The sequence below is a fragment of the Schistocerca nitens genome, chromosome 10 (assembly GCF_023898315.1).
Source record: "Schistocerca nitens isolate TAMUIC-IGC-003100 chromosome 10, iqSchNite1.1, whole genome shotgun sequence".
In the NCBI taxonomy this organism is placed as follows: Eukaryota; Metazoa; Arthropoda; class Insecta; order Orthoptera; family Acrididae; genus Schistocerca; species Schistocerca nitens.
Genome location: NC_064623.1, coordinates 196699121 through 196771209, shown reverse-complemented (window position 1 = coordinate 196771209; position 72089 = coordinate 196699121). Strand labels below are relative to the sequence as shown.

The 72089-nt window shown below is 43.2% G+C and overlaps 1 protein-coding gene across 2 annotated transcripts; it reads left to right on the top strand.

Moving 5' to 3' along the window:
- The first annotated feature begins 44219 nt into the window (after window positions 1-44219).
- LOC126210388 (chorion protein S38-like) lies at window positions 44220-62434 on the top strand. Of its 2 annotated transcripts, none has more exons than XM_049939617.1 (2): window positions 44220-44283; window positions 61518-62434. In XM_049939617.1, exons 1-2 carry the CDS (start codon window positions 44272-44274, stop codon window positions 62397-62399), a joined length of 894 nt encoding a protein of 297 aa, XP_049795574.1. In that variant the 5' UTR covers window positions 44220-44271; the 3' UTR covers window positions 62400-62434. The 2 variants fall into 2 exon arrangements, with proteins under 2 accessions (XP_049795574.1, XP_049795573.1); XM_049939616.1 differs by lacking the exon at window positions 44220-44283 and adding an exon at window positions 52202-52411.
- Window positions 62435-72089: the final 9655 nt, after the last annotated feature.

Sequence of the window (72089 nt, the reverse complement as noted above, 5' to 3'; positions counted from 1 at the left end):
CAAGGCAGAAGCGACTCTCATCGCTGAAGACGACACGTCTCCATTCGTCCCTCCATTCACGCCTGTCGTGACACCACTGGAGGCGGGCTGCACGATGTTGGGGCGTGAGCGGAAGACGGCCTAACGGTGTGCGGGACCGTAGCTCAGCTTCATGGAGACGGTTGCGAATGGTCCTCGCCGATACCCCAGGAGCAACAGTGTCCCTAATTTGCTGGGAAGTGGCGGTGCGGTCCCCTACGGCACTGCGTAGGATCCTACGGTCTTGGCGTGCGTCGCTGCGGTCCGGTCCCAGGTCGACGGGCACGTGCACCTTCCGCCGACCACTGGCGACAACATCGATGTACTGTGGAGACCTCACGCCACACGTGTTGAGCAATTCGGCGGTACGTCCACCCGGCCTCCCGCATGCCCACTATACGCCCTCGCTCAAAGTCCGTCAACTGCACATACGGTTCACGTCCACGCTGTCGCGGCATGCTACCAGTGTTAAAGACTGCGATGGAGCTCCGTATGCCACGGCAAACTGGCTGACACTGACGGCGGCGGTGCACAAATGCTGCGCAGCTAGCGCCATTCGACGGCCAACACCGCGGTTCCTGGTGTGTCCGCTGTGCCGTGCGTGTGATCATTGCTTGTACAGCCCTCTCGCAGTGTCCGGAGCAAGTATGGTGGGTCTGACACACCGGTGTCAATGTGTTCTTTTTTCCATTTCCAGGAGTGTATATTTAATGCTGCACAATAACTGGGTTGAACATCGAAACAAAATTAAGTCATTTATGGGGGAAGGTATCAGTCAAGAAGATGTGTAAAAATCTAATTTTTGGGCCAAATAGTTTTTGTGAAATCGAATGATAAGTGTGTCAAAGCAGTGAGAACACGATGTGTCTGCACAGGCGAGCAGTGCAGTGATGAGAAAATCGCTCACAGCGCGGAATGCGGGGAGCACGTGTCTGCAGCAGCGAAAGGGTTAATGAAGGGACAAAGCACTAGAAATTTCAAAAAATTGCATTCAAACGAATAAAATTCGTGAAGTAAGACACTTCGATATTGTTTTTAAATAAAGAAAATAACAAGCACCGCACAAGGTTTGAACTCTACACCTTTCACTTACTGTCCCAACGCCTTAACCGTTACGCTACCGCAACTCGTCCTACAATGTAACACCACGAGGTATCTAACACGTCACGCAAAATACTGACAAACACTGTTGGTATGACTATGAATTACTCACACTTCGTCGAAGTGCAATAGGAAATAAACAATTACCGCTGTTCTTTATTGCGAAAAAGCTGTTCGTGAGATTGATACAAACACCTTTCCTTGCTATCGCCTGAATTAGAAGACTTATTGCTTGTTTGGTTTAATTAATTAATAGAATATGAAGCAACTGGTATAAATAACGCTTTTTCCAAACTTTCTATGAAAGAAAATCTGCTCTCAAGAGATTGCTTTTGTTCTATTACTTTATTTATGACTGAACGTTTCTAAAACTGAAGACACTCGTCCGTGCTCTGCTCTGCAGTCGAGATCTGGCAACGTCGTTCTCTGTTCATTGGCTGACTGTGTTTTGTGACGTTTGATGCGCAGAACAAACCTAAACTCGGCCGCCAACATATATGACGCGCACTTTAGCGCCGACTACCTGCTACAGTATCTGTGGGATAAAGCCAAACGGAAGTAACATGAATTCGCAAAAGCGCATTATAGAGACGGCTATAGTTCAAGCGTGATAAATGTTTGTAGCAAGTAACATAAAATCAAAGTATAGCAAGTAATACGAAATGAAATTAAAGCTATTGTAATACAATGCAATAAGTAAAAGGAAAATGACTTTAAAACGTTTGTGATAGTGTCTCATATTGCGGTTACTGCTATTAATTAATATAACATACTAATTCATGTAGGTTACCAATTAATAGTAAGATCGGTAGGTAAAACGGCCAGAACTGGAAATGTCCCCACTGCATACTTCTTACCAGAAACAGCGCTCCTGCCAGCCGCGAAGTGGGCGTGGTAGTTCTAATGTACACTGAAGAGCCAAAGAAACTGGTACACCTGCCTGATATTGTGTAGGGCCCCCGCGAGCACGCAGAAGTGCCGCAACACGACGTGGCATGGAGTCGACTGATGTCTGAAGTAGTGCTGGAGGGAACTGACACCATACACCCTACAGGGCTGTCCATAAATCCGTAAGAGTACGACGGGGTGAAGATTTTCTCAACAGCACGTTGCAAGGCATCCCAAATATACTCATTGCTGTCAATATCTCCGGAGTTTGGTGGCCAGTGGAAGTGTTTAACCTGTTCCTGGAGCTACTCTGTAGCAATTCTGGATGTGTGGGGTGTTGCATTGTCCTACTGGAATTTCCCAAGCCCGTCGGAATGCACAGTGGACATGAGTGGATGCAGATGATCGGACAGGATGCTTACGTACGTGCCATCTGTCAGAGTCGTATCTAGACGTGTCAAGGGTCCCATGTCACTCCAACTGCTCACGCCCCGCACCATTACAGAGGCTCCACCAGCTTGAACAGTCCCTTGCTGACATGGAGGGTCCATGGATTCGTGATGTTGTCTCCTTACCCATACACATCGATCCGCTTGATACAATTTGACACGAGACTCGTTCGACCAGCCAAAATGGTTTCAGTCGTCAACAGTCCAAGGTCGGTGTTGACGGACCTATGTTGTTGTTGTTGTGGTCTTCAGTCCTGAGACTGGTTTGATGCAGCTCTCCATGCTACTCTATCCTGTGCAAGCTTCTTCATCTCCCAGGACCTACTGCAACCTACATCCTTCTGAATCTGCTTAGTGTATTCATCTCATGGTCTCCCCCTACGATTTTTACCCTCCACGCTGCCCTCCAATACTAAATTGGTGATCCCTTGATGCCTCAGAACATGTCCTACCAACCGATCCCTTCTTCTGGTCAAGTTGTACCACAAACTCCTCTTCTCCCCAATCCTATTCAGTACCTCCTCATTAGTTATGTGATCTACCCATCTAATCTTCAGCATTCTTCTGTAGCACCACATTTCGAAAGCTTCTATTCTCTTCTTGTCCAAACTATTTACCGTCCATGTTTCACTTCCATACATGGCTACACTCCATACAATTACTTTCAGAAATGACTTCCTGACGCTTAAATCTATATTCGATGTTAACAAATTTCTCTTCGTCCTTGCCATTGCCAGTCTACATTTTATATCCTCTTTACTTCGACCATCATCAGTTATTTTGCTTCCCAAATAGCAAAACTCCTTTACTACTTTAAGTGTCTCATTTCCTAATCTAATACCCTCAACATCACCCGACTTAATTCGACTACATTCCATTATACTCGTTTTGCTTTTGTTGATGTTCATCTTATATCCTCCCTTCAAGACACCATCCATTCCGTTCACCTGCTCTTCCAAGTCCTTTGCTGTCTCTGACAGAATTACAATGTCATCGGCGAACCTCAAGGCTTTTATTTCTTCTTCCTGCATTTTAATACCTATTCCGAATTTTTCTTTTGTTTCCTTTACTGCTTGCTCAATATACAGATTGAATAACATTGGGGAGGGGCTACAACCCTGTCTTACTCCCTTCCCAACCACTGCTTCCCTTTCATGTTCCTCGACTCTTACAACTGTTATCTGCTTTCTGTACAAATTGTAAATAGCCTTTCGCTCCCTGTATTTTACCCCTGCCACCTTTAGAATTTGAAAGAGAGTATTCCAGTCAACATTGTCAAAAGCTTTCTCTAAATCTACAAATGCTAGAAACGTAGGTTTGCCTTTCCTTAATCTTTCTTCTAAGATAAGTCGTAAGGTCAGTATTGCCTCACGTGTTCCAGTATTTCTACGGAATCCAAACTGATCATCCCCGAGGTCGGCTTCTACTAGTTTTTCCATTCGTTTGTAAAGAATTCGTGTTAGTATTTTGCAGCTGTGGCTTATTAAACTGATTGTTCGGTAATTCTCACATCTGGCAACACCTGCTTTCTTTGGGATTGGAATTATTATATTCTTTTTGAAGTCTGAGGGTATTTCGCCTGTTTCATACATCTTGCTCACCAGATGGTAGAGTTTTGTCAGGACTGGCTTTCCCAAGGCCGTCAGTAGTTCCAATGGAATGTTGTCTACTCCGGGGGCCTTGTTTCGACTCAGGTCTTTCAGTGCTCTGTCAAACTCTTCACGCAGTATCGTATCTCCCATTTCATCTTCATCTACATCGTCTTCCATTTTCATAATATTGTCCTCAAGTGCATCGCCCTTGTATAGACCCTCTATATACTCCTTCCACCTTTCTGCTTTCCCTTCTTTGCTTAGAACTGGGTTTCCATCTGAGCTCTTGATGTTCATACAAGTGGTTCTCTTATCTCCAAAGGTCTCTTTAATTTTCCTGTAGGCAGTATCTATCTTACCCCTAGTGAGATAAGCCTGTACATCCTTACATTTGTCCTCTAGCCATCCCTACTTAGCCATTGCTAAGGAAATTGCTAAAAGATAATGGAACAGGCTTACTCTGTCAATCTCACTGGAAACAAAAGGCGATGTACGCCGAAGCTCCAAAAAAACTGGTATAGGCATGTCTATTCTAATACAGATATATGTAAACAGGAAGAATACGGCGCTGCGGTCGGCAACGCCTATGTAAGACAACAAGTGTCTGGCGCAGTTGTTAGATCCTTTACTCCTGCTACAAAGGCAGGTTATCAAGATTTAATTGAATTCGAACGTGATGTCATAGTCACCGCACGAGCGATGGGACACAGCATCTCCGAGGTGGCGATGAAGTGGGGATTTTTCCGTACAATCATTTCACGAGCGTGCCGTGAATATCAGGAACCGGTAAAACATCAAATCTCTGACATCGCTGCGGTCGGAAAAAGATCCTGCACGAACGGGACCAATGACGACTGAAGAAAATGGTTCAAATGGCTCTGAGCACTATGGGACTCAACTGCTGAGGTCATTAGTCCCCTAGAACTTAGAACTAGTTAAACCTAACTAACCTAAGGACATCACAAACATCCATGCCCGAGGCAGGATTCGAACCTGCGACCGTAACGGTCTTGCGGTTCCAGACTGCAGCGCCTTTAACCGCACGGCCACTTCGGCCGGCACGACTGAAGAGACTCGTTCCTAGCATACCTAGGCGAAACGTAAAGTTTGAGAGGGCCTTCGGCTCCGAAAGTCCATACCGATGAAGTTTCGTTGAATGGTTCGCATTCTAGCAGCTGTTGATAGCCCAGCATTGAAATCTGCAGCAAATTGCGGAAAGGTTGCACTTCTGTCACGTTGAACGAGTCTCTTCAGTCGTCATTGGTCCCGTTCGTGCAGGATCTTTTTCCGACCGCAGCGATGTCAGAGATTTGATGTTTTACCGGTTCCTGATATTCACGGCACGCTCGTGAAATGATTGTACGGAAAAATCCCCACTTCATCGCCACCTCGGAGATGCTGTGTCCCATCGCTCGTGCGGTGACTATGACATCACGTTCGAATTCAATTAAATGTTGATAACCTGCCATTGTAGCAGCAGTAACCGATCTAACAACTGCGCCAGACACTGGTTGTCTTACATAGGCGTTGCCGACCGCAGCGCCGTATTCTGCCTGTTTACATATCTCTGTATTAGAATAGACATGCCTATACCAGTTTTTTTGGCGCTTCGGCGTACATCGCCTTTTGTTTCCAGTGAGATTGACAGAGTAAGCCTGTTCCATTATCTTTTAGCAATTTCTTATTTTCTTTTTGCGTCGTCTGGTGTAAGATACATCACTTACACAGCGTTTCTCTCTCAAAAGAGGCCCCACAAATAAACATGTCATGGCTTGCTCAAGAGGAAATAAAGGTGAATCACAACAGGTGCTGGAAGCGACCTCCCTCGACTTGGAAACACAGGTGAACACGACGCTGCAGATTCTCGAATATTGTTGCCATAACCTCTAGTGTCACGGATGATGTTCTCTCGTGCATCTTCCAACTTGTGTGGTTGGTCCCTGCAGACCTTGTCTTTAAGGCCACCCCAGAGGAAAATTAAATCAGATGATCTCAGGGCCACAGTGGTTCCAATGGCTCTGAGCACTATGGGACTTAGCGTCTGAGGTCATCAGTCCCTTAGAACTGCCAATTATCTGAAACATAATCACATAACCGGCAGACAACATTATGGCGCCTCAGATAGACAAACATACCTGCCCAACCGGTTATAAATAATCTGAACTGATTTTAATCAGTTGTAATAGATTAAAAGTATTATCAGGTTAATGCACTCGACTAAACTCCTCTTTAGTATTACTCACAGGTACGATATTCACATACATTTCATGGCCCAAATATAATAGTAAGATATTAATTAACCTTAACATGGAGCCGTTGCAATTTTTACGTTGAAAGTTAGTGATGGACTCGAGCAGACCGAAAGGTGCTACCAGACAGAGAATATTCACGGACGAGATGGAATTGCAGGTCACTAACAACGTAAAGCCAGACACCGATCCAGGTCCTTAAATTTCCCTCTTCCACCGTGATACCCCGATAGGAGTTTGCTCACGTCGACCACTGCCAATTATCTGAAACATAATCACATCACCGGCAGACAACATTATGGCGCCTCAGATAGACAAACATACCTGCCCAACTGGTTATAAATAAACCTTTAATTATACACAGCACCAATGAACCCAAGCCAGACTACTTGCCCAGTAACGGCTATTAAAATCTGATTAGCTAATTCTTTAGAATAAAGAAATAAAATGACAACATAGAAACAGAAAAGTGCAATAAAGCCGCTGGGGTGGATGAAATTAAGGCGGAACTCATCAAATACAGTGGAATGTCAGGTCTTAAATGGCTACACAGGATAATTGAAATGGCGTGGGAGTCGGGACAGGTTCCATCAGAGTGGACGAAAGCAGTAATCATACTAATCTTTAAACGTGGAAACAGAAAAGATTGTAACAACTACAGAGGTATCTCTTTAATCAGCGTTGTGGGTAAAATCTTCTCAGGTATTGTTGAAAGGAAAGTGCGAGTATTAGTTGAGGACAAATTGGATGAAAATCAGTGTGGGTTTAGGCCTCTTAGAGGTTGTTAGGACCAGATCTTTAGCTTACGTCAAATAATGGAGAAGTGTTACGAATGGAACAGGGAAATTGTATCTATGCTTTATAGATCTAGAAAAGGCATATGACCGGGTTCCTCGGAGGAAGTTATTGTCTGTTCTACGAGATTATGGAATAGGAGGTAAACTTTTGCAAGCAATTTAAGGTCTTTACATAGACAGTCAGGCAGCAGTTAGAGTTGACAGTAAATTGAGTTCATGATTCAGAGTAGTTTCAGGGGTAAGACAAGGCTGCAATCTGTCTCCACTGTTGTTCATATTATTTATGGATCATATGTTGAAAACAATAGCCTGGCTGGGTGAGATCAAGATAAGTGAACACAAAATAAGCTGTCTCGGACGACTTAGTTGTGATGGCAGATTCGATTGAAAGTTTGCAAAGTAATATTTCAGAGCTAGATGAGAAACGTAAGGACTGATATGAAGATTAGCAAAACGAAAGTAATGCCAATGGGAAAGAGATATAAACGGATTGAGTGCCAAATAGGAGGAACAAAGTTAGAATAGGTGGACGGTTTCAAGTACTTAGGATGCATATTCTCAAAGGATGGCAACATAGTGAAAGAACTGGAAGCGAGGTGTAGCAAAGCTAATGCAGTGAGCGCTCAGCTACGATCTACTCTCTTCTGCAAGAAGGAAGTCAGTGCCAAGTGTAAGTTACCTGTGCACCGTTCAATCTTTCGACCAACTTTGTTGTATGGGAGCGAAAGCTGGGTGGATTCAGGTTACCTTATCAATAAGGTTGAGGTTACGGATATGAAAGTAGCTAGGATGATTGCAGATACTAGTAGATGGGAATAATGGCAGGAGGGTGTCCACAATGAGGAAATCAAAGAAAAACTGGGAATGAACTCTATAGATGTAGCAGTCATGGCGAACAGGCTTAGGTGGTTGGGTCATGTTATATGCATGGGAGAAGCAAGGTTACGCAAGAGACTCATGGGTTCAGCAGTAGAGGGTAGGAGGAGTCGGGGTAGATCAAAGAGAAGGTACCTGGATTCGGTTAAGAATGATTTTGAAGTAATAGGCTTAACATCAGAAGAGGCACCAATGTTAGCACTGAATAGGGGATGATGGAGGAATTTTATAAGGGTTCTATGCTCCAGACTGAACGCTGAAAGGCATAATCAGTCTTAAATGATGATGACGATGATGATGAGACACAGGAAATAGTAAAATTATTTCGGCCCGCTCTTGAACGTCAGGCATGACCTCCAGCTACACATTAAGCACGACTTCATGTCTATTGGTTGGGCGTAGCTTTCACTCCCTTAAATACTGTCAACATATCAGGGGGCCAGGCCAAATACAGTCACAAGTAACTGAAACAATCAAAATAGTTTTCAGTGCACTTGGATATTCAGTAAACGTGAACAGAACCCACCAAGAAACAATTCGACGACTCCAGTTCGTTCACTTTGAGTAACATGTAACAGACGCAAAGCAAATCCCAATCACCATCGACACCGGATCTGCATTCAAACTGTGAAACACGCCCACAGCAGCTGCCCACCCTCCTTCGTCGTACTGACTAGGTCACTCGCCAGCGCCACACGTCACTGTCGCTCACACAGCTGATACCCGAACGCAAGCCCCAAGAAGTGTTGCTTTTTTTCTCTTTATTGTGATTTCATTCCCCTGCCCCATATGGGCAGGGGAGGGCTGTCAGCGGCACAATCCGCCGCTCTTCAGCTGAGTGACACGACTACTAAAACAAGAATAAAATGATACATTCATAAGGAGATAAAAAAGGGGAATATAAAAGAGAGTAAGGGGAGAAAATGGAGGTAAAAATACACTGACATGTAGACGTTCATGGGGGACAGTTAAAAAAGTCACCAGAAAGTTAAAAACACAGTTGGCGATTCTTAAAACACAGAGAAGACACTGAATGCGCATGCACAGGTTAAAAGTTGGCCACAGTATTAAAAAACACTCCGAAACAACACACTTAAAACCCACTTGGAGCACACACGACGAAGAATAAAACTACCGGGTGGGACCTGCCGAGGGAAAGGTCAGAGAGGATGGAAAAGGAGGGGAGAACATGGGGCAGCTGGGGAAGCGGCGGGATGAAGAGAGGAGGGGCAACCGTGGGTTCACGAAGAGGCAGGAGACATGTGGGGTGGGAGAGGAAAAGGGAAGACAAGGCAGGAGGGAGTGCAGAGACACTGAAAGGGGGCACAAGAGAGGGAGGGCGAGTAGGAGGGGGAAGCCGCTCAGGAGGAGGGAGGGGGAGGAGAGGGAGCCTTGAGGAGGAGGCAGGAAGAGGGGGTTAGAGTTGGTAGGAAGGGTAGATGTCAGGGCGAAGCTCATCATCCGGGAGGGGTAGACAGTGGAAGTTGTGTTGGGAAAGGAGATGGCGGGTGAGGAGATGGAGAGAGGGAGGGACGCAACGGTAAAGGCGTGGCAACTGGTTGGGGGTGGAGAGGAATGGGGGTGGAGAGGAAGGGAGGCACCAGGAGGTGAGGGGGATCAAGGCAGCGGACAATGTATAGTGTGCGGATGTGTTCAAGGAGAAGGTGGGGGAAGAGGATGAGGTCGTAGAGGATGCGCGTGGAGGACGGAAGGCAGATGCTGAAGGCAAGGCGGAGTGCATGGCGTTCGAGGATTTGGAGGGCTTTATAGAACCGGGGAGGGGGGGAAATCCAAGCGACGCTGGCATAACAAAGGCTGGAGCGGATCATGGATTTGTAGGTGTGAAGGATGATGGAAGGATGCAGACCCCACGTCCGGCCGGACAGGAGTTTCAGGAGGCAGAGGCAGTTGTGAGCTTTGTTTTGGATGGTAAGGAGATGGGGAGTCCAGGTGAGGTGGTGGTCGAGTGTGAGGCCAAGGTATTTGAGGGTAGGAGTGAGGTGGATAGGACGGCCATAAATGGTGAGGTAGAAATCATGTAGGCGGAAGGAGCGGGTGGGAGGGATTAACACGGAGGAACCACTGGTTGCACCAAGTAGTGAATTGGTCAAGGTGGGTTTGCAGGGTACGTTGGGACCGTTGAAGGGAGGATAAAGGGCTAGGAAGGCGGTGTCATCAGCGAACTGGAGAAGATGAACAGGAGGGGGAGGATTGGGCATATCAGCAGTGTACAGGAGATAGAGGAGAGAGGAAAGAACAGAACCTTGGGGCACGCCAGCAGAGGGGTAGTAAGTACAGGAGTTGGAATTGTGAATACATAGGAGGGACGATGGGAGAGGAAGGAAGCAACGAGACGGACGAAGTTGATGGGGAGAGCATAGGTCTGGAGTTTGAAGAGGAGCCCGGGATGCCAGACACGGTCATAGGCGTTCTGGAGATCAAGGGAAACAAAGATAGCAGAGCGACGGGAGTTAAGTTGGAGGGAAAGAAGATTGGTAAGGTTAAGGAGCTGGTCGTCGGCAGAGAAGGAAGGCCGGAAGCCACATTGGGTAAGAGGAAGGAGGTGGTGCTGGTTAAGGTGGCGGTGAATACGGCGAGAGAGGATGGCCTCAAAGACCTTACTGAATACGGAGGTGAGGCAGATTGGACGATAGGAAGAGGTAGCAAAGGGGGGTTTGTTAGGTTTAGGGAACAGCAGGACATGGGAAGTCTTCCTCAGGTCAGGGTAAAATCCAGTGGAGAGGAGGACATTGTACAGGGTAGCAAGGACAGACAGGAAGGATGGAGGGGATTCCTTGAGATGACGGTAGGTGACGCCATCATGACCAGGGGCGGTGTTGCGTTTGGAGTGGAGGACGCGTGTGATGTCTTGTGTGGTGATGGGAGTGTTGATGTCTGAGGGGGGTAACCGATCCAAGTACTGGAAGCTGGGGGCGAGTGGGGGGACAGAGGTGTCAGTGCGGTCAAGGACGATGGGGAAGAGGGAATAATCAAAATGGGGATCGTCAGGAATGGAGAAGACCTCGGATAGGTGGGAAGCAAAATGGCCTTACTGAGGTTGTCATGAAAGGGTGCATCGTCATGGAGGATGGGGTAATGCAGGGTGGGATGGCTACCAGTAAGGCAGTGGAAGGCCGACCAGTACTTGGAGGAGTTGACAGGGAGGGTGGAGTTGAGGCGTGTGCATGTCTGGCGCCAGTCCCGGCGTTTCTCTGCTGTAAGGAGGTTCCGGATATGTCGCTGTAGTTGCCGGTGGTGGGTGAGAGCATCCCGGTCACGAGACAAGTGCGGAGGAAGGAGCGGTAGAGCCTGCGGGATTCACGCAGAAGGAGGACAGCCTGTGGAGGAAGCGTAGGGTGGTGAGGGTGGAAGAGTTTGGCAGGGACATGAGCCTCCACAGTGTCAGTGGTGGTCTTCTGAAGGAAGGAAGAGGCATGGGTGATGTCATCAGGGTGGTGAGAGGTGAGGGGGTGGCTTTCGACCCCAAGAAGTGCGCGCTCGCCGCAGTTAAGTAGCCATCCGCCAAAGATGCGAAGAAGACAAACAGGCATCGAAAATCGCATGGAGGTAGAATAAGGGGAGATGGCGCTACAGACTTACACTGGAAGCTGTTTTGAAGCTAGTGGGCGGGCCCTGCCGCCATCTTGGATCCCCCAAAACATTAGCAGACGAGTGCACGCGATATGTATTTTATATAGTAAATGTTACACCATTTTAGTGAACAACACAGCATAAGGAACGCAAGTTCAAACGTTTTTCTTGTCTTAAATGCGTATTCGATACAGTAATACCACACGAAAATATGACGCTTCTGGCCTCAGTACTGTAATTCCTTTTTGTTTATACACTTCGAATAACCGAGAAGAGAAGTATGTGCTATGAAAAGCGTGCTTTTGTAATCAATTTCTATTCACTTTCATTAACTTGTGTTTGTGTCGATAATTGATAAATCCAGAACTCCAAATGCAATTATTGATAGTTTAGAGGCACCGATTTGTATTAATTGCATTTTCAAGTCAAATGCAAATTTTAAACGTTCAAGTTTGCAAGAAACTTACCTTATTTTCTTTGGTTTCCCATAGATGTATGCAGGGATGATATAAACAAGCCAGCTGTCATGTCAACGAAGTGAAAGATTCGTTAAATTACGAAGGAAAAAAAATGGAATTTAAGATTGTGAGACCCATTTTAGTTTACACATCTGCTTTGTTTTTAAATTGTACCTACCAAGTGACATTTAGTGTGGTAAAGAATAGCAATTTACAGGGTAACACGACAACACAATGATTAATGTATTTATCTAAATAGCCTGGACATAAACAGCGAACTTTGCTTTAACAAATATGTAACCCTTTAAGTACTGATAATTTAACCACTGTAACAGATTTAATTAACTACATGTAGTTACAGTACTTTTGTATTAAATTATCGCATTTTAAAAAAAATTAGTCCCCATTTCCTGGATATTTCTTGCCAGGACTTTTCAGTTACTTGGGAATAACCAAACAATGAAAACCAAGTGTATTGCTCACCTCCAGAGAGCTCTTAACATTGGATTGATTGGAAATCTAAAGTGATTGGTTCAAATGGCTCTGAGCACTATGGGACTCAACTGCTGAGGTCATTAGTCCCCTAGAACTTAGAACTAGTTAAACCTAACTAACCTAAGGACATCACAAACATCCATGCCCGAGGCGGGATTCGAACCTGCGACCGTAGCGGTCTTGCGGTTCCAGACTGCAGCGCCTTTAACCGCACGGCCACTTCGGCCGGCTCTAAAGTGAAATCACAGAAATAAAACCATACTGCAAAACTTGACAGCACATCAGAATTTCAAGTTTGTATAGGAAAATAGTGCTTAAATAAGTCCACTTACGAATGAAATGTGATTTGTTTAAACTTTAGACTAGAATCAGAACGATTAGTACACCCGTAAGCGACACAAGCTGACATTTTTTTATCAAAACACTTCACGACTACACAGAATCAAACCACCAGAAGCGAATGTTTTGGGGTAGCTAACATGGCGGATCTTCACTTGGGTCGGCTTCAAGTTTGTGACGTCATGACAACTCCTCTTATTTTTACCTCCATGGAAAATCGACTCACCCCGATCGGGATGACAATCGATGGAGACTGGAGCCAGCAGAACGTTGAGGGCTCACCTACTAACCGAATCCAGGCGGTTATCAAGTCCAGGGGTAGGAATCACACGGTAGTAAATTATGCTTGTCAAGATCTCTATGGGTGTGAATTGTTTGTCCAGTGACCTTATTTCGCCATGGGATCTGTTGTTGACAATACTGACTTATTCAGAAGAAACTGCAGCAGTCCTTCAGTAAACACTACATGGCAAAACGACGTACACTATGATGACAGTCCCTTAAGCATTGCACAGAAATGTGTGCGTTATTCAGCGGGTTCTATTATCTAAAGCCTTCCAAAAAAGCTCAAAAAGTTGATTGCTACACCCTAAGAATTAAAATCAAAGTTGAAAGCTTTCCTTGTAGCACCTTCCACCTAGTTTGTATAGAAGTTTAACTTTTTCTCTGTAACTTGTTATTTATTCATATATACTCTCACAATTTTTTCGCATTTAATTAATTTTTTCATCTACATCTACATACATACTCCGCAATCCACCATACGGTGCGTGGCGGAGGCTACCTCGTACCACAACTAGCATCTTCTCTCCCTGTTCCATTCCCAAACAGAACGAGGGAAAAATGACTGCCTATATGCCTCTGTACGAGCCCTAATCTCTCTTATCTTATCTTTGTGGTCTTTCCGCGAAATATAAGTTGGCGGCAGTGAACTTGTACTGCAGTCAGCCTCAAACGCCGGTTCTCTAAATTTCCTCAGCAGGGATTCACGAAAAGAACGCCTCGTTTACTCTAGAGACTCCCACCCAAGTTCCTGAAGCATTTCCGTAACACTCGCGTGATGATCAAACCTACCAGTAACAAATCTAGCAGCCCGCCTCTGAATTGCATCTATGTCCTCCCTCAATCCGACCTGATAGGGATACCAAACGCTCGAGCAGTACTCAAGAATAGGTCGTATTAGTGTTTTATAAGCGGTCTCCTTTACAGATGAACCACATCTTCCCAAAATTCTACCAATGAACCGAAGACGACTATCCGCCTTCCCCACAACTGCCATTACATGCTTGTCCCACTTCATATCGCTCTGCAATGTTACGCCCAGATATTTAATCGACGTGACTGTGTCAAGCGCTACACTACTAATGGAGTATTCAAACATTACGGGATTCTTTTTCCTATTCATCTGCATTAATTTACATTTATCTATATTTAGAGTTAGCTGCCATTCTTTACACCAATCACAAATCCTGTCCAAGTCATCTTGTAGCCTCCTACAGTCACTCAACGACGACACCTTCCCGAACACCACAGCATCATCAGCAAACAGCTGCACATTGCTATTTACCCTATCCGAAAGATCATTTATGTAGACAGAAAGCAGCAGCGGACCTACCTTTGTGTATAAATCTTCTAACCATAATTCCGTAAATTATGTACTGACTCGATCTGTGGCTCGCATGGTCCCAGGGAAGCTAATAAATAACAACTAAATTAAATAAATTAGACATTTGCCATAATTTAAGGAAATCTTTTACTGAATTGTCAGCGTGGGATCTGACGTCTGATCCTTTCACATACAAGCCCAGCGTCTTAACCATCTCGCCAATTCGCTCAGTAGTTTTTGGTCAATATCTTTACTTATTTCTGTCAGCCTATTCAGGAGTATACATTTGGATTGGATTAGTTTTGTGCTCTTTAAAAGGCGACGGAAACCTAACACTTCTGCTGTGAAATCACCTGCTGAGACGTGATGATAATGAATAATGTGCTTGGGCAGAATGTCTCTCGCTTATTATCGACTGCCGCAGAGAAAACAGAAAGAACTCCGTCTGCATCAAGGAATCTAGCTGCGGAAAATCAACTGTCGAAAGTTACAAAACCTGTTTTTGTGAGCTGAGTTCCCGCAAGGCCGTTGGAAATCGTCCCAGTTGATGTTCGCACAACGGACGCGCCATGTAGAGGCTGGCTTCGCGGTCACCTTTCGAGTGCGACGTCATCACACTTCACATGTTCAGCAGATGTTTTGTGACACGATTCTCAATAAAGGGGATTGTTACATGCCATTACTTTTTATTTTGTACGTATTGTGTTTGGTACGTAGTACACCGTACTGCTAACCTTGCTAGCCATCTTGTCACAAAAAGTGAACTAATATTATTAACTGTTCCAGGTTTAGTCAAAATTTTTACTGTGGGCTCGAAGAAACGGAAATTTCTTTTTTTTCGCAGGCAGAAGCTTACAATGTTTTAAGCAATTAATTTAGTCCAAGATAGAGGTCTCGGAACAAAAGGCTTCTACTTTGGTTAACAAAGTTCGCAAAGCTCTGAAAATAGTTTGAAATTTACATTTCAGTTATTTTACATCTTTGTTTCTAACCAGGTCACTGGAGTGTAGCCGAACAAAATTTCTCAGTTTATATTATTGTTGTTGCATATGTCGCCACATGTATAGACTGGCATGTAATGGAGGATTAAACCTTCTGACCGTCGCTCGGTACTCGTGTAACACATAAGGAATATGGAACTTTCTTTTCCGCCCCAGGCAGTTATCTAAACTTTCTGTGCCTGACTGAAGCGTGCACTTTTCATCTTTACGCCACGTGCCTGTCTGAGCATTTGCCTTCATTTCTTCAAGATCCCAGTAAGTTTCAGCATCTGAATGAAGAAAGCTGTTCATAGCAATGTTAGCACGTCTTCGGCAGGTGAAGGTAATTTCTGCTTGTTTTTAGTAATTTCGAACTGGAATGTGTTTAGAAAATCTAAATGCGCTAACCCTTAACTCGCGAGGTGACGTTTCTGTAACGTATACCACAAGGTGTGGTCTCTGGGACCCTTATGTTGAAACCGAGATTTAAGGCGAAATCATACGAAATTTTTAATTTAGGCTATATAACATGTAAGAATCTAGAGGCTTATCTCACTAGGGCTAAGACATATACTGCCTACAGGAAAATTAAAGAGACCTTTGGAGATAAGAGAACCACTTGTATGAATATCAAGAGCTCAGAGGGAAACCCAGTTCTAAGCAAAGAAGGGAAAGCAGAAAGGTGGAAGGAGTATATAGAGGGTCTATACAAGGGTGATGTGCTTGAGGACAATATTATAGAAATGGAAGAGGATGTAGATAAAGATGAAATGGGACATACGATACTGCGTGAAGAGTTTGACAGAGCACTGAAAGACTTGAGTCGAAACAAGGCCCTGGGAGTAGACAACATTCCATTGGAACTACTTACGGCCTTGGGAGAGCCAGTCATGACAAAACTCTGCCATCTGGTGAGCAAGATGTATGAGACAGGCGAAATATCCTCAGACTTCAAGAAGAATATAATAATTCCAATCCCAAAGAAAGCAGGTGTTGACAGATGTGAAAATTAGCGAACTATCAGTTTAATAAGTCACAGCTGCAAAATACTAACACGATTTTTTTACAGACGAACGGAAAAACTGGTAGAAGCCGACCTCGGGGAAGATCAGTTTGGATTCCGCAGAAATGTTGGAACACGTGAGGCAATAGTGACCCTACGACTTATCTTAGAAGGTAGATTACGGAAAGGCAAACCTACGTTTCTAGCATTTCTAGACTTAGAGAAAGCTTTTGACAATGTTGACTGGAATACTCCCTTCCAAATTCTAAAGGCGGCAGGGTTAAAATACAGGGAGCGAAAGGCTATTTACAATTTGTACAGAAAGCAGATGGCAGTTATAAGAGTCGAGGGGCATGAAAGGGAAGCAGCGGTTGGGAAGGGAGTGAGACAGGGTTGTAGCCTGTCCCCGATGTTATTCAATCTGTATATTCAGCAAGCAGTGAAGGAAACAAAAGAAAAAATTTCGGAGTAGGTATTAAAATCCATGGAGAAGAAATAATTCTGTCAGAGACAGCAGAGTACTTGGAAGAGCAGTTGAACGGAATTGACAGTGTCTGGAAAGGAGGATATAAGATGAACATCAACAAAAGCAAAACGAGGATAATGGAATGTAGTCGAATTAAATCGGGTGATGCTGAGGGGATTAGATTAGGAAATGAGACACTTAAAGTAGTAAAGGAGTTTTGCTATTTGGGGAGCAAAATAACTGACGATGGTCAAAGTAGAGAGGATATAAAATGTAGAATGGCAATGGCAAGGAAAACGTTTCTGAAGAAGAAAAATTTGTTAACATCGAGTATACATTTAAGTGTCAGGAAGTCGTTGCTGAAAGTATTTGTACGGATTGTAGCCATGTATGGAAGTGAAACATAGATAAATAGTTTCGAAATGTGGTGCTACAGAAGAATGCTGAAGATTAGATGGGTAGATCACATAATTAATGAGGAGGTATTGAATAGATTAGGGAGGAGTTTGTGGCACAACTTGACAAGAAGAAGGGACCGGTTGGTAGGACACGTTCTGAGGCATCAAGGGATCACAAATTTAGCATTGGACGGCAGCGTGGAGGGTAAAAATCGTAGAGGGAGACCAAGAGATGAATACACTAAGCAGATTCAGAAGGATGTAGGTTGCAGTAAGTACTGGGAGATGAAGAAGGTTGCACAGGATAGAGTAGCATGAAGAGCTGCATCAAACCAGTCTCAGGACTGAAGAACACAACAACAACAATGGTTGCTTAACTGCTCCTGGTTTATTTTATTGCAATAAACAAAGCCTGCAGCATTTTACTATTGATCACACAAAAGCACATAACTTTGTGTGGTTCTTTTAAATGGTACACACAAATGGACAGTTAGAGTACTGAATTTTACATTCTGAAAAAATTATATAATCCCTGTAGCAAATAATTTTCCAAATAAATCTAAATCCCAAGGTTTAAATTGGCGCTTAAAAATTCCACCCGATAGGTACAAAACGGAAGATTGTCAAATTGGCATTCATTGCTGGGAAGTACATTTTTCGTATCACCACTCAGAAAACGTTCGATTTTAACAGACACTTCAAGAATTTCAATGAAGAAACAGAATGTTCCCCATCACAATTTTCTTCCGCTGAATGATACTCTCGTTCGATAATAGAACTGTGAACACTGACTAATATAAAATCGTAGTCTTTTTCGTTTATTTCTTCACCTGCCTCTATAGAACGACAAACAATTTGATTAAACTCAGGAAAGTTGAGACTGACAAAAAAAATGGTTCAAATGGCTCTGAGCACTATGGGACTCAACTTCTGAGGTCATTAGTCCCCTAGAACTTAGAACTAGTTAAACCTAACTAACCTAAGGACATCACAAACATCCATGCCCGAGGCAGGATTCGAACCTGCGACCGTAGCGGTCTTGCGGTTCCAGACTGCAGCGACTTTAACCGCACGGCCACTTCGGCCGGCTGAGACTGACACATTCGTGCGAACACATTTTGACTTAATCGGTACCGGTACGGTAGGTACGTAGTTAGCGAGTAACACGTGTCAACAATAAACACGCAAACGATAGCAAAACATCGTAGGCTTGGCAGTTTAAAGAGGGTACGGGGAACACAGAAGCACTCCACCACAACTGGTCTTGGGGAGCGAGTTCTATATTTTTCGCGCGGTCTGAGAGACCGCACCTTGTTAGTTACGGGCTAATATACTGCAAGATATCCAAAAGGTAATTGTTTATTTCCTCACAACAATACAGCGATAGATTTATTTTAGATTTAACAGTGGGTCTCCACTATGTGATCAAAAGTATCCGGACACAACCAAAAACATACGTTTTTCATATTACGTGCATTGTACTGCCACCTACTGCCAGGTACACCCTATCGGCATCCTCAGTAGTCATTAAACATCATGAGAGAGCAGAATGGGGCGCTCCGCGGAACTCAAGAACTTCAAACATGGTCAGGTGTCGTTTGTGTCATACGTCTGTACGCGAGATTTCCACACTCCTAAACATCCCTAGGTCCACTGTTTCCGATATGATAGGGAAGTGGAAACGCGAACGGACACGCACAGCACAAAAGCGTACAGGCCAACCTCGTCTGTTGACTGAGACCACCGACACTTGAAGAGGGTTGTAATGTGTAATAGGCAGACATCTATCCAGGTCATCACACAGGAATTCCAAACTGCATCAGGACCCACTGCAAGTACGACAGTTACGCGGGAGGAGAGAAAATTTGGACTTCATGGTCGAGCGACTGCTCATAAGCCACACATCACGCCGGTAAATGCCAAAGGAAGCCTCGCTTGGAGTAAGGAGCGTAAACATTGGACGATTGAACAGTGGTAGAACGTTGTGTGGAGTGACGAATCACGGTACACAGTGTGGCGATCCGATGGCAGGGTGTGGGAATGTCGAATACCCGGTGAACGTCATCTGCCAGCATGTGTAGCTCAAAAATGGTTCATATGGCTCTGAGCACTATGGGACTCAACTGCTGTGCTCATAAGTCCCCTAGAACTTAGAACTACTTAAACCTAACGACAGCACACAACACCCAGCCATCACGAGGCAGAGAAAATCCCTGACCCCGCCGGGAATCGAACCCGGGAACCCGGGCGTGGGAAGCGAGAACGCTACCGCACGACCACGAGATGCGGGCGCATGTGTAGCGCCAACAGTAAAATTCGGAGGTGGTGGTGTAATTGTGTGGTCCTGTTTTTCATGTAGGGGGCTTGCACCACTTGTCGTGTTTTAGTAACCTTCTTGCTTCCTACTGTTGAAGAGCAATTCGGCGATGATGACTGCATCTTTCAACAAGATCGAGAACCACTTCATAACGCACGGCTTGTGGCGGAGTGGTTACAGGACAATAACATCCTTGTAATGGACTGGCCTGAATCCCACAGAGCACCTATTGGATGTTTTGGAACGCCGACCACGTGCCAGGCATCACCTACTGACATCCTCTCCTCAGTGCAGCACTCCGTGAAGAATGGGCTGCCATTCCCCAAGAAACCTTCAAGCACCTGATTGAACGTATGCCTGCGAGAGTGTAAGCTGTCATCAAGGCTAAGGGTGGGCCAACACCATATTGGATGCCAGTATTACCGATGGAGTGCGCCACGAAATTTGTAAGTCATTTTCAGCCAGGTGTCCGTATATTTTGATCACATAGATGGCAGTTATAAGAGTCGAGGGGCATGAAAGGGAGGCAGTGGTTGGGAAAGGAGTGAGACAGGGTTGTAGCCATCTGTATATTGAGCAAGCAGTAAAGGAAACAAAAGAAAAATTCGGAGTAGGTATTAAAATTCATGGAGAAGAAGTAAAAACTTTGAGGTTCGCCGATGACATTGTAATTCTGTCAGAGACAGCAAAGGACTTGGAAGAGCAGTTGAACGGAATGGACAGTGTCTTGAAAGGAGGATATAAGATGAACATCAACAAAAGCAAAACGAGGATAATGGAATGTAGTCAAATTAAATCGGGTGATGCTGAGGGGATTAGATTAGGAAATGAGACACTTAAAGTAGTAAAGGAGTTTTGCTATTTAGGGAGTAAAATAACTGATGATGGTCGAAGTAGAGAGGGTATAAAATGTAGACTGGCAATGGCAAGGAAATCGTTTCTGAAGAAGAGAAATTTGTTAACATCGAGTATAGATTTAAGTGTCAGGAAGTCGTTTCTGAAATTATTTGTATGGAGTGTAGCCATGTATGGAAGTGAAACATGGACGATAACCAGTTTGGACAAGAAGAGAATAGAAGCTTTCGAAATGTGGTGCTACAGAAGAATGCTGAAGATAAGGCGGGTAGATCACGTAACTAATGAGGAGGTATTGAATAGGATTGGGGAGAAGAGAAGTTTGTGGCACAACTTGACTAGAAGAAGGGATCGGTTGGTAGGACATGTTCTGAGGCATCAAGGGATCACCAATTTAGTATTGGAGGGCAGCGTGGAGGGTAAAAATCGTAGAGGGAGACCAAGAGATGAATACACTAAGCAGATTCAGAAGGATGTAGGCTGCAGTAGTTACTGGGAGATGAAGAAGCTTGCACAGGATAGAGTAGCATGGAGAGCTGCATCAAACCAGTCTCAGGACTCAAGACCACAACAACAACAGTGTACATTCGGCAAAGACCCATAGCTTCACATACAAGAGGAAGAAGAGAGTGAGGAATAATAGGAGGAGTATGATGACAAACCACTTCCAGTGAGGTAACACTCTAGAACGGCCAGGCCTATAGTAACACCAATAGCCCAACAGCACGTATGTTCCGTGCCATGCGGCTACCAGAGGTGAAGAATAAAAGCCAATAAAGTCGTTGTGCGTTATCTACATGCAAGGGTTTCAGATTTGTGTATTGCAGTAATTCCAACAAAAAATGTTGCTTTCACAGAAAAAAGGAACTGCATTTTGGGATTCTATAAAAATTAGCAGAATGGACCATGTACGTAGGGACTTTAGAAAAACAGAGATGCACGTTGTCCCAGCTAAGTCCATTGCGCAGCAAGAGTGGCGTGTGATCGGAAGAGAGTACATGTTCAGGGGTTCACTGCAGAAGTAACAGGAGTGTCGCAGTGTGGGAGTGAAATGGGGCGCCAAAACGAAATTAACTCCACTGCTGGAGTTCATCAGACAATCCTTGAGGGCAAAACATCTGATTTGCAGGCAGGTTCACCGTGAAATATGGACCAAATGCAAAGTTGGGTCCTGCCGCATCAAAGTGTGCCAACAATTTTAGCAAAGTTTAGTGGATTCCATTTAGTACTCATGTAGATGACTTCACACTCTTATTATTTAGAGTCAACTGCCACTTTTTGCATTTCAACTGGTTTTGACCGCCCGACGACTTTACAAGACGGAAAGTGACAGCATCATCTGCAAACACTATAACAGGGCTACTCAGATTGTCTCCTCATCCATTCGTAGCACGACCGTTAATCGGGAAACAAAACGTATGCACTAACATGTCTTATTTAATTAATTATTTGTGAAGACAAGCTTACTAGAAGTAGAACATTAGAGACATATTTTCACAATACATAGGCCCTCCATAATTGGTTCAGCAGTCTTAGCCGTAAATAAAGTGTAAGAGAAAAGGAAAGCACGTATTACCTACCCCTGTCTCTAACTTGCCGATCTTCCATTTTATGGCCTTCGAGAAAATAAGACCAAAGGAGCATGACTTAAAGTATTTCTCCTAATGCGACTGCAGCTATACGGAAATTAATTTTGTGAAGATTGTGAGCGATCCGACGTGTGACAATAGTGGTTACCGAATACTGTCTGGCATGTACAAACGATTGCTCTAACCATCTGCAGTCAGACGAAATGTTTAAATTGTATCTCTGATACTGATCAGTAATATTACGTAGGTTTTAGGATTAACAGATTGTACCTAAGTACCTAACATTGCAGAAAATATTAGCAAGTTATTACAATAAAAAAGTTATTACTAGCCAGTAAAATTGCTACACCAAGGAGAAAGGCAGATGATAAACGGGTATTCATTGGACAAATATATTATACTGCAACTGACATGTGATTACATTGTCACGCAGTTTGGGTGCATAGATCCTGAGAAATCAGTACCCAGAACAACCAACTCTGGCCGTAATAACGGCCTTGATACGCCTGGGCATTGAGTCAAACAGAGCTTGGATGGCGTGTACAGGTACAGCTGCCCATGCAGCTTCAACACGATCTCACAGTTGATCAAGAGTAGTGACTGGCGTATTGTGACGAACCAGTTGCTCGGCCACCATTGACGTTTTCAATTGGTGAGAGATCTGGAGAATGTGCTGGCCAGGGCAGCAGTAGAACATTTTCAATATCCAGAAAGGCCCGTACAGGACCTGCAACATGCTGTTGTGCATTATCCTACTGAAATGTAGCGTTTAGTAGGAATCGAATGAAGGGTAGAGCCACGGGTCGTAACATATCTGAAATGTAATGTACACTGTTCAAAGTGCCGTCTATGCGAACAAGAGGTGACCGAGACGTGTAACCAATGGCACCCAATACCATCACGCCAGGTGATACGCCAGTATGGCGATGACGAATACACGCTTAGAATGTGCGTTCACCGCGATGTCGCCAAACATGGATGCGATCATCATGATGCCGTAAACAGAACCTCGATTCATCCAAAAAAATGACGTTTTGCCATTCGTGCACCCAGGTTCCTCGTTCGGTACACCATCGCAGGCGCTCCTGTCTGTGATGCAGCGTCAAGGGTAACCGCAGCCAGGGTCTCCGAGCTGATAGTCCATGCTGCTGCAAACGTCGTCTAACTGTTCGTGCAAATGGTTGTTTTCTTGCAAAAGTCCGCATCTGTTGAATCAGGGATCGAGTGGCTGCACGATCCGTTACAGCTATGCGGATAAGATGCCTGTCATCTCGACTGCTAGTACAGGACGTGCAACACGAGGCCGTTGGGATCCAGCACGGCGTTCCGTATTACCCTCCTGAACCCACCGACTCCATATTCTGCTAACAGTCATTGGATCTCGACTAACGCTAGCTGCAATGCCGCGGTACGATAAACAGCAATCGCGATAGGCTACAATCCGACCTTTATCAAAGTCGTAAACGTGATGGTACGCATTTCTCCTCCTTACACGAGGCATCACAACAACGTTTCACCAGGCAACGTCGGTCAGTTGCTGTTTGTGTATGAGAAATCGGTTGGAAACTTTCCTCATGTCAGCACGTTGTAGGTGTCGCCACCGGAGCCAACTTTGTGTGAATGCTTTGAAAAGCATCTTCTTCCTGTCGGTTAAATTTAGCGTCTGTAGCACGTCATCTTCGTGGTGTAGCAATTTTTCTGGCCAGTAGTGTATGTATATATGTTGGAAGGAAACTAGCCCCTTCCACCCAGTCCCAAGCCCGTTAACTGTTGAGCTAAACATCCAACATTGTAAAAAACTGACGGGTTCATATACTCTCACACCCAACCTCGGATTGGAACGGAAAACAACCCAAGCTTATGAATAAAGGACTACGAATAGGAGGTACATGGGGCCGAACTTTACAGTAACCCTGGGTTCAATGAGGGGTGCCGGTGGAGTGAGTGGACTCCTGTGGCCTGTTGTGGGGCTGTGACTCACTGAGGGTTTTTTTTTTTTTTGTCATCAGTCTACTGACTGGTTTGATGCGGCCCGCCACGAATTCCTTTCCTGTGCTAACCTCGTCATCTCAGAGTAGCACTTGTAACCTACGTCCTCAATTATTTGCTTGTATTCCAATCTCTGTCTTCCTCTACAGTTTTTGCTCTCTACAGCTCCCTCTAGTACCATGGAAGTCATTCCCTCACGTCTTAGCAGATGTCCTATCATCCTGTCCCTTCTCCTTATCAGTGTTTTCCACATATTCCATTCCTCTCCGATTCTGCGTGGAACCTCCACATTCCTTACCTTATCAGTCCACCTAATTTTCAACATTCGTCTATAGCACCACATCTCAAATGCTTCGATTCTCTTCTGTTCCGGTTTACCCACAGTCCATGTTTCACTACCATACAATGCTGTACTCCAGACGTACATCCTCAGAAATTTCTTCCTCAAATTAAGGCCGGTATTTGATATTAGTAGACTTTTCTTGGCCAGAAATGCCTTTTTTGCCATAGCGAGTCTGCTTTTGATGTCCTCTTTGCTCCGTCCGTCATTGGTTATTTTACTGCCTAGGTAGCTGAATTCCTTAACTTCATTGACTTCGTGACCATCAATCCTGATGTTAAGTTTCTCGCTGTTCTCATTTCTACTACTTCTCATTACCTTCGTCTTTCTCCGATTTACTCTCAAACCATACTGTGTACTCATTGGACTGTTCATTCCGTTCAGCAGATCATTTAATTCTTCTTCACTTTCACTCAGGATAGCAATGTCATCAGCGAATCGTATCATTGATATCCTTTCACCGTGTATTTTAATTCCACTCCTGAACCTTTCTTTTATTTCCATCATTGCTTCCTCGATGTACAGATTGAAGAGTAGGGGCGAAAGGCTACAGCCTTGTCTTACACCCTTCTTAATACGAGCACTTCGTTCTTGATCGTCCACTCTTATTATTCCCTCTTGGTTGTTGTACATATTGTATATGACGTCTCTCCCTATAGCTTACCCCTACTTTTTTCAGAATCTCGAACAGCTTGCACCATTTTATATTGTTGAACGCTTTTTCCAGGTCGACAAATCCTATGAAAGTGTCTTGATTTTTCTTTAGCCTTGCTTCCATTATTAGCCGTAACGTCAGAATTGCCTCTCTCGTCCATTTACTTTTCCTAAAGCCAAACTGATCGTCACCTAGCGCGTTCTCAATTTTCTTTTCCATTCTTCTGTATGTTATTCTTGTAAGCAGCTTCGATGCATGAGCTGTTAAGCTGATTGTGCGATAATTCTCGCACTTGTCAGCTCTTGTCGTCTTCGGAATTGTGTGGATGATACTTCCCCCAATGATTTTATAAATTCTGATGGAATATTATCTATCCCTTCTGCCTTATTTGACCGTAAGTCCTCCGATTCTAATACTGGATCCCCTATCTCTTCTAAATCGACTCCTGTTTCTTCTTCTATCACATCAGACAAATCTTCACCCTCATAGAGGCTTTCAATGTATTCTTTCCACCTATCTGGTCTCTCCTCTGCATTTAACAGTGGAATTCCCGTTGCACTCTTAATGTTACCACCGTTGCTTTTAATGTCACCAAAGGTTGTTTTGACTTTCTTGTATGCTGAGTCTGTCCTACCAACAATCACATCTTTTTCAATGTCTTCACATTTTTCCTGCAGCCATTTCGTCTTAGCTTCCCTGCACTTCCTATTTATTTCATTCCTCAGCGACTTGTATTTCTGTATTCCTGATTTTCCCGGAACTTGTTTGTACTTCCTCCTTTCATCAATCAACTGAAGTATTTCTTCTGTTACCCATGGTTTCTTCGCAGCTACCTTCTTTGTACCTATGTTTTCCTTCCCAACTTCTGTGATGGCCCTTTTTAGAGATGTCCATTCCTCTTCAATTGTACTGCCTACTGCGCTATTCCTTATTGCCGTATCTATAGCGTTAGAGAACTTCAAACGTATCTCGTCATTCCTTAGTACTTCCGTATCCCACTTCTTTGCGTATTGATTCTTCCTGACTAATGTCTTGAACTTCAGCCTACTCTTCATCACTACTATATTGTGATCTGAGTCTATATCTGCTCCTGGGTACGCCTTACAATCCAGTATCTGATTTCGGAATCTCTGTCTGACCATGATGTATCTAATTGAAATCTTCCCGTATCTCCCGGCCTTTTCCAAATATACCTCCTCCTCTTGTGATTCTTGAACAGGGTATTCGCTATTACTAGCTGAAACTTGTTACAGAACTCAATTAGTCTTTCTCCTCTTTCATTCCTTGTCCCAAGCCCATATTCTCCTGTAACCTTTTCTTCTGTTCCTTCCCCCACAACTGCATTCCAGTCGCCCATGAGTATTAGATTTTCTTCCCCCTTTACATACTGCATTAACCTTTCAATATCCTCATAAACTTTCTCTATCTGTTCATCTTCAGCTTGCGACGTCGGCATGTATACCTGAACTATCGTTGTCGGTGTTGGTCTGCTGTCGATTCTGATTAGAACAACCCGGTCACTGAACTGTTCACAGTAACACACCCTCTGCCCTACCTTCCTATTCATAACGAAGCCTACACCTGTTATACCATTTTCTGCTGCTGTTGATATTACCCGATACTCATCTGACCAGAAATCCTTATCTTCCTTCCACTTCACTTCACTGACCCCTACTATATCTAGATTGAGCCTTTGCATTTCCCTTTTCAGATTTTCTAGTTTCCCTACCACGTTCAAGCTTCTGACATTCCGCGCTCCGACTCGTAGAACGTCATCCATTCGTAGATTATTCAATCTTTTTCTCATGGTAACCTCCCCCTTGGCAGTCCCCTCCCGGAGATCCGAATGGGGGACTATTCCGGAATCTTTTGCCAATGGAGAGATCATCATGACACTTCTTCAATTACAGGCCACATGTCCTGTGGATACATGTTACGTGTCTTTAATGCAGTGGTTTCCATTGCCTTCTGCATCCTCATGTCGTTGATCATTGTTGATTCTTCCGCCTTTAGGGGCAATTTCCCACCCCTAGGACAAGAGAGTGCCCTGAAACTCTATCCGCTCCTCCGCCCACTTTGACAAGGCCGTTGGCAGAATGAGGCTGACTTCTTATGCCGGAAGTCTTCGGCCGCCAATGCTGATTATTTATCAAAATTTAGGCAGTGGCGGGGATCGAACCCGGGACCGAAGACGTTTTGATTATGACGCTACCCCTAGACCACGGGTACTATAGGGTAATTCATAGGAACGGAAATGTTCAAAGGAGTAGTTTAGTAACATTATAGGTGTCTCAGCGATGTTGCCAGTGAGAAGCACAGTTACTTGAAACAAGTCTAGACCTTCTGCTAGATAGGTCTCCACAAGCCCAGAGTTTCTCAAACAACAAAGTGATACCATGTGTTAGAAATATTTAAAAGAAAAATGAACGAGGAATTCAGGTACCCATCACAGTATTCTAGGGTAAAAACTACTTACCGGTTATGTCTTTGTCTACTGCGACTGGCTGATTCGATATGTGGTTTCCATATACGGCATCTAGTTTCGTAGTCTTTTGCTTTAATTCCATTTTATGGTTCAAATGGCTCTGATCACTGTGGGACTTAGCATCTGAGGTCATCAGTCCCCTAGAACTTAGAACTACTTAAACCTAACTAACCTAAGGACATCACACACATCCATGCCCGACGCAGGATTCGAACCTGCGACCGTAGCGGTCGCGCGCTTCCAGACTGAAGCGCCTAGAATCGCTCGGCCACTCTGGCCGGCTCCATTTTATGGTTTCAGCAAGATATTCAAATTATGAAAGTCGTTTGATTTTTCCATATTCGTCTCCATGAATATTGCAGGTCTGCACTTTCTTTCACCGAGTTCAGATCGATGTCGGGCTGATTAAATGCAGCATGTTAATTTTAGTAAAACATCTGCACATGCTTGGCAATCTATACCCAATTTGCCTCTGCCTAAAGTTATTGGTTGATCAGTGTTGAGGACTGATTTCTGTTTGCACCATTCTTGTAATGCTTTCTTAAGGACATAGTTGAAATGGAGACACCTCATATCCTTGTCTTACTCTCGCTTTGATTTCGAAACGATCTAAACAGTTCCCCCACGAATTTAACCTTGGAATTAGTATATGTCAGTGTAATTGTTATTGGAGAGGAATTCCGCCTGATGCAAGATATCGTTTTACAGTTTTGTTTTCATCTAGTCATGTTTCACTCTGTGTGCTTTCTTCAGAGTGTTTACTTGATTATTTTATTTGTGCAAAAATGTTGTTACGTCTACATCTACGTGATTACTCTGCTATTCGCAATTAAGTGCCTGGAAGAATGTTCAATGAAACGCGTTCCACTCTCGAACGGCGCGTGGGAAAAACGAGCACTTAAATTTTTTGTGCGAGCCCTGATTTCCCTTATTTTATCGTGATGATCATTTCTCCCTATGTAGGTGGGCGCCAACAGAATGTTTTCGCAATCAGAGGAGAAAACTGGTGATTGAAATTTTATGAGAAGTTCCCGTCGCAACGAAAAACACCTTTGTTTTAATGATTGCTACTCCAATTCACGTATCATGTCCGAGGCACTATCTCCCCTATTTCGCGATAATGCAAAACGAGCCGCCCTTCTTTGGACTTTTTCAATATCATCCGTCAGTCCCACCTGATACAGATCCCACACCGCACAGCAATACTCTAGAATAGCGCGGGAAATTGTAGTGTAAGCAGTCTCTTTAGTAGATCTATTGCACCTTTTATGTGTTCTGCCTGTGAATCGCAGTCTTTCGTTTGCTCTACCCACAACATTATCTATGTGATCGTTCCAACTTAGGTTATTTGTAATTGTAATCCCTACGTATTTAGCTGAATTTACTGCCTTCAGATTTGTGTGACTTATCGCGTAATCGAAATTTAGCGGATTTCTTTTAGTACTCATGTGAATAACTTCACACTTTTCTTTATTCAGCCACTTTTCGCACCACACAGATATCTAAATCATTTCGCAATTCATTTTGGTCATCTGATGACTTTACAAGACGGCAAATGACAGCATCATCTGCAAATAATCTAAGAGGGCTACTCATATTGTCTCCTACGTCGTTAATACAAATCAGGAACAATAGAGGGACTATAGCACTTCCTAGGAGAACGCCGGATATTACTTCTGTTTTACTCGATGACTTTCCGTCTATTACTACGAACTGTGATCTTTCTGAGAGGAAATCACGAATCCAGTCGCACAACTGAGGTGATATTCCATAGGCACACAGTTTGGTTAGAAGACGCTTGTGAGGAACGGTGTCGAAAGCTTATATGAACTTTTGGCACATACATTTGAAAAACGAACAGTTGTTAAGTGTGAAATATTTTACATTAGTTTGCATACAGTTCAGTGTTGAAACATATATCACGGAAAGGAGGCATTATATGTTGTTCGTATACCATCTGGCTAAAGGTTTTCGATTTGTGGCAAATTTGGAAATAAGACTGATATATCCATTTTCTTACATACTCGCATGGAGCTTTTATTTGTTTATGCTGGTAGCTTTATGTACTACACAATCTACAACTTGTCATCCACAAACAACAAAACATATTTTTTTCTGTGTATTGTTCATTTCCGACTTGCAAGCAGAAAGCATGGCTGTGTGGTGATCATTTGTATAGTGCCGTGTGTGTCTGGGACTTCGTGCCAGATCTTCAAGTATTGTTCACGTGTAGCTTGTGTGTGTATATGTACGTGTGTGTGTGTGTGTGTGTGTGCGTGCGTGTATTTGAGAGAGAGAGAGAGAGAGAGAGAGAGAGAGTGAGAAAGAGAGAGTTAAGATGGTTATTAGTATTATTCATGTAACAATAATACCATATGAAGTCATGTATTCAGATGCAGAGCTCAAACTCCAGCCGAATTGCTTTTTATAACATCTTCTCTCTAATTAATGGACACGAAGCCCAGTTAAACGTTATTAAGGAGAAGTTGGCTCTTCCACGGTTTCGGTTCTGAATGAGTTCTATAAAAGAAAAGATGCATAAACACACATAAATGTTGAAACGCCCCCTTAGAAAAATTAATGAATTACTGTGCTGATAAAACTCTTACATTATTTGATTTTGTAACAGCTGAGCGAAACTGAACTTACTCAGACATTTCGCTCTTTCCCAATTCTGATCAACACTAAACTGACACACAATATTTTTAGCGCAACGCAATCTGACTTTCAAAAATCCCTACAAAAGAATGGCCCTGACTAACAATAACCTCTACCTTTCATGAATCACTTACCTCACAAAAATCTTCGTTACTTAAACTACTGCAATACAGCGAGCGCCACTACAGCCAGCTAAATAAAAGATTCAAACTACTGAAGGCACTAACTGCTGATAGGCATAGTTAGCAAATGAAAGATTTTGATAGAGAACAAACCATTTACCGTAATAGTGTTCAAAAGTCATAATATCTATATCAGTCCATGATATCCAGTCTTACCAATTTACTGTCTCTGTCCAGATCATCCGCTATCAGAACTCCGCCATCTCTCTCCCACCTCTGCTGGCGGATCACCTCCAACTGCGCAACGCTACGCGCTGTTAACAGCCAACTGCCCACTACAATAGCAAAATCCAACAATGCCACCTAGCCACAAACTTCACACAGCAGAGCCAGTGATTTTCATACAGAGCGCTAGGTGGCGGTGGCGTTACCAATATAAGAACCTAAACAGCCTACTTACATAGCCCCCATGCCCCCCACAAAAAATTTTACAAATTGTTTTGGGCACTGGCCAATACATATTTGTTCAATATTTTTCACAATTACAATAACAAAGAAATCAAATGCACACACTTGTTGATACAATGTTGGTCAAAAGCTAAAGTTTTCTCACAGTCCATAAAGACAGTCCTGATCGTTCATCACAGTAAAATTGCAGTGTTTTTGTCAAAGTCTGAGCAGTAAAAGAAAATGCACACTGAAGAACCTAAACAGCCTACTTACAACGTATATACGCATAAATGTAAATAAATGTACATATAATTATTTATAGGGTGCCGTGAACTGGTGGTAGGATACGGGTTGTCATCGACTGTCCATGGAGGGACGTTTTGTTTGAGTCACCTGTCTTCTAACTAGTCTGATACGGCCCGCCACGAATACCTCCCCTGCGCCAGAGTCTTCATCAAATGGTTCAAATGGCTCTGAGCACTATGGGACTTAACTTCTGAGGTCATCAGTCCCCTAGTACTTCGAACTACTTAAACCTAACTAACCTAAGGACATCACATACATCCATGCCCGAGACAGGATTCGAACCTGTGACGTAGCGGTCGCGCGGTTGCAGACTGTAGCGCCTTGAACCGCTCGGCCACCCCGGCCGGCAGAGTCTTCATCCCAGAGTACCACTTCCAGTCGGCCGCTGTGGCCGAGCGGTTCTAGGCGCTTCAGTCCGGAACAGCGCTGCTGCTACGCTCGCAGGTTCGAATCCTGCCTCGGGCATGAATGTGTGTGATTTCCTTAGGTTAGTTAGTTAGGTTCAATTAGTTCTAACAAGGGAACCTCCCCATCGCACCCCCCTCAGATTTAGTTATAAGTTGGCACAGGGATAGGCCATGAAAAACTGAACACAGATCAATCGAGAAAACAGGAAGAAGTTGTATGGAACTATGAAAAAAATAAGCAAAATATACAAACTGAGTAGTCCGTGTCCAAGATAAGCCACATCAAGGTACAAGTTCACTGATGAGCACCGTGGTCCCGTGGTTACCGCGAGCAGCTACGGAACGGAAGGTCCCTGGTTCAATCCTCCCCTCGAGTGAAAAGTTTTAATTTTTTATTTTCAGACAATTATCAAAGTTCATGCACTCAGACATGATCAACTTCGCTCTCCAAAATTCCAGGACATGTTCAGATTTGCTTGGACACATGCAGGATTTGACGGTCTACACACGGAAAAACTTGAAAACGTTAAAAACGTATGTTTTGACAGAGCACAGGGAAAACTGTGCGACTGTGAAACTTGCATTCATTTGTTGCCGTTTATGTGACAAACTCTTATGTTTTCATCACTTTTTTGGGAGTGATTATCACATCCACAAGAAAACCTAAATCGGGCTAGGTAGAAGAAACTTTTTACCCATTCGCCAAGTGTGCAAGTTAGGTGGGTCGACAACATATTCCTGTAATGTGAAGCACATGCCGTCACCAGTGTCGTATAGAATATTTCAAACGTGTTTTCCTGTGGAGGAATCGGTTGACATATGAATTTGCGATCAAATGTTTTCGGTTCCTATTGGAGAGGCACGTCCTTTCGTCTACTAATCGCACGGTTTTGCGGTGCGGTCGCAAAACACAGACACAAAACTTATTACAGTGAACAGAGACGTCAATGAATGGTCAGATCGTAAGTTTGCGAAAATAAAGTAAAATTTTTACTCGAAGGAGGACTCGAACCAAGGACATATCGTTTCGCAGTTACTCACTCTAACCACAGGACCACGGCGCTCCTCAGCTTACACAGTCCTTGATGTTGCATATCTTACACTTGGACTACTCAGTTTGTATAATTTGCTTATTTTTTCATAGTTCCACACAACTTCTTCCTGTTTTCTCGATTGATCTGTGTTCTGTTTTTCAAGGCCTATCCACTGTGTCAATTTATAACTAAATCTGAGGGGGTGCGATGGGGAGGTTCCCTTGTAAGTCTAGGGGACTGATGACCTCAGATGTTAAGTCCCATAGAGCTATTTTGCACCATTTTTTAACCACTTGCAACCTAAACCCTCAGCTATTTGCTGGCTGTGTTCTAATCTCTGTCTTCCTCTACAGTTTTTACCCTCTACAGCTCCCTCTAGAACCATGGAAGTTATTCCCTAATGTCTTAACAGATGTCCTATCACCTTGTCCCTTTTTATTGCGGGTGTTTTGCATATATTATTTTCGTCTCCGATTCTGCGCAGAACCTTCTCATTCCTTACTTTATCGGACCACCTAATTTTCAACATTCGTCTTTTCACTACTTTACAATACTGTGCTCCAAACGTACATTCTCAGAAATTTCTGCCTCAGACTAAGGTCCATTCTTGGGATTAGTAGACTTCTCTTGGCCAGGAATGCCTTTTTTCCCAGTGCTAGTCACCTTTTGATGTCCTCCTTTTCCCGTTCTTCATGGATTATTGTGCTGCCTACGTAGTAGAACTCCTTAACTTCATCTTCTTCGAGACCATCAATCCTGATGGTAAATTTCCAGCTGTTCTCGTTTTTGCTATTTTTTATTACTTTCGTCTTTCTTCGATTTACTCTCAGTCCATATTCTGTACTCGTTAGACTGTTCTGTCCATTCGACACATCCTGTAATTCTTCTTCACTTTTACAGAGGATAGCAATGTCATCAGCGAATCGTATCATTGATATCCTTTCACCTTCAATTTTGATTCCACACTTGAACCTTTCTTTTATATTCATCATTGCTTCTTCGATGTATAGGCTGAGCAGTTGGTTCGGAACACTAACACCCTGTCTTACGCCTTTTTCAGCAGAGCAATTCGTCTTCTACTCTTATTATTTCCCCGTGGCTTTTGTAGGTGATATGTATCACCCGTCTTGCTTCCATTATCAGGCGCAACCTCAGAACCGCCTCTCTTGTGCCTTTACCTTTTCTAAAGCTATCGTAATCGTCATATAACACATACACCATTTTCTTTTCCATTGTTATATATATTATTCTTGTCAGTAACTTGGATGCAAGAACTGTTAGGCTGATTGTGCAGTAATTCTCGCACTAATCAGCTCTTGCAATCTTCGGACTTGTGTGGATGATTTCTTCTTAAAGTCAGATGGTATATCCACAGACTCATTCATTGTATACACCAACGCCATTTTGTTTCCATTTCCTAGAATTATCTTCTGTCTTCTTTGATATTCCTAGAATGGTCTTCTGTCTTATTTGATATTAAGACTTGCAAAGTTCTTTTAAATTCTGATTCTAATAGGGACCCCTTATCTCTTCTAAATCTACCTCTATTTCTTGATCTCTCACACCTGACAAATCTTCCTCCTCATAGAGGCATTCAGTGTACTCTTTCCACCTATCCATTCTCTCCCCTGCATTTAACAATGGAATTCCCGTTGCACTCTAATGTTACCGCCATTGCTTTTAAATTCATAGAAGGTTTTTTTGCTTTCCTTTACATTGAGTCAGTCCTTCCGACAATCTTTTCTTTTCCGATTTCTTCACACTTTTTAAGCAGCCGTTTTGTCTTATCTTACCTGCACTTTCTATTTATTTCATTCCTCATTGACTTGTGTTTTTGTATTCCTGAATGTTCCTGACCGTTTTTGCACATCCTTCTTCCATCGATCTACTGAAGTATTTCTGTACACAGGAATTATGAACTAAAAAAAAACGTCTTCAGTCAGAAATTTTCGCATTTTATTAAATACTCGATGCATTTCGGTCCATGTGGGTCAATCATCAGGTGTAACTTGTCTTAATACGTGATTTATTTTTGCTCTTGAATGAGGTGAAATGCATATTTATGTCAAGAAAACGTTTGATGTTAGATTATGATTTTCGTATGTCAAATGCGTAAAATATATGCAAAAAAGTGGAAAATCTGAAAAGTCTAAACTTACCATATAACGAAAGAAGAGCGTTTTTAACTTTTTAAAGCCATCATGCATTTGTTTCTCCATTTCCTCATGGCTTCTTCGCAGTCACCTCTTTTGTAACTATGTTTGCCTTTCCAACTTCTGTGATTGCTCTTCTTAGAGATGTCCATTCCTCTTCAACTGTACTGCCTACTGAGCTATTCTTTATCGCGGTATCAATAGCCTTAGAGAATTTCAAGCGTAACTCTTAATTCGTTAGTACTTCTGTATCGCATTTCTTTGCACTTTGCTTTTTCCTGACTAGTCTCTTAAACTTGAGCTTACAGTTCATCACTACTACATTGTGATTTGAGTCGATGTATACTCCTGGATACATGTTACAATCGAGCATCAGATTTCGCAATCTCGCCTGACCATGATGTAGTCTAACTGCAATCTTCCCATTCATCCTGGCCTCTTCCAACTGTAAATCCTCCTCTTGTAATTCTTGAACTGTGTATTCGCTACTACTGGTTGCAGTTTATTGCACAACTCAGTCTTCCTCCTCTCTCATTCTTAGTACCAGGCCTACATTCTCCCATAACATTTTCTTCTACTGTGTCCCCTACATCAGCATACCAGTCCTCCATTATTATTAAATTTTCATCTCCCTTTATGTACTGAATCGCACATTCTACATCCTCATATACTTTCTCTATCTCTTCATCCTCAGCTGAATCGATGACTGGGTGGTTTTTATTACGAGGGTTATTCGGAAAGTAAGGAAAGATCGGTCACGAAATGGAAACCACAGTGAAAATCCGATGAAGTTTTGCACAGATGTGTTGGGCAGTGTCTCTGGTATGCCCGTCGATCGCGTTACGTCGTTCGTTTTAGTTCTGAGCACACAAGGAGCACATAAAGATACCCAGAACAGTAAGTGTCTCCCGCCAAGGACGAGGGCCTGGTGAGAAATTTCGCCTGTAGCTATGCAGCCAACATTACATAACTGTCATGCGTTTTCTTCTTCAAGACAATTCTCAGCCGCATTCCACAGGGGCAATGAAGATGCTCCTGCATCGTTTTCAATTGGAAATGTTTGATTACCCGCAATACAGCCAGTAGTTGTCTCCCTCTGAGTTTAATCTCTGCTCACATGGACCGCTGGCTATGAAGACAACATTTTGGCACAGACAACGAGCTGTCGGCCAGCGTTGAGAATAGGCGGAAAGCACTGGCGCCTGCCTCCTACAACTAGGGTATTGGAAAGTTGGTACAACGCTACGACAAACGTCTAAGTCGGATAGGCGTCTGTGGAGATGTGTAGTTGGAAGTTGTAGCTAATTGTTGCAAATAAAACAGTTTTTATTTTCACTGTGGTTTCCATTTCGCAACCTATCGTGCCTTACTTTCCGAATAGCCCTCGTATATTGCCGCTACTGACGGAAGTCCAATGTGGGCTTCAATTGTCGTGCGGGATCGAAGTTTGGTAGACACGGTCATGCGTTAATTCGAAACAGATTTAGGCTGGGAAAAAAATTAATTCCAGTTTTGAACACCAGGTGCAAATCTGGTGCTGTACGCTGTTTGTATGACGGTATGATACCCGTGCTGTCATTTGCCATGCCATAACGTGTCTACAGTGTGGCTATCGAGAAGAAAGGCCCTGTGCTGTTATTGAAACTGTTTTATAAGAACGGCAGCAATTATAGCGCCACATTGAGAGAGAATCACCAACTCAAAAGATCTGAGGAGACGCCCCATGTGTTTAAAGGGTTCGGAGAGGATGATAATGATATTCGAAAGCCTGCGTGAGCTTGGTGAGGCACCTAGGAGGGGAAGGCGTCTTATCCCAGTGGAAGTTATTGACGAGGTTGCTGTTGGTGTAATGATAACGCAACACGTGCCCTGGGTAAAGCTAATGTTCATGCAGCGTCTAGAGAATTGTCCAACACATGGCCAACAGTACGGAAAGTTAAACAGTCTGTTCTACGTTGGGAGGCGTACAATACCCAGATACCCAGATGGTGCAGCAACTGAAACCCCATGATGTGCAGTAACGTTCTCAATTTACTCTTAGTTTCTAGCACGGATTGTGAGTAGGCTGTTTAGGTTTATGTTGGTAACGCCATGTAGCGCTCACTGACTGTGCTGTGTGCAGTCTGTGGCTGGTTTGCATTGTTGTTTGCTATTGTAGTGTTGGGCAGCTGGATGTGAACAGCGCGTAGCGTTGCGCAGTTGGAGGTGAGCCGCCAGCAGTGGTGGATGTGGGGAGTGAGATGGCGGAGTTTTGAGAGCGGATGATGTGGACAGAGACAGTAAATTTGTAAGACTGGATGTCATGAACTGATATATACGTATATTATGACTTTTGAACACTATTAAGGTAAATACGTTATTTGTTATCTATCAAAATCTTTCATTTGCTAACTATGCCTATCAGTAGTTAGTGCCTTCAGTAGTTAGTGGCGCTCGCTTTATTGCAGTAGTTCGAGTAACGAAGATTTTTGTGAGGTAAGAATTCATGATAGGTATAGGTTATTGTTAGTCAGGGCCATTCTTTTGTTGGGATTATTGAAAGTCAGATGGCGTTGCGCTAAAAATATTGTGTGTCAGTTTAGTGTTGATCAGAATAGGTAAAGAGCGAAATGTCTGAGTACGTTCAGTTCTGCTCAGCTGTTTGAAAATCAAATAATGTAAGAGGTTTATCAGCACAATAATTTTATAATTTTGTAAGGGGACGTTTCAGGATCAAAGTTAACTTGTGGCCGACCAATACTCTGCGAAGCGACGAGCCACATTTTACGCTACAGGCTGTAGTAAATTCACAGAAACGTCAAATTTGGGGTACTATTTAACTGCGTTTAACAGAGAGCCAGTGTACTCGCCATATGTGACTGTATGGCTGGATTTACAAGCACCTTTATTCTCGGTTTGTTCTTCTTTTAAGAGACTACAGCGACGTCTGCACGTTATCGAGACTTCCTTCTATAGCATGTTATTCCTGCTTTGGAAGAGTGCAACTATGCGGTAACCACTCTTTTCATACAAGTTGGGGCAACACCTCGTGTCGCTAGATCAGTGAAAGATCTACTTGTAACTTTTCATGAACCTGTTATCTCCAGAGGTTTTACAGATGCGTGGCCAGTCTAACAATACCACCACTTGCAAAGTAGGTTATAAAACAGATTAATAATGTTGCTCACGCAGCATATGTTTGCTTTATCGGGCAACAACAAAGTTATTGGCTGTGGATGGTATCGATAGAATGGAAATAATGAAGTCACTGTAAAAAAGTCATTAATTTTGGCACTTATCTTGAATGGATTCCCACGTAGATTTCGTCGAAGTTGTTATGGCTAATCTTGATGATTCTAGGGTGATTCCACTTTGACTGCTAGAAGTTCCAGGTCTGTATTTTAGCAATATTTGAAGACCTAACAAATGCGTTTTTCAGGAAATTCTTAATGATTAAACAATCCCAGATCAGATGGTAGAAATAATTTTTGACTTGGTGTACACGATCCACATTTTTATTAAACTTCTTGTAAATTCACATATACTTCTTCTTAATTGTCACATCAAGAAAACAGTTTTGTATCAATCTTCATATATTTAATTTCCATTTTAACCAAACACAAGACTTGACTGTTCTTTTACAAAGCGAAATAACAACTTCTGCAAAGTGTAACAAAGACTGCTCTGTGCGCATTCGCGCCAAAACGGTTTCAAGTAAGTCAAAGATTATGACAGTCCAACAGAAATGAATACACACCAGAACCATATCACTGTAATATATCGATAAATCCGAGTAACTATACATTTATAAAACCAAATGTGAATATTGTCACAAAATATGTCTGTTACTTCGCAGAAAAGTAGTACGATATTACTGGTATCGAGAACTGAGGTGGGAGTGCCGTAATGGTCACGTAAATAAAGATCACCAGTTTGCTTTTGTTCTACAATATTATTTTTATTGCTAACCGGTTTTCGGCTTACAAGGCCATCTTCAGACATTGTAAATGTAAGCCGAAAACCGGTTAACAATAAAAATAATATTGTAGAACAAAAGCAAACTGGTGCTTTTCATTTATTATTATAATGTTGTTCTACCAAGAACAGACGGAAGATTCTGTTAATATTATAACTAAAGATCCATTACACCAGCAAGATCATCGGATCTAAATCCGCGTGACTTTTGGCTCTGAGGATATGTAAAAGAAAGTGTTTACCCGTGACACATTCGGTCTCCACCTGACCTTATCAGTTAATAGGAATACGTAGTTCAGATTCCACTGCAACTGCTACGAACAAATGTAGACAAGTCGTATTACGGATAGAGGATTGTTGCTCATATTGAACAATTTTTGTACGCGGGTAAGTCAATTATTATCCGCAATTTAGTTACATTTTTGTTTATTTTGGTAGTACTGTCGTTTTACGTAGATGACGCATGCTTTGTTTATTTCTTGTTATATCTTTGAAATTTTCAAGCTGCTAGGTTAGTTATCGCTGCCATGCTGTTAACCATGGCTGCTCCGCTGTCTATTTGCACCAAAGAAGAGCCACGTTCAGTGATCCGTTTTTTGTGGTCGGGGCCGAAATTCATCGAAGACTTTCGGTACAGTACGGGAACAGTGTTTTGCCACTACGAAGTGTCTACGAATGGATTGAAAAATTCCGAAATGGTCGCACAAGTGTTACGCACGACGAAGGAGCCGAACAACCGTTTACCGCCACAAATGAAGAAACCATTGAGCGTTCACGTGAAATGATTCTCTTAGAGAGACGACGAAGTGGCACATCGTCTGCAAATTAGTCACGGTTCTGCCCACGAAATTATCTACAACAGACTTGGGTTTCATAAAGTTTGTGTAAGTTGGGTCCTAAAACAACTAACACAGTTGCATAAACAAACGCGCTTGGGCATCTGCAAAAAAGCATTTGGATCGCTATGGTAACGAAGGGGACTTCTTAGACAGGATCATTACTGGTGATGAAACATGGATCTGTTATTACGAGCCGGAGAGTAAACGGCAGAGTATGGATTGGAAACATCCAAACTCGCCGTGGAAGAAAAAGTTCAAGACCCAGCCGTCCGCAGGAAAACTGATGCTTACGGTGTTTTGGGACGCACAAAGTCCAGTACTGGAACATCGTGGGGAAAGGGGCACAACAATAAACAGTGTACGTTACAGTGAGACACTTACTGCCAAGCTAAAGGCTGCAGTTCGAAGCAAACGCCGAGAAATGGTGTCAAAAGGTGTTGTGTTGTTGCACCACAATGCCGGTGCACATACAGCTGGCCACACTGCTGAAACGCTCCAGAAACTCAAATTTGAAGTACTGGATCATCCTCCGTATAGTCCCGATCTTGCCCCTTCTGACTATCACTTGTTTAGTCCACTCAAACAGGCATTAAGGGGCCGTCGATTTCCCTCGGGCGAAGCAGTGAAAGAAGCGGTGCATTCCTGGCTCGCAGCTCAACCGAGAACCTTTTATGATGGCGTCAAGAAGCTTGTACAACGATGGATCGACTGCGTTGAAACGCAAGGAGACTATGACGAAAAATGATGTTCTTACAACTTTCGTATTGATGATGATGTGGTCTTCAGTCCTGAGACTGATTTGATGCAGCTCTCCATGCTACTCTATCCTGTGCAAGCTTCTTCATCTCCCAGTAACTACTGCAACCTACATCCTTCTGAATCTGCTTAGTGTATTCATCTCTTGGTCTCCCTCTACGATTTTTACCCTCCACGCTGCCCTGCAATACTAAATCGGTGATCCCTTGATGCTTCAGAACATGTCCTACCAACCAGTCCATTCTTCTAGTCAAGTTGTGCCACAAACTTCTCTTCTCCCCAATTCTGTTCAATACCTCCTCATTAGTTATGTGATCTACCCATCTAATCTTCAGCATTCTTCTGTAGCACCACATTTCAAAAGCTTCTATTCTCTTCTTGTCCAAACTATTTATCGTCCATGTTTCACTTCCATACAGGCTACACTCCATACAAATACTTTCAGAAACGATTCCTGACATTTAAATCTAAACTCGATGTTCACAAATTTCTCTTCTTCAGAAACGCTTTCCTTGCCATTGCCAGTCTACATTTTATATCCTCTCTACTTCGACCACCATCAGTTATTTTGTTCCCCAAATAGCAAAACTCCTTTACTACCTTAAATGTCTCACTTCCTAATCTAATTCCCTCAGCATCACCCGACTTTATTCGACTGCATTCCATTATCCTCGTTTTGCTTTTGTTGATGTTCATCTTATATCCTCCTTTCAAGACACCATCCATTCCGTTCAACTGCTCTTCTAACAAGGGAACCTCCCCATCGCACCCCCCTCAGATTTAGTTATAAGTTAGCACAGTGGACAGGCCTTGAAAAACTGAACACAGATCAATCGAGAAAACAGGAAGATGTGCAACTATGAAAAAAAAGCAAAATATAGAAACTGAGTAGTCCATGTGCAAGATATGCAACAGTGAGGGAAAAGTAAACTCACGTGCGCAGTGGTCCCGTGGTTAGCGTGAACAGCAATGGAACGAGAGGTCCTTGGTGCAAGTCTTTGCTTGTGCGAAAATTTTAATTTTTTATTTTCAGACAATTATTATCCGACCGTCCAATGCGAAGTAACTGCGCCGTAGTGTGGGGACGCTACACCTAACAAGAAAACCTAAATCGGGCAAGGTAGAAGAATCTTTTTACCCATTCGCCAAGTGTACATGTTAGGTGGGTCGACAACACATTCCTGTCATTTGACGCACATGCCATCGCCAGTGTCGTATAGAATATATCAGACGTGTTTTCCTTTGGAGGAATCGGTTGACCTATGACCTTGCGATCAAATGTTTTCGGTTCCCACTGGAGAGGCACGTTCTTTCGTCTACTAATCGCACGGTTTTGCGGTGCGGTCGCAAAACGCAGACACTAAACTTCTTACAGTGAACAGAGGTGTCAATGAAGGAACGGACAGATCATAACTTTGCGAAAATAAAAAAAGTAAAATTCTTATGCGAGGGGAGACTTGAACCAAGGACCTCTCGTCCCGCAGCTGCTCAGGCTAACCACGAGACCACGGCGCTTCTGAGCTCACAATATCCTTAATGTTGCCTATCTTGCACATAGACTACTCAGTTTGTATATTTTGCTTTTTATTCATAGTTGCACATAACTTCTTCCTCGTTTCTCGATTGATCTGTGTTCAGTTTTTCAAGGCCTATCCACTGTACCAACTTATAAGTAAATCTGAGGGGGGTGCGATGGGGAGGTTCCCTTGTAAGTCCTTTGCTGTCTGTGACAGAATTACAATGTCATCGGCGAACCTCAAAGCTTTTATTTCTTCTCCATGGATTTTAATACCTCTCCGAACTTTTCTTTTGTTTCCTTTACTGCTTGCTCAGTATACAGATTGAATAACATCGGGGAGAGGCTCCCTTCCCAACCACTGCTTCCCTTCCATGCCCCTCGACTCTTATAACTGCCATCTGGATTCTGTACAAATTGTAAATAGCCTTTCGCTCCCTGTATTTTACCCACGCCACCTTCAGAATTTGAAAAAAAGTATTCCAGTCAACATTGTCAAAAGCTTTCTCTAAGTCTACAAATGCTAGAAACGTAGGTTTGCCATTCCTTAATCTCTCTTCTAACATAAGTCGTAAGGTCAGTATTGCCTCACGTGTTCCAATATTTCTACGGAATCCAAACTGATCTTCCCCGAGGTCGGCTTCTACCAGTTTTTCCATTCGTCTGTAAAGAATTCGCGTTAGTATTTTGCAGCTGTGACTTATTAAACTGATAGTTCGGTAATTTTCACATCTGTCAACACCTGCTTTATTTGGGATTGGAATTATTATATTCTTCTTGAAGTATGAGGGTATTTCGCCTGTCTCATACATCTTGCTCACCAGATGGTAGAGTTTTGTCAGGAGTGGCTCTAATGGAATGTTGTCTACTCCCGAGGCCTTGTTTAAACTCAGGTCTTTCAGTGCTACTTTCCTATTTGATTATAATAAAATTTTATAACTACTTTGCGGATAATAATTGACTTACCCTCGTAAGCAGTGGGTAACAATAAAATCGACTTTATCTATTTCCAGTTGTTTGAACTTTTCTGCCCACTTACCGCTCCTAACCCATTACATGTAGAAACATTTGTATATGTCTTTCTTGCATTGACAGAACCGTATTTTCACCTGGTGCCCTAAGTGGAGCTAATTTTTTTTCCAGTGTGAATCGGTTCTGCAATAACACATTTGAATATCTACCAAGGCACACACTGGACCTCTGTGAGCAGACAATGGACCTCTGTGAGTAACTGTTCTTTAATTATAACCACCAGGTAAATGCGTTTTTTTTTTTGCCAGACACACATGGTGATGGAAAGTGTACCGGGTGATCTAAACGTCAGTATAAAATGGAAAACTGAATAAATCACGGAATAATGTAGATAGAGAGGTACAAATTGACACACATGCTTGGAATGACACGGGGTTTTATTAGAACCGAAAAAATACAAACGTTCAAAAAATGTCCGACAGTTGGCGCTTCATCTGATCAGAATAGCAATAATTAGCGTAACAAAGTAAGACAAAGCAAAGATGATGTTCTTTACAGGAAATGCTCAGTATGTCAACCATCATTCCTCAACAATAGCTGTAGTCGAGGAATAATGTTGTGAACAGCACTGTAAAGCATGTCCAGAGTTATGGTGAGGCATTGGCGTCGGATGTTGTCTTTCAGCATCCCTAGAGATGTCGGTCGATCACGATACACTTGCGAATTCAGGTAACTCCAAAGCCAATAATCACACGGACTGAGGTCTGGGGACCTGGGAGGCCAAGCATGACGAAAGTGGCGGCTGAGCACACGATCATCACCAAACGACGCGCGCAAGAGATCTTTCACGCGCCTATCAATATGGTGTTTTTTTTTTTTTTTGTTCTAATATAACCCCATGTCATACCAAGCATGTGTGTCAATTTTTACCTCTCTTTCTATATTATTTCGTGGTTTACTAAGATCTCAAATTTATACTGACTTTTTGATCACCTGGTATTTGGAAGTCGATCGTCGCCAGAGGACAGCCGTCCATTTCTGTCGACTCCCGGCCGAAATGCGATATGGGCCGAGCCGACGTCGCCCGCTTCCTGGAGCGGACGCCCGACTGCAGACGCGCGGTCTTCCGGTGTAGGCGACACGCCCCGCGGGCCGAACCAGTTTCAGCAAAGCGGTGCGCCCGGTAACTTTCTTCGCGCCGGTTTCGCGGACACCTCGACATGAAAGGTGGTCACAGTACACCGTAGCTGCTTAACACGGGCGTGCCGGGAGGGGAGAGGCGCGGGGTGCCCACCAGTTAGAGTGTCTCTCTGTCCTGTTTCCCTGCGCTGAGCAAACCCTCTCTCCCTCTCTCTTTCTCTTCTCTTCCGTCCGGTCACACGAAACCTGCCCGCCCCTAGACGCCTGTCGCGAGTCGCTGGTCGTGTATGTCTGCCTCGGTGGTAGTGGTGGAGGGGGTAATTATGACTACCACGGGGTGGTCGCAGTATATATACGGCCTGGAGCTGTCTGGAACGGCACCTCAAGTTCTCCAGCGCTTCCGAGCACTTCGTGTCAAGCCAGAAAGCATGGGGATCAAGGTAAGTCGTGCCTGAGAAAACATCGCTGGTTTCCCTTTTAGGGAAACTTCATTTCCGACTAGAAATCGTATTGTCTGGAACTCCCAACTAAAGGATATTTATACGACTATTACTATTAATTTACTTTGTACCTAGAGGCGTAATAAATAGAAGGAAGGAACATTGAGGTTTAACGTGACGTCGACTTCGAGGTCCTACAGAGGGAACACAGTCTCTGTTTGGGGGATGGATAAAAGAACAAACAGATCGAGTCTTTTTTAATACAAAGATTTCAGCTTTCGAATTATGCGATTTTGGGAAACCAACCAAAATTTAATGATGGACCTCATTTACTAGCTGGAAGTGTCTTGAAGTGTCATTATTAACAAAAAAATATTTCACTCACTGGTTCATAATGTCACAGCTAATGAATATTTTCGTTGCTCACTGTTTCATTATTTGAAATTTGAGAGACTGAGTAAATTTCATTTGATTTCAAAAAATGATCGTTCGTACATACTTCATGTCAAAATTCTAGCATCTAGCATTCTCTGCCGAATGAATGAGACAATCAATGTGTCATGGAGACATTGCTCATTGCTTATCTTATCAGTCCTTCCGTAGCACATCTCAGATGTTTCGATTTACTTCTTCTCTGGTTACACCGCCCCCCCCCCTCCCCCCACAGTCCACGATTCACTTCAAAGGACGCTATGCTCGGCCGGCCGCGGTGGTCTAGCGGTTCTGGCGCTGCAGTCCGGAACCGCGGGACTGCTACGGTCGCAGGTTCGAATCCTGCCTCGGGCATGGGTGTGTGTGATGTCCTTAGGTTAATTAGGTTTAAGTAGTTCTAAGTTCTAGGGGACTTATGACCTAAGATGTTGAGTCCCATAGTGCTCAGAGCCATTTGAACCATTTTTTTGAACGCTATGCTCGAGACGTATATTCTCAGAAATTTCTTCCTTAAATTAAGACCAATGTTTGACACCGGTACACTTCTTTTGGACAGGAAGACTACCTTCTCCTGTGCTATTCTTCTTTTAATACCCTCCTTGGTCATCCATCATGTGTTATCAGGTATCAGAACTCCTTAATTTCCTCTACTTCGTGGTCCTCAATTTCAGTGTTAAGTTTTTCGCTAATCTCGCTACTATCGTCTTTCTGTGGTTTACTGATAGTCCTTAGTGTGTGCTCATTAGGCTGCCTCGTCCACTCAACGTAGCCTGTAGAGTACACCTACTTTTCTGAGAAAAAAAATTCGAAAATATTTCGCCAATTTATACTATAGAACGCTTTTTCTATTTCGAAGAATTCTGCGAACGAGGCTTGCTTTTGTTAAGCCTCATTTTATCTTGATTTTTATTAAGTCTTGCTGATATATTCGTACCTAAAGGGATAAATATGTCTTCAGCATAAATACTGATATTAGAGCTACAGTGCCTTTGTTATCCATGGCTCTAGTTTCTTTTTTATTTCCTTATTTGTTCAAGAATTAAAACAGATAGTTCCCCCATCTATAGGAGCAACTACACTTTAACGTGGACCCCGAAACTTGATCGAGTTCGTCGATTTAATGTGTAAAAATGACTCACAGAGGTGAAAGAATCTCTTGCTTTTTCTTTGGAGGAGGGGGGAGGGGGGGCCTAGGGTGCTCAACGGTGGAGTTATCAGCGCCCTCTAAAGAAATCAATGACAGGAAAGAAATCCACGGGAAGTGTCACAATTGAACGTTGGACTTTTAGATTTGGCAGTCACATCGATTAAATTTGTGGGATTAACATTACAAAGCGATATGAATTGGAATGAGCGCGTCAGGTTCGTTGTAGAACAGACGAATGCTCGATTCGTTTCACTGGGAAAATTTTGGGGACGTGTCGATCCTCTGCAAAAGAGACGGCTTATATAATGCAACTGCGGCCCATTTTTCAGTACTGTCCGAGTGTTTGGGATTCCCACCAGGTCGGATTAAAGGAAGATACGGAAGCAATTCAGAGGCGGGCTGCTAGATGTGTTATCAGTAGGTTTAACCAGCACGCGTGCATTACGCAGATGCTTCGTTTACTCAAACGGGGTTTTCCAGAGGAAACATGACGTTGCGGAAAATTAGGGAACCGGCATTTGAGCCACGTGCAGAACGGTTCTACTGGCGTCAACGTACGTTTCATGTAAAGACCACGAAGATAAAATGCGAGAAATTAGGGCTCGTATTGAGGCTTTTAGACAGCCGTTTCTCCCTCGGTCTGCTTGCTATTGGAACAGAAAAGGAAGTAACTGATAGTGGTACGTGGAACCCCTATGCCATGCACCGTACAACGGCTTTCGAAGTGTTTGTAGATGTAGATGTAATAGCATGATTTTGACATTTTAGCCACACTTCTGTAGCGAAGGTCAGCTTATAGACGTGGTCGTACAGTGGCGTATTTCGTATCTTAACATTGCGAAAGATTGAAAGGGAGGGCAGTCAGGTTATAGGGACAGGTTGCATGAAAATTATTCATGTGAAGACGAACAGTTTACGTACTGAAACATTGTGACCAAATTAGCCCTGGAACTGAGTCCAGTGCAAAATACGTCCGCGTCTATATCTGCGCCTGTCTCCAAATAACTATAAAACGCTTGGAAACGCCACCCACGAGCCATTACGGGCTTATCGGAACCGACCGACCGCCGTGTCATCCTGTGCCAATGGCGTCATTGGATGCGGTGCGGAGGAGCTTGGGGTCTGCATACGGCTCTCCTGGACGTTGTCATTTTTCGTGACCTGCTCGTTCAAGTAGCTCCTCAATTAGTATCACGAGGCTGAGTACACCCCATTCCTGTCCTCTCACCACCGAAAAATCCCTGGAAGTACCGGGAATAGAGCCCGGGTCCTCAGCATGGCAGCCAGCCGCGCTGACCACTCAGCTATGGAGGCGGAAAAAAATGCGTGGAAGACTTTCTACTGTAGCGTACGTTCAGCGTTTACGATTCCTTCCGTTAAGTTCGCAGGTCGATGGTGGGAGGAAGCCTAATGCGGTCTGTTACTAGTTTCTTTCTCCGTTTTTTGTGCGAAGAATGTTGAACATTTGTAGACTCCGCCATGAAAATCTATGCCCTAAATATTTACTATTAAAAACAGTCTTGATCACGGATTATTTATCAAGGTGACCGGTTTCGACCACTACTGTGATCGTCTTCAGACCATTGAGTAGGAACCTCTTTCTGTTAGAGTAGTGATTCTCCAACAGAAAAAGGTTCCTACTCAATGGTCTGAAGATGACCACAGTAGTGGTTGAAACCGGTCACCTTGATAAATAAACCGTGATCAAGACTGTTTTTAATAGTAAATATTTGTAAGACATTGATCACTGCCACTCCCATAACGTATTCAAAAGATGCCCTAAATAGATTTTTGTGAGATTTTCGGCATTATTCTTCATGACTTTGACTTTTCAGTGTAGTCAATACACTCTTTAGGCTAACAGCCTTGGCACAGTAGTAACACCGGTTCTTGACAGATCACCGAAGCGCTGTCGAGCTGGGCTAGCACTTGAATGGGTGACCGTCCGAGTCTGCCGAGCGCTGATGGAAGCGGGCTGCACTCAGCCTTTCTGAGGCTAATTGAGGAACTACTTGAGTGAGGAGTCGCGACTCCGGTCACGAAAACTGACAATGGATGTCAGAGCGGTGTGCTGACCACCTGCCCCTCCATATCTGCATCCAGTGACGCCTATCGACTGAGGATCACACGGCGGCCGGTCGGTACCGTTGGGTCATCCGAGGCTTCTTTGGACGGAGAGTATCGCACTCATTCCTGTAAAGTAAAAGAAAAACGGGTGGCCATTTTGCGTGCGCTCGGTCTCTTTCGTCACTGTAACACAAACAAGTCATAATTAACTACCAGTAGGCATTCATTTGAATCAGTGGGTCAGCGTGGCAGAATGTCAATCCGAAGGACCCGGGTTCGATTCCTGCCTGGGTCGGAGATTTTCTCCGCTCAGGGACTGGGTGTTGTGTTGTCCTGATCATGATCATTTCATCCCCATCGACGCGCAAGTCGCCGAAGTGGTGTCAAATCGAAAGACTTGCACCCGGTGAACGGTCTACCCGACGGGAGGCCCTAGTCACACGACATTTACAGTTTAGTGGGAAAGTTGAAAATTTGTACTGGATCGGGGTTCGGTCCTGGATCTGCTGCTTACTAGGCAGATGGGCTGACCACTACGCCATCCGGACACAGTGGTCATTGCAACTGCACGGACTACCCTATAACGCCTGCCGTTAGGTTCAAATCCTCAAGTTATCCGCCCACTACTGATGTAGTTGCCTCTTGCCCGTTATCCTGATTACTGGCGATATTACTCCGATTCCCGTAAGAGTTCGAGATTAGTGTGCATCTGGCCGCCCGAAAGAACAGACACCACATATATAACTTATGTTCGTTCTACACGTGCTACCAAACCTGGTATAGGTGTTTTTTTAAGCAATCTCATTCATAGGAAAATTACAGTGTCACACAGCCTACTAGTACATGATAGACTGTCACTTGTTTAATCTGCCACTGGGGCATCAAAGCCTCATAATATCAGTGTGCAACAACTGCTGTCAGTCTACTAATACAAATTGTGGTGATTTATAATGGAATGACCACATAGGCTGTGTGTGGTAGATAAAGCATGCTGCAGAGCTCAATTCATTGGTAGCAAAAGAAGAGAAATGCAGACAGTGTGGAAAAGAGATTGTTGACAGAAAACTAGAGCGATGTGTCATAAAATATTGGTAAAGTGTCTGAGACCCATAGTAAATAGAAGGTGCTGAGAAAGCTGAACGCCAACTATTCCTTGAAAGTATGTTTACGAATTTTAAGGAATGGGAATTAAGCGCGGAATCTACACTGTCCAATCACATTAGTCTGACCCACTAGCAGTGGAGGTTATAAAAAGCGTGTCTGTGGGACGCGGTGAACAGTTGTAATGCGGAAATGGAGCAGTTTGTATGACTCCCAAAAGGAGGTGGAAGCATTTCCGAAACGTTTGTAAACTGCTCGCGTGCCTTCGTAGTGACACTGTGCATGGCGCTATCCAAAACGGGCGCCGAGGCAAGTGTGGTGTGCCACGACCCATAGATGACAATTGTGAACTACGACTGCGGAGAGATGTACGGGAGAACAGATTGTTGAGCAACTGACCGCCCAAATGAACCGATGGGCTACCATCAGTCTTGTCAATGACCGTTCAGCCAAGCCTGTAGCGTATGGCCCTTTGCGTCAGCTGTCTGGTTCATGCACCCATGCTGACTACTCATCACCGCCGACGAAGTGTAGTATTTGCACGCCAGTACAGCCACTCAGTGGCGTTGGTAGATGAATCACGTTTCATGCTCTGTCGGCGTGCAACGTCTGAAAGCAAACAAACTGAAACAATCGTCGGAAAGGGCGTAGTGGTCTAAGGAATGTTTTCGTGGCATTCCATGGGTGATCTCCTCATTCTTGAAGGCACAGTGGATTAACGCAAGTATGCATTCATCCTTCGGGACTGTGACCACATCAACATGCAGTTTGTTTTTCCTCGGCACTATGCCATCTACCAGCAGAAGAATGCTCACACAGCTAGCACTGTACGTACGTAGTTCGAAGACCAGGATGAGTTTGCCATACTCCCATGGTCACCAAACTCCCCAGATTTAAACCCAATCGAGAATCTGTGGGGTCACTTAGAAAAGACTGTTCGTGCCATGTATCCTCAACCGAGAAACCTAGCACTGTTGGCCACGAAACTGGAGTCGGCATGGTTTCACATCTCTAAGCCGGCCGCTGTGGTCGAGCGGTTCTAGGCGCTTCAGTCCAGAACCGCGCTGCTGCTACGGTCGCAGGTTCGAAACCCGCCTCGGGCATGGATGTGTGTGATGTCCTTAGGTTAGTTAGGTCTAAGTAGTTCTACGTCTAGGGGACTGATGAGCTCAGCTGTTAAGTTCCATAGTGCTTAGAGCCATTTGAACCATTTTTCACACCTCTGTCGGTACCTTCCAGAATTCGTTGACTCTCTTCCTGCACGTCTCGCAGATGTCCGGATTTCAGGATTTTGATAGGTGTGACACGTTGACGTGACTGGACAGTGTAGAGATGTTCTGCATCCCTGTACGTGTTGTTCACCGTTGTTATTGTTGTTGTGGTCTTCAGTCCTGAGTCTGGTTTGATGCAGCTCTCCATGCTACCCTATCCTGTGCAACCTTCTTCATCTCTCAGTTCTTACTGCAGCCTACATCCTTCTGAATCTGCTCAGTGTATTCATCTTTTGGTCTCCCTCTACGATTTTTACCCTCCACGCTGCCCTCCAATGCTAAATTTGTGATCCCTTGATGCCTCAGAACTTGTCCTACTAACCGGTCCCTTTTGTCAACTTGTGCCACAAACTCCTCTTCTCCCCAATTCTATTCGATACTTCATCATTAGTTATGTGATCTACCCATCTAATCTTCAGCATTCTTCTGTAGCACCACATTTCGAAAGCTTCTCTTCTCTTCTTGTCCAAACTATTTATCGTCCATGTTTCACATCCATACATGGTTACACTCCATACAAATACTTTCAGAAACGACTTCCTGAGACTTAAATCTATACTCGATGTTAACAAATTTCTCTTCTTCAGATACGCTTTCCTCGCCATTGCCAGTCTACATTTTATATCCTCTCTACTTCGACCGTCATCAGTTATTTTGCTCCCCAAATAGCAAAACTGCTTTACTACTTTAAGTGTCTCATTTCCTAATCTAATTCCCTCAGCATCACCCGACTTAATTGGACTACATTCCATTATCCTCGTTTTGCTTTTGTTGATGTTCATCTTATATCCTCCTTTCAAGACACTGTCCATTCCGTTCAACTGCTCTTCCAAGTCCTTTGCTGTCTCTGATAGAATTACAATGTCATCGGCGAACCTCAAAGTTTTTATTTCTTCTCCACGGATTTTATCACCTAATCCGAATTTTTCTTTTGTTTCTTTTAGTGCTTGCTTAATATACAGATTGAATAACATCGGGGAGAGACTACAACCCTGTCTCACTCCCTTCCCAACCGCTGCTTCCATTTCATGTCCCTCGACTCTTATAACTGCCATCTGGTTTCTGTACCAATTGTAAATAGCCTTTCGCTCCATGTATTTTACCCCTGCCACCTTTAGAATTTGAGAGTATTCCAGTCAAGATTGTCAAAAGCTTTCTCTAAATCTACAGATGCTAGAAACGTAGGTTCGCCTTTCCTTAATCTTTTTTATAAGATAAGTCGTAAGGTCAGTATTGCCTCACGTGTTCCAATATCTCTACGGAATCCAAACTGATCTTCCCCGAGGTAGGCTTCACCGTAGGCATCGCAAAGACAATGTACTCTATTAGACTGCGCACAGAGGCGTTGAAACATTCTTTCCATTCACCATACGGGAAAAGCTCTAATATTTGGTACATTGGGAAGTACCCTCTGTCATCCACTTCACAGGTGTTTACAGTGTGCATTTAGAGCTAGATATGGAGCACGGAAAATACAGTAGCGAAATCCTTAATGGCTGACACGGCCTTTGAAGTGACGGTGACAAGAAAACAATGTGAACAGACTAATGGCTTGTTCAACAACTTCCCAGGTCTTTCAACGACAACACTTATGTGCGCTTAGCGCTGTAGATAAACCGCCGTTTACGAAAGGCTATTCGCTATTTCTCAGATACTGAAACATTATAGGCCTACATTCCGTGAACGGTACACCTCGTTTTCGATAAGATCCATCTGTGATGAGATATCATTCATCAGATCTGTAACGTAACCGGTTTTAATACCGAATCGAATTGCAAAACTCTGAAACAGATAGTAAATGACGAGAAATGATGTCAGAGCTGGAGATTATCGCTATCTTCTGATACGATATCTCTGGTGGATATCAAGCTCTGCGCACATAATCTCTGTGGCACTTTTCACAGCAGACGTTACTCTGGGCACAAAATTGTTTTGTTATTTCTCCAGTCAGTTATGGGCTAAACGAACGACAGCATGCAAGCAGTGAACTGCGATACACTCAACGTTCGTGTTATTGATGAAATGAAAGTTCTCTGTTCGAAAGACGCGGTCAAGTGAATCAATATTCACGATGTACTGTGTCATCTTCGCTGTTGCATACTACATGGCGGTGAGTCCCAGTTTCAGAACTGGTATAAAGCTATTGATCCTGTATTAAATGTGACATCATAAACTTGGGTTATCCATGTGGGCGTAGCTGTTTAAGTCTCTTTGTTTCGTTGAACAGTGAGTAGGAAGTTATGTCCCCTCTATGTTGACGAACACGAATACCGCTGAGTGAATAAGGTTCATTTGTAAATAAACATTATTTTATGTTTCTTCACATTCTTGGTCACGATAGTCTTCCGATCGAAAGATGCACTTAAAATATCGTCGAATGTTAGACATCGGCGAATGCCTGTGTTTAACAATCAGAGAATTTAGAGCTGTGTGGTTAATGAAACGTCCATGGTTCACAAATGCAGAATTTTTTCATAACCGATCAGATGCTTTGAAACAAACGCCAGTACGTTTCAGTTGACTTTCTACATTTGATTTCCGTAAGTTGGCAATTTTAATACATGTTACGTAATAGATTTTTTTGTCACCACAGTACTTATACGCAGTAATATAACACGAAATATTTTCGAAATGATAACTCAAACCAAAACAACAAGAATAACGTCTGTGTCCTTTAGCCGTTCTCCTTGTTCGCTGTCCGTCTTCGTCCCTTCACCGCATGTGTTCCTGTTTCTATGCATTTGGGCGCTGATGACCATGCTGTTTAGCGCCCGAAAACCTCAAACCATACACACACACACACACACAAGAATTCGCAAATAAGATTCGTTTCTAGAACGATGTCCCTTGCTGTGTTGCTATCATTTGTAACGTTTGCAGAGCGATGTGCATTGTTGTGTTATCATTTCCACTTTTGAATTGTTGACGTGAAATACGAGACGGAGGCTGTAAATTATACCTTAATCTTTATTCACCATTCATAGCATTCCCACAGAGTATGGATAGATAGAACGACTGTCGGTATACACTGCATTCAGCATGAATTTATTTTGTTTCACAGTCATGATCATTACATGGCGTGTAAATGGGATCCTGTTGGAAGCGCGGACTCGGTATTTTAAGACTGAGCTACGAAGTCCTGTTGTGACGTACAACACCTTTGTTCTAGTCCAGAGTCACTGCATATCGTTTCACCATTCCCACGACGCTCTTGCTGTAAATAAACCCATGACGCACGGGTCATTTCTTCTTTGAATCTTCTCTATGTTCTTCGTTCATGCAAATTACCAAATTACCAAGGATTAGCCGAGTGAGCATTATGTAAGAGAGCCCGTTCATAGACAAGTTATATTTCTGTAGGATGCTTAACAATGAATCTCCTTATGACATCTGCCTTTCGAGCCACTAGATTCAAGCCATCTTTCCTCCATAAATCAGTTGGGACCGGTATGGGATAGATTTTGACGGTTGTTGCTGATTCCAATAGGCTACTAGCAATGTCAGTGACACATTCTGCCTTTCTTGTTTACGACTAAATTCGTTGGAACTCGGTATCACTTGCACATTGCGTTATCTTTTTATGCCGTAGCAGATGCTTTCGTGAATGAAATTTCAACCTGAAGTTGCGTAACAGCCACTAGTATCTCCAGTCAAGAGCTAACGTCTCTGATTCATGTTAACTGATTCTTCCGTCGTTTCTTGGTAGAACAATTTCATAATTACGTATAAGTGAAAAGAACAATACTGCGTATCTTACACAGTAGTAATTTACTTTGTTGATCCGCTTCCGGTTTGCAAGGTTAAGGTAATACTTTCACTGACTATTGTTGAGTGGTTTGTTCCCTTTCTATTTATTTACTGTTCAACTTTTTAATTTCATAACCACTGCACTGTCAGAGATGACACTGACTTCGTGTTCGCAACTCATTCGTAATATGGGACATACGTTTTCAATATTGATCACGGATATTATACATCCATTGACGACAATAGTCAGCCTCTGTTGATGGTCTTACAAACCGAAAAGCGGTTAAAAATAGATTAGTCTAAAATATGTGTTGTGCTTTTCATGAATAGTTAATAGTGATTTTTGTCGATGAGTTACGTGGGGAACATAGGTCTATTCTCATGTTGTATTAACTACACAGCGATACAGAAACGTTAAAATTTAAAAAAACTGCTGTCGCCATTGTACACGCATAATGCAAGCGCAATTCCCTCAACTTCTCTTATTCTATTTTAAAAGGTGAAGTTTACGGTATATTTTCTTCGCCAGGCTGAAATTTTACTGTGTGTTCCGACAGCGTAAAGACTGTTCCGGGGTAAAGAGAATATGCCGTGTCAACACTTTTGTATATAGGGTTTCCCTTACAGTAAGAACGACCGAGGACCGCTGAAACATCATTAAAAGGAGCAGCAGTGACTAAAAAATGATCCAAGGAAATATCCAGTTGATTGGGGGGGGGGGGGGGGGGAGTATGATCGCTTTCTGCCTCACCACACTGACAGAAACATCATTCCAGTATAGCAGTTTGAAGACAGCCAGAAGATGTACATGTAGCAGGCGTATCTAGAGCCACCATCTTGTCGTGAAATCTCGAAACTATTTTTCCGCTCGCCGCCGTTTCCCTTGTCAGATGACAACGGCATCAGGTAGCGTTGTACCTTCAACTCCAGATTTCTTTTTCCTCGTGTTGCCAGCAAGTTTGTCTATTGGCGGCTAACCAGAATTGAGATTTTTTACGAACTTAACTTTTATAAACGTATCAAAGTCGCGATTTCTTTGAAACTGACGTCTCGAAAGCTGGAATCAGCATCTACATTTCTAAATTTCAAATATACAGAGTGATTCCGTGATGTTACAAATTATCAGGGATGATGGAGAATGGTAAATGTATCAATTTGAGGTAAGGAACAGCGGTCCAGAAACCTTATAGCGAAAAATCGTCCGGTTACGTCTGACAGTGCTGTGTTGCTACTAAGATTGTAGGATAGGTAAGCAGTATGTGGCGGTATGGACCAAAACTAGAAAAAAGTGTCCAGTAAACATGGACTCTTAAATGCATACGGTGAGAGTTATGGCCACTTGTTCAGTAAAGAGAAGTGTTTCACAATAGCGAAGTGCACATATCTCTTAACGTGTGCATTTTAGAGCCCATGTTCAATAAGCATTCTTTTCTTGTATCGTTATGTATCGCTTCCAGGCACAGATATTGTCGTTCTAGTGCCGGCCGGAGTGGCCGTGCGGTTCTAGGCGCTACAGTCTGGAGCCGAGCGACCGCTACGGTTAGTTAGGTTTAATTAGTTCTAGGTGACTGATGACCTCAGAAGTTAAGTCGCATAGTGCTCAGAGCCATTTGTCGTTCTTGTGTTCAAAATTCAAATGGCTCTCAGCACTATGTGACTTAACTTCTGAGGTCATCTGTCACCTAGAACTTAGAACTAATTAAACCTAACTAACCTAAGGACATCACACACATCCATGCCCGAGGCAGGATTCGAACCTGCGACCGTAGCGGTCGCTCAGCTCCAGACTGTAGCGCCTAGAACCGCACGGCCACTCCGGGCGGCTCTAGCGCTCACTTCGAAGACTCCGAAGACGGGGTGATGCACCTCTCTACGACAAACTTTTCTGTCAGTTACTTCATAATTTTCACAGCTATTCTCCTCTTGTCAGAAAGAAACTATTTTCTTTGTACATTGACGAACAGAAATATCGTTTGAGGGTGAATACGATTCGTATGGGAAAGAACATTTATGTTTCTTCGTACTCAGAATCGCGATAGTGTCTCCAATTTGTAGATGTATATCAGATGGTTGCTTGAAGTATTGTCATGTACTACACATGGATGAAAGCCTTGTGTTCGACAGTGAGAGTATTTGGAATTGGTCGGCTACAGACGGTATTCCACGATGGACGGTATTCCGTGATTCAATCTCCTCTTGTATTATCGCCCAAGTTTCACTTCCAGATAAGGCTAGTCTCCAAACTAATGCTTTCAGAAAATAGCTCCAAAGGCTTTTGAAATCACCCCAAAGTACCTAAATGATGAAGGGTTCCAGTGATGTATCGAAGTATATAAATGAATAAATAAAATGGAACATTAATTAGTAAAGAGACGAGAACTAAGAAAAAGATAGTAGTCTAAAACAAAAGTGGAACTATCCGCAAAGCTCTAACAAGTTGGCGACAACATTTTGTGTGTGAGTCGCTTCTAGACGGTTTAGGGTATTTAAAAAAATGAAAACCGTGAGATTTTTTAATTAAGCAAGTAATCCATTGGCACATGTTACTCAACAAAATAGAGGCCATTAAGGTGACTTGTAGAGCGTTGAGGCTATTTAAAGTATCAGAGGCGTGAGGTATTTTTAATTAAGGAAGTAATCCGTTGCGCACAAGTTACGGAGCTAAATAGAAGATATTAAGGTGACTTTGCCGTAAATTTGAGTTGGCTGTGGACTGTCAGAAGCTAATAGCGAAGGCTGATCATACACAAACTCGGAGATGAGATAGCGGTAGCCGATTCTCCGCACGGCGGAAAACCGGTCGTAACGGATACGTGACCGGGAGCTCAATCGCGGCTAAAGTTGTTGCCACTGTTGTACGGGCACGGCGGAGCATCGGGGAAAAGTATATTTAGGTATATCAAAGTACGATACTGTAACACTGCTGCAGCAGGTGCAAAAGAGTTTTCACTCGATTGAGGTGCTACGCTATATCTTTATCAATCGAGTCCTACTTTAGATACTTCTGTTGTTTGTGGGAAGAGACCAGACTGCGAGGTCATCGGTCTCGTCGATCAGGGAAGGACGGGGAAGGAATTCGGCCGTGCCCTTTCAGAGGAACCATCCCGGCATTTGCCTGGAGCGATTTAGGGAAATCACGGAAAACCTAAATCAGGATGGCCGGTCGCGGGATTGAAGCGTCGTCCTCCGGAATGCGAGTCCAGTGTGCTAACCACTGCGCCACCTCGCTCGGTACTTCTGTATCTAGTACATTCGTCTCTGCGCATCTCTCCTTTACGTATTTTACAGTCTCATTTGCCTAAGAGAATTACCCGCCAGGGTAGCCTAGAGCGCTGACCCGCTGCTTCCTGGACTCGGGTAGGTGCGCCAGCCACGGATCGAATCCACCCGGCGGACTAACGACGAGGGCAGGTGTGCTGGACAGCCTGGACACGGTTTTTAGGTGGTTTTCCACATACCGCTAGGTGAATACGGAGCTGATCCCCACGTTCTTCCTCAGTTACATGACTCGCAGACATCTGCAACACGTTCGCACTATTCCATGTATTACACTAGATGCACGTCCGTCCCTGGTAGCTGAGTGGTCAGCGCGAAGGAATGCCAAACCTAACGGCCCGGGTCGATTCCTAGCTGGGTTGGAGAATTTCTCCACTCAGGGACTGGGTGTTGTGTTGTGTCCTTATCATAATTTCATCCCCATCGACACTCAAGTCGACGAAGTGGCGTTCAGCGAACGGTCTACCCTAGCCACACGGCATTTCCATTTTACTACACGCACACTGTTGGAGTACACCGGGGGGTTACGGGGTTGCCACGGGAAGGGCATCCAGCCACCCCTTAAAATTAACACGACAAATCTGGTTAACCATAACAGCAGACCTCGCCAGTCGGGATAAATGCTTGTAAAGCGGGAGAGATGCACAAGTGATTAAGTAATGATGTTACAAACTTGCAGGGATGATGGAGAAGGATAAAGGTATCAAAAATTGTACAGTAAATATGGGCTGTAGAATGCATACCTTAACAGCTATGAGCACATCTTCATCTTCGATACTGTGAAACAAATCTCTTCCACTGCTAGCTCTTTGGTTTCCAGTAAACATGGGCTCCGAAGTGCATACCTTATGAGCTATGAGCAGTTGTTCATTTTCACTACTGTGAAACACGTCTCTTCCAATGGTCAAGTACTAATAGCTCTTAAGGCATGTATTTTAGATCCCATGTTTACTAGAGCTTTTTTTTGATACAGTTACACTCATATAATCCCTGAAAGTTTGTAATATCATTACAGAATCGTGTTGTATATCTACATAGACAGGGTGTCAGGATTACAAGTGCAGATACTGTGACCATTGACACTCACGTCAGTGTGTTCTCTGAGTTAGCAGTCTTCCTGCAGACAACTCACATAATTTACTACCTGGTGTTTTTTGTATCGTCATAACTGCCCCACCAAAAGAACTACGCTTGACAATGTAGACCGTTTTGCGTCCACACATCCACACTTCAGCACCTGACTTGCTGCCCAGGTCGTAATAAGAATCAATGTCTTTCTCTTGTCACATGTACTTGGAGGTACTAACCAACCTAAAAACATACTATTCGTATTAACTATAATTATTACTATTCAAATGAAGTATATTCTGATGCAAAACAGTTCAGTACATTTTCTCAGTCACCAATAAAGATAACTGCTCTTATGCCCCTAATGCACTGTATACATATGTACGTCACAAGGCCCTGTCCAGTGCCTGGCTGAGTGTATACTTTCCCACACCCCTCCTGTCCCCCCTCCCCCGCCGCCATCAACTTCTTTACGCCCAAAAAAAGACAGGGACGGTAGTCCTCCAGCTATTTTTATTTATTTTAATCGGTCCGTCTTCTGACTGCTCTTCTACAGTCCTCTCTTGTGTCAACCTAAATGCACCCAAGGTCGCCAGTTATTAATTGGACGTATTCCAATCTCTTTCCCTATAGATTTTACACAGTTCCCTCAACTTCCATTAAAGTTATTCCATGATGTCGTCACACATGTCCTATCATCCTATTTCCTATTGTTGCTAATGTTTTCCACATGCTCCTCTCCTCACCAATTCGGCGGAGAAAGTCCTCATATCTTATCAGTCTGCTTAATTTGAAACATATTTCTGTAACGCAACGACACAGGCGCTTCAGTTCTGCCCTTTTCCGGTTTGGCCACAGTCCATGATTCACTTCCATACAATTCTGTGCCCAAAACGCACATTCTCAGATTTACTCCTCAAATTGGGTGCAACGTTTGATACTAGAAGAACTGTATTCACCAGGATTGTCCTCTTTGCTCGTGCTAGTCTGATTTTTATGTCTACTTTCGTCTGTCATGCGTTGTTTTGCATCCAACGAAACAGAATTTCGTTTCTTTCGTGGTCCCCAATTTTCATGTTAAGTTTGTCGCTAATTACATCTCTGCTACTACTCACTACTTACATCTTTCTATGGTTGTTTGCCTTCAATTTTTAATGTATTCTTACTATTGTATGTGACCCCTTCTTTAGCCTCAAAACAGTTATGGAGAATTCTTGCAATATATCAAAAGTCAAAGATTTGTTCCAAGAACTACACCTTCACTGAAATGATCCAAATCGACGTCCTTATTATAACTGATTTTATGTGGTTATCGCACTTGATATCAATTCACATACCTTGAGTTATTTAACCGATACGACTACGACTAGAGGCAGATCACTAATAATTTACTTCATGTCTCCTTCATGTTTTCCGTTATATGAAGGCATTGTCACTTTTCACTTACCGTCAAGGGATACGGGTAGTGTGCCCAGGAGATTTCAATTTCCTGAAGCAGAAACCTTCCTTCAAGAATTCCTGTGTGAGATTAGACGGATATAAATCTAGCAGCAACGCACTTCTTGTAGTCCGACTAGAATAGGTCACAGGAAGGTCTTCCTTTTGTACTCGGTTCCTGAGTTCTGGAAAAATCCCCCAGAATTCTTTCAGTAACTCTAATTCGTCCATTTCTTCTGAGATCTACACCTTCAGAGAATACCCATAGCAAAGAGAAGTGCTCGCTTTGTCCTCGCTGCAGCTGATTTTACTTTTTCATTCCACTTAATATCCAGCGACAAATTACTAATTATGTGCTTCAGGACTTCCAGATCCGTCTTCTTTCTCGTGGGCATTATTTTACTTTTTACCCACATTTAAGGCAAGTGGGTCCTGCAGCTAAATTCCCTACTTTCCGGACGCATGAAATGTTTCGAAACCCAACTGCTTAGTGGTCGATGCACTTGGCCAATCACAAACAAATATAGTTTTGGAACATTACTTATTACAAACACAAAATATACATAATTAGTAAAATAAACAAAGGAAAAATTAACGATCACTTCCCAGGTTTTCCAGCTATTCGATCGGTTTGGAGTCAGCCTGATGTGGCGAAACAGGTACCGTGTGTGGAACCGACTGTACCTCCGCGCTGCAGTCGCAGCTTGGAGAGTCTTACCATGTCTACCTGTGAAGTGTATCAGCATTTCTTCCCATCCCACGCCTGACGTGGTTGAGTTAGCATTAGATGGCACAAAGAAAGTTGAAACCCGAGGTTGGAAAGCCGGACTTTTACCTAGCAAAAAAGCCTTCCTGGGCTGAAAATGACGAGCCTGATTACCAGACCGCCAAACGATTGAAAGCGATAGCTAACAGGCTCATGCCGATTCTCCAGAAGATTTCATTTGGCTAGTAGAAGTTTGCTGGATTTTGTCATGTAGGGAGAGAAACTGATTTCCCTACATTCTTAGCTCGCTACTAGATTTATGCATCCTAGTGTGCGATGGAGTGACATTCCTTAACTCGGGGGAACCAACGAGCAGGCGTAGGTAGAACTGTACTGGATACAAAGCACATGACTTAATGATGGCAAATGTCCTCTAGGCAGGTGAGGAAAGCGTTGAGTTATATGGCTCAACAGTAATCAGCTGGTTAATAAACCAATATCAATGCCATCATCCTCAGTGCTGGCCGGTGTGGCCGTGCGGTTCTAGGCACTTCAGTCTGGAACCGCGTGACCGCTACGGTCGCAGGTACGAATCCTACCTCGAGCATGGATGTGTGTGATGTCCTTAGGTTAGTTAGGTTTAAGTAGTTCTAAGTTCTAGGGGACTGATAACCATAGATGTTAAGTCCCATAGTGCTCAGAGCCATTTGAACCATCATCCTCAGTCTGTTAACGTTGTCTACCCACAAAGTTCAGATTTGTCTTTGCAATAAATTATTGGAGCATATCTGTTTTCCAAAGATACTTTTGGGATGTAAGTTGGCTGTCCTCAGCAGCCTCTATACTCTGGAGTGCTGTTGTTTTGTAACATGTCCTCTTTGGATATTATCTGTCAACATTCTAGTCCACAGCCGAATGTAATGACAGTGATGACATTTAAAATGGGATGCCCTTCTTACTCTAATTTATGTTCCATCTCTAGGTCGTGGCGTACGCCCTGCTGGCGCTGGCGGTCCTGGCTCACGCAGAGGACGCCCAGCAGCAGGCTGAGAGCGTCGAGACGCTGCACGACGCCGCCGCCCCCGCTGCCGACGCCACAGCCGACGCCACCACCGCTTCAGCAGAGTCCACCAAAAAACAGGAGAAGCGCGGCATCTTCGGCGAAGGATACGGCTACGGCCTAGGCCTCTCCGGAGGATACGGCGGATACGGAGGGTTGGGCGGATACGGTGGATACGGAGGGTTGGGTGGATACGGCGGATACGGAGGGTACGGTCTGGGTGGAGGATACGGCCTAGGTGGCGGGTACGGGCTCAGCGGTGGGTACGGGCTCGGTCTCGGAGGATACGGAGGATACGGTGGGTACGGCATCGGACAGAGTATCCACAAGTCGATTACTGTCACCAAGCAAATCCCTGTGCCTGTACCGCACCCTGTTCCCGTTCCAGTCACCAGAAATGTTCCGGTGCCACATCCTGTTCCAGTCCCAGTGAGGGTGGAGCGCCCCTACCCCGTGTCCGTCCCTAGCCCCGTTCCAGTGCCCGTGGATCGCCCCTACCCCGTTCCAGTGGAGAGGCCCGTTCCAGTGCCCGTCCCCCACCCCGTTCCAGTGCCCGTTTCCAGGCCGTACCCCGTGCCCGTGCACAAGCCCATTCCCGTGCCCGTGCACAGACCTGTCCCCGTGCCTGTCCCTCACCCGGTCCCCATCCCTAAACCCGTGCCGGTAGTAGTGAAGGCCATCGACGCTCACCCGATCGGTCTCGGCAGCTACGGAGGCGGTTTCGGCCTCGGCGGATACGGCGGCGGGTACGGTGGCGGCTACGGAGGATACGGTGGCTACGGATACGGTGGCTACGGCCACTAAACGAATCTGTTAAGTGGTGCACGTCGACATCTCACTTTCATCAACATGTCAGTCACCCATTTCTGGGTTCACGGCTGAAACACGATCATCACTAACGTCTTGCACCTCCACCTCCACATCTCTACATGATATGTATATTTTCATTACATAGTATCATTCGTGCATAATGTCCTTAGTGCTGTTTTTTGTACTTGTATCTCAATAAATAAAAATATACCTTTTTATTAATTACGCGTTTTTACAATTTATTTAACAACCTGAAATTCTCAGACGAGATTGTGCTGTATGCTAATGAGATTGATGAACTCCGGTATTCGATTCTTGATTTTGCTTTCAAATGTCATCTAACTGACCTGAATACAAATCAGGTTGCCCTCCATGGGGTGGGTGCATGCAACGACTGTAGTTATATTGGGTTAGATAGAGCAGCAATCAGTCGTGGAATTAAGTTGCTTTAATATGACATTTATAATCACAACGCAGATCAGATTTCGACCGGTGTCAGGTCATTATCAATGCAGTGCGGAATTGTAGCAGTTGTATGTGCTCAAGTGAATGCTTACACAGTTCAACCACAGGTCGAAATCCGATCTGCGTTGTGACTATAAATGTCATATTAAAGCAACTTAATTCCACGACTGATTGCTGCTCTATCTAACCCTGAATACAAATTCTAATAAAACTACAATGACATAGACGAAATGAGGAGTAAATATTTGCACTAACGGAATACCTATGGAAAACTTGAATGGGATTGGGGAGAAGAGAAGTTTGTGGCACAACTTAACTAGAAGAAGGGACCAGTTGGTAGGAGATGTTCTGAGGCATCGAGGGATCACCAATTCAGTATTGGAGGGCAGCGTGGAGGGTAAAAATCGTAGAGACCAAGAGATGAAGCAGATTCACAAGGATGTAGGCTGCAGTAGGTACTGGGAGATGAAGAAGCTTGCACAGGATAGAGTAGCATGGAGAGCTGCATCAAACCAGTCTCAGGACTGAAGACCACAACAACAACAACATGGAAAACTTCAGCGAGTACATTTATGTCAGCTAGCTTAGTAATGTGAAGGATGGTGTAAGATGTGTTACCTTCCGTCGCATCAAACGTTTTTATAAAGATTCTGTGGGCTTCAGATGAAAGATGGAAATAAATCGGAGAAAAATGCCTTAAGAGGAGTGTGTCCTACCAGTGTTGCCCTTTGGCGCCCAGCCATGAATACTGAATGAATTCGCAAAAGAAAAGATCAGGAAAACTCTAAAAAGTAGTAAGAGGACCGAGCAACAGTAAAATAATAATAAAAATAATAAAAAATCTGAAAGTAAATGGTCTGGTTGACATAGGACCTGTTCTGGAGGTTAGTAATATCTTGAAAGAGGCCACGTCAGTTAAATGTCAGTGGGCTGTAATCACGGCCCCAAATAGGGACGAGAGACAGAGAAACCTCACAGTACAGCGGAAGACTCAGGGGAACAGTGCCACACCAATGGGACAAGGTCATATGGAATATCGGCAGAATCCTCCAGTAGAGGTGGAGGAAACTGCTAGAAGCGCGCCGCAGTTTTTGGTGTAGGTGGCCGATAACGAGGAATCTTTATTAACTGTCAGAAGGCCACGAGAATGTACGACAAAATGGCCATTTATTTGGAGAGAATATAGAATTTATTTCGGAGAAAGACGGGTGCATATAAAAATCCATGCCATTGAGGAAATACGTTGACGACACACTGATGTTAATAAAAGGAGATACAAATGACGTATCGTGAGTCTACATTGTCATAGAAGAAGTTATAAATTTACTCAGACAGCTCAAAATCGGTAAATCTTTTTACGCTATGAACAAAGTACTGACATATTTTCAGAACAAGACCGATATTTGTATTTATCAAGAAAGTGGAAAAATAACAATTTTTTAGCCATCATGGTTGCATCTCAGACGTAAGGTAAGTGGTTTTTTGAAATCGACCACATATCCAAAATTGGTTATGTCACAATTGTCTTCAAACTGAGACGACAATTAATCTTATATTAAGCAGTTTTTAAGTTTATGTTACGGATTAACCTGAGTCGAAACAAGGCCCCCGGAGTAGACAACATTCCATTGCAACTACTGACGGCCTTGGGAGAGCCAGTCATGACAAAACTCTACCATCTGGTGAGCAAGATGAATGAAACAGGCGAAATACCCTCAGACTTCAAGAAGACTATAATAATTCCAATCCCAAAGAAAGCAGGTGTTGACAGATGTGAAAATTACCGAACAGTCAGTTTACTAAGCCACAGCTGCAAAATACTAACGCGAATTCTTTACAGACGAATGGAAAAACTAGTAGAAGCTGACCTCGGGGAAGATCAGTTTGGATTCCGTAGAAATGTTGGAATACATTAGGCAATACTGACCCTACGACTTATCTTAGAAGCTAGATTAAGGAAGGGAAAAACCTACGTTTCTAGCATTTGTAGACTTAGAGAAAGCTTTTGACAATCTTGACTGGAATACTCTCTTTCAAATTCTGAAGGTGGCAGGGGTAAAATACAGGGATTAAAAGGCTATTTACAATTTGTACAGAAACCAGATGGCAGTTATAAGAGTCGAGGGACATGAAAGGGAAGCAGTGGTTGGGAAGGGAGTGAGACAGGGTTGTAGTCTCTCCCCGATGTTATTCAATCTGTATATTGAGCAAGCAGTGAAGGAAACAAAAGAAAAATTCAGAGTAGGTATTAATATCCATGGAGAAGAAATAAAAACTTTGAGGTTCACCGATGACTTCGTAATTCTGTCAGAGACAGCGAAGGACTTGGAAGAGCAGTTGAACGGAATGGATAGTGTCTTGAAGGAAGGATATAAGATGAACATCAACAAAAGCAAAAAGAGGATAAGGGAATGTAGTCGAATTAAATCGAGTGATCCTGAGGGAATTAGATTAGGAAATGAGATAAAGTAGTAAAGGAGTATTGCTATTTGGGGAGCAAAATAACTGATGATGGTCGAAGTAGAGAGGATATAAAATGTAGACTGGCAATGGCAAGGAAAGCGTATCTGAAGAAGAGAAATTTGTTAACATCGAGTATAGATTTAAGTGTCAGGAAGTCATTTCTGAAAGTATTTGTATGGAGTGTAGCCATGTATGTAAGTGAAACATGGATGATAAATAGTTTGGACAAGAAGATAATAGAAGCTTTCGAAGCGTGGTGCTACAAGAGAATGCTGAAGATTAGATGGGTAGATCACATAACTAATGAGGAAGTATTGAATAGGACTGGGGAGAAGAGAAGTTTGTGGCACAACTTGACCAGAAGAAGGGATCGGTTGGTAGGACATGTTCTGAGGCATCAAGGAATCACCAATTTAGTATTGGAGGGCAGTGTGGAGGGTAAAAATCGCAGAGGGAGACCAAGAGATGAATACACTAAGCAGATTCAGAAGGATGTAGGTTGCAGTAGGTACTGGGAGATGAAGCAGCTTGCGCAGGATAGAGTAGCATGGAGAGCTGGATCAAACCAGTCTCAGGACTGAAGACCACAGCAACAACAACAAGGATTGAATTCCCACGAAATCAAGATCGCACATGAAATCTTCTATATCTAAATTGATTACTACTTTCGCCAACTGTATACCCATCTTTACATCACAACACATTCTAGATTAGTGATGGTGACATTTCGGCTTCACCTATCATAAAAATCTTACAATGACGACATGAGTATGTTATGTATAACATAGTTAAAAACAGCTTTTCGTAGTCGTGGTCACTCTTATTGAACGATCATAAAACTAAGGCGTTATGGCGTTACAACTTATTAATGACAATCAGTATTTAAATCATTTCGTAACAGAGATCATCATCTACATATTTCTACTACGTGGTACATGTGAACAATAAGGCAGCTGATGCCCATCACAACGTTCAAGAAACGCAATATTCGGCATGTACATAGTATGCACAGGTGTAGCCAGTACTGTTTCGAAATGGGTAGTCCTCATTCTGTTTCACGACAACTGTCCAATTCCACTGGTCACAAAGGATGAAAAGCTGTTTTTAATTACGTGTGCATGTTGTCACTTTATGAAAGAATAAACTATGTGTGAAACCGCCATGACACATATTCTAATCAAGAATGTTTTGTGATCTGTTGATGGTCAGATTGTTAGCCGAAACTAGTAATCAATGGAAATAAAGAAGATTTTATGTATGATCTTAATTCATGGGTTTTGAGTCGGTAACAGAGATAAAAAAAATTTCACAGTAGATTGCGTACCTCCTGGTTGACAGTGTCAACAAACTTTAAAATTTACGTTGAGCTATCTGGGCACTTTGCCCCCTATAGTTGAAAGTGTAAAGAATATAATGTTAGTCAACCTTGCATACAAAAAGCCCTAATAAATACGCTTGTCGAAATCATATTGCTTATATTTAAATGACACACAAATCGCATCAGATAAATACTGAATATCTTTGAAAAATGCCAAATGTTGTACAGGTCACGTGAATTAAGGATAGCTCTCATCACAGCAGAAAAGGCTTCGAAATACTATCTATTCTGGCAACAAAATCCAGTGTTAGAAACTCTGTTGATTGGATGTTGTCTTGTTAGAAAATACCCTAGAAAGTCGAGCAAAAAGTAGCCAGTCAATTTACTGCGGAGCAGCGGTGTACAGACATGCTAGCACCTCACTGTGGCTACAGGGGAAAAAGAAAAAAAAAGAAAGAAATTAAAAATAAAAAAGTTAAATCCTTTTGAGCCACGCAAATCTAACCGGAATTGTGGAAAGGGGACTCCAATTTGGAATAATAACTTGTATGACTGCGTCTTATTTTCGTGAGCGAACGAAAGATGATAAAAAAAAAATTACGAGAACCGACGGTGATGGGCGGGCCTCCATGAGTTCAGTGGTATACCACATGCGGCCTGCAAGCCATGGTATGCACATCCCTGCTATGGTTTTATAAGTGTTTAGAATCCAAACTAGGAAATTCCTGAAGTTGTAGGTACATTCCACACCTGAGACGACTTCGTCTTAAAATGATGGAGCCCGACAGCCAACCGTATCTTTCCTTCTCGGACAACTTCCTTTCACGCGCAAATCTGTAACTAGTCTTTACGTAAAAAAGGAACCCCATAACATGTCAAATTATTCAGACGTTAGAAAATGCTACACTGAACATTTTGAGACAAGCAAGAAGTAGTTGATACTGAATTTTCGTGACGGTACGAATTCTTGAAGGAGCAATTCATGTGGGACACAAGTCTGTATAAAAAAGAAATACAAAATAAAATTTAAAAAATTTCACGAGTTTTCGTGAAGTGTCAACGGCGAAGTTCACAAACTTTGGCAGTCCGTGATTGGTTATCAGTGATAGGCCATCTCACCTTAAAGAACTTGTAGAGAGGCATTCAGCTTATGTCAAACCGAGAAGAGCGACAAAATACCACATGCTACAGTCTCCACTGTCACCAGCAACGATTGTGTTTTCAGATGGGCCTGCAGCATACATTAGGTCAGTGAATGACATATTAAATATTTTTCCGTTTTGTACTGCACATTGATTTTATTACCTCGTTGTTTCGGAAATTTTCCATCTGCAAGTAATACTGCAATAAAGGTTTTTTTACAAAATTATAAAAATATAAGTTTGATGCATTATGTCTAATGTGGTAGGTATTTACGTTTTATGTGTCACAGTATAGTGTCTTGGAGTGTCTGTTACGACTGTTTGTCAGTTTATATGCTGGTGAAGTTCGTCAGAACTCGCCGCTAGGTGAGAAAATTTTTTATGTCCGTTTGACAGCTCGATCCACTCCAGTAATACATAGATATTTACAATGGTTCTTCAGTTCATTTTCGCGAAATTTTAGTGATAATAGCTACCATGGTGAATATTCTGGGAGAACTCGAGATCTATATCCATACACAAGCATATCAAGACAAAATTCTTAAAGAAGAAACAGAATTAAAGTGTAAGTAATATTTACAAAACTTTATTCACTTCCTAAAGGAAAAAGGATCAATTTCAGCACCTCATGACGCCAAGAAATAAAACAGTAGAACCACAGTCTAACATAAACAGTCCAACTCTCGTTGCTGTGAAAGTTGTTATACTCTGGTAGTTGGAACGATACTAGTGTCCTAGAAAACCAAATATACAAAGACACAATTATGAGGTGGTTGCAGCTTTGAAGAATCTGTCCATATTTGATATATAACCACGTTATGATTCTACGTTTGTAAGAACACGGTGTGCCATAAAAAATTACACACAGTCAATTTACAGGCCAAATGTCACATCTCACAGTAACATGTACGTTGCAACTCGTGTTATGCGTAGCTGGAAAGCGAAAACCTCCTCCTTTGGATAGATAAGAGAACTTTGTAGTTTCCCACAAGACTCCTGTCTTATTTATATCACACACGTTCGCTGCAACTGCACTACTTTCTTCTTTCCTCATTACGCAGAAATATGAACATATGAAATGAAATCCATCTTAGTCTCTGCTGGAACATCCGAAAGCAGCACATAGGGGCATCGTTTCTGAATGTCTGCAGAAACCATTACATTTGGTCAAATACATGTGGTGCAATTTAGAAGTAGATATCCTCGGTGTGGCGAAACCTATTAAATTACTTTATAAAGGCAAGGCCTCTGTTCCAGATTGTAAACCAGTCAGGTTCCTTTCATAGTACGCTGATACAATAGTTTCGTGCCAGTCGTTGTGGCCGAGCGGTTCTAGGCGCTTTAGTCCGGAACCGCGCTGCTGCTATGGTCGCAGTTTCGAATCCCGCCTCGGGCATGGATGTGTGTGCTGTCCTTAGGTTAGTCAGGTTTAAGTAGCTCTAAGTCTATGGGACTGACTACCTCAGATGTTAAGTCCCATAGTGCCCAGAGGCATTTGAATACCTTCATACTTACAAGTTAGCAATCAGGTACAACCGCTTCCTTGTAGAAAGATCCGTACCTAAGGAATGGGAAGTTTGGCAAGCCACACCAAAGCCCGAAAGAGAAAATAGGAATAATCCACTGGGTTTCAGACCCAGATCACTAACATCGATTTGCAACTGGATTTTAGAGCATTTAGCGTGTTAGAGCATTATGAATTACCTCAAAGAAAACGATTTATTGAAAAATAGTCAGCAAGGATTCAGAAAATAGGTACAAGTAGCTCTTTATTCTCACAAACTAACGAGTGCTGTCGGCAGGGGATGTCAGTCTGATTCCATGTTTTTAGATTTTCAGAAGGCAAGGCTTTTGACATCGTTCCTCACAAGCGACTTCTAGTTAAATTGCATGCCCATGGCGTGTCATCTCAGCTGTGCGACTGGATTCACGAGTTCCAGTCAGAAAGGTCACAATTCGTAGTAATTGACGGAAAGTCATTCAGTAAAATAAAAGTAAAACTGGGCCTTCCCAAGGAAGTGTTAGAGACCCTTTGCTGTTCCTGATCAACATAAATGATTAAGGAGACAATTTGAGCAGCCTTCTTAGAGTGTTTACAAATGATGCTGTTATTTGCTTTCTTGTAAAGTCATCAGATTGTCAAAAGCAATTGCAAAGTCTGAAGTCATCCACATGAATACTAAAAGAAATCCGCTAAATTTTGATTACACGATAAATTACACAAATCTAAAGGCTGCAAATTCAATTACGTATTTAGGGATTAAACCATTCTGGAGTGTAGTTAGCAGTCTTCGAAAGGAAGGTAAGAAGGAAATGACAAGTATTTTGGACAGGCCAGGAAAACTGCTGGTGAATCCCGTTGATGCCTTGGGCAGATGGAGGAAATATTTTGAAGAGTTGCTCAATGCAGGTGAAAATACGATCAGTAATGTTTCAGATTTCGATGTACAATGGGATAGGAATGATGATGGAAATAGGATCACATTTGAGGAAGTGGAGAAAATGGTCAATAGATTGCAGTGCAATAAAGCAGCTGGGGTGGATGAAATTAAGTCGGAAAGCATCAAATACAGTGGAATGTCAGGTCTTAAATGGCTACACAGGATAATTGAAATGTCGTGGGAGACGGGACAGACTGGACAAAAGCAGTAATCACACCAATCTTTAAACATGGAAACAGAAAAGATTGTAACAACTACAGAGGTATCTCTTTCATCAGAGTTGTGCTTAAAATCTTCTCATGTATTGTTGAAAGAAAAGTGCGAGTATTAGTTGAGGAAAAACTGGATGAAAATCAGTATGGGTTTAGGCCTCTTAGAGGTTGTCAGGACCAGATCTTTAGTTTACGGCAAATAATGGAGAAGTGTTACGAGTGGAACAGGGAATTGTATGTATGCTTTATAATCTAGAAAAGGCATATGACCGGGTTCCTAGGAGGAAGTTATTGTCTGTTCTACGAGATTATGGAATAGAAGGCAAACTTTTGCAAGCAATCAAAGGTCTTTACATAGATAATCAGGCAGCAGTTAGAGTTGACGGTAAATTGAGTTCGTGGTTCAGAGTAGTTTCAGGGGTAAGACAAGGCTGCAACCCGTCTCCACTGTTGTTCATATTAATTATGGATCATATGTTGAAAACAATAGACCGGCTGGGTGAGATTAAGATATGTGAACACAAAATAAGCAGTCTCGCATATGCGGATGACTTGCTTGTGATGGCAGATTCGATTGAAACTTTGCAAAGTAATATTTCAGAGCTAGATCAGAAATGTAAGGACTATGGTATGAAGATTAGCATCTCCGAAACGAAAGTAATGTCAGTGAGAAAGATATATAAACGGATTGAGTGCCAAATAGGAGGAACAAAGTTAGAACAGGTGGACGGTTTCAAGTACTTAGGATGCATATTCTCACAGGATGGCAACATAGTGAAAGCACTGGAAGCGAGGTGTGGCAAAGCTAATGCAGTGAGCGCTCAGCTACGATCTACTCTCTTCTACAAGAAGGAAGTCAGTACCAAGACTAAGTTATCTGTGCACCGTTCAATCTTTCGACCAACTTTGTTGTATGGGAGCGAAAGCTGGGTGGACTCAAGTTAACTTATCAATAAGGTTGAGGTTACGGATATGAAAGTAGCTAGGATGATTGCAGGTAATAGTAGATGTGAACAATGGCAGGAGGGTGTCCACAATGAGGAAATCAAAGAAAAACTGGGAATGAACTCTATAGATGTAGCAGTCAGGGCGAACAGGCTTAGATGGTGGGGTCATGTTACACGCATGGGAGAAGCAAGGTTAGCCAAGAGACTCATGGGTTCAGCAGTAGAGGGTAGGAGGAGTCGGGGCAGACCGAGGAGAAGGTACCTGGATTCGGTTAAGAATGATTTTGAAGTAATAGGTTTAACATCAGAAGAGGCACCAATGTTAGCACTGAATAGGGGATGATGGAGGAATTTTATAAGGGGGACTATGCTCCAGACTGAACGCTGAAAGGCATAATAAGTCTTAAATGATGATGATGATTTAGGGATTACAATTACGAATAACGTAAATTGGAGTGATGACATAGGTAATGTGCGGAAAGCAAACCAAATACTGCTTTTTATTGGCGGAACATTTAGAAAGCGCAAAAAGTCTACTAAATATACAGCTTATAACACCCTTGTGACGGAGCGAGACGGCGTGGTGGTTAACACACTGGATTCGCGTTCTGGAGGAGGGGAGTTCAAGCCCGCGGGCGACCATCCTGGTTTCCCTAAATCGCTTCGGGCAAATGCCGGGATGGTTCCTTCGAAAGG

Excerpts from the sequence above, each read along its gene's own strand:
- LOC126210388 (XM_049939616.1), top strand. The coding sequence starts at position 52,373 with ATGTACTGTGTCATCTTCGCTGTTGCATACTACATGGCG. Across the intron at positions 52,412-61,517 it reads CTGTTGCATACTACATGGCG|GTCGTGGCGTACGCCCTGCT; the intron begins GTGAGTCCCAGT and ends TTCCATCTCTAG.